The following is a 72,089-nucleotide window of genomic DNA, read 5'->3' on the forward strand; positions in this document are numbered from 1 at the left end:
GTGTATTCTACTGTCCCACACACATGATATACCATGGTGTATTCCACTGTCCCACATACAGGATACACCATGGTATATTCCACTGTCCCGCACACATGATATACCATGGTGTATTCTACAGCCCCACACAAAGTATATACCATTGTGTATTCTACTGTACCACACACATGATATACCATGGTGTATTCTACAGCCCCACACACAGTATATACCATTGTGTATTCTACTGTCCCGCACACATGATATAACATGGTGTATTCTACTGTCCCACACACATGATATACCATGGTGTATTCCACTGTCCCACATACAGGATACACCATGGTATATTCCACTGTCCCGCACACATGATATACCATGGTGTATGCCCCAGCCCCACACAAAGTATATACCATGGTGTATTCTACAGCCCCACACACAATATATACCATTGTGTATTCTACTGTCCCACACACATGATATACCATGGTGTATTCCACTGTCTCACACACAGTATATACCATTGTGTATTCCACTGTCCCACATACAGGATACACCATGGTATATTCCACTGTCCCGCACACATGATATACCATGGTGTATTCTACAGCCCCACACAAAGTATATACCATTGTGTATTCTACTGTCCCACACACATGATATAACATGGTGTATTCTACTGTCCCACACACATGATATACCATGGTGTATTCTACAGCCCCACACACAGTATATACCATTGTGTATTCTACTGTCCCACACACATGATATAACATGGTGTATTCTACTGTCCCACACACATGGTATACCATGGTGTATTCCACTGTCTCACACACAGTATATAACATTGTGTATTCCACTGTCTCACATACAGGATACACCATGGTATATTCCACTGTCCCACATACATGATATACCATGTTGTATTCTACAGCCCCACACACAGTATATACCATTGTGTATTCTACTGTCCCACACACATGATACACCATGGTATATTCCACTGTCCCACACACATGATATACCATGGTGTATTCCACTGTCCCACATACAGGATACACCATGGTATATTCCACTGTCCCGCACACATGATATACCATGATGTATTCTACAGCCCCACACCCAGTATATACCATTGTATTTTCCACTGTCTCATACACATTATATACCATTGTATATTCTAATGTCCCACATACATGATATACCATGGTGTATTCTACAGCCCCACACACAGTATATACCATTGTGTATTCTACTGACCCACACACATGATACTCCATGGTATATTCCACTGTCCCACACACATGATATACCATGGTGTATTCTACAGCCCCACACACAGTATATACCATTGTGTATTCTACTGTCCCACATACAGGATACACCATGGTATATTCCACTGTCCCGCGCACATGATATACCATGGTGTATTCTACAACCCCACACACAGTATATACCATTGTATTTTCCACTGTCTCACACACATGATATAAGATGGCGTATTCCACTGTCCCACATACAGGATATACCATTGTGTATTCTATAGTCCCACACACAGTATATACCATTGTATTTTCCACTGTCTCACACACAGTATATACCATTGTATATTCTACTGTCCCACATACATGATATACCATGGTGTATTCTACAGTCCCACACACAGTATATACCATTGTATTTTCCACTGTCTCACACACAGTATATACCATTGTATATTCTACTGTCCCACATACATGATATACCATTGTGTATTCTACAGTCCCACACACAGTATATACCATTGTATTTTCCACTGTCTCACACACCGTATATACAATTGTATATTCTACTGTCCCACATACATGATATACCATGGTGTATTCTACAGTCGCACACACAGTATATACCATTGTATTTCCCACTGTCTCATACACAGTATATACAATTGTATATTCTACTGTCCCACGTACATGATATACCATGGTGTATTCTACAGTCCCACACACAGTATATATCATTGTATTTTCCACTGTCTCATACACAGTACATACCATTGTATATTCTACTGTCCCACATACATGATATATCATGGTGTATTCTACAGTCGCACACACAGTATATACCATTGTATATTCTACTGTCCCACATACATGATATACCATGGTGTATTCTACAGTCCCACACACAGTATATACCATTGGATTTCCCACTGTCTCATACACAGTATATACCATTGTATTTCCCACTGTCGCACACACAGTATATACCATTGTGTATTCTACTGTCCCACACACAGTATATACCATTGTATTTTCCACTGTCCCACACACATGATATGCCATGGTGTATTCCACTGTCTCACACACAGTATATAACATTGTATTTTCCACTGTCTCACACACAGTATGTACCATTGTATTTTCCACTGTCTCACACACAGTATATACCATTGTATATTCTACTGACCCACACACAGTATATACCATTGTATTTCTCACTGTCTCACACACGGTATATTCCACTGTATTTTCTACTGTGCCACACACATGATATCCCGTGATATATTCCACCTCCCCCTCTACCACATTATTTTGTGAATTAGTTTTATACTTACTAATCACTTGGTAAGTTCCCCACTGCACAGTTTTTACGCTTGGCTCCTAAAACAGAGAAGAAAATAATGTTGTACTGTAAACATAATGATTGGGGTGACAAAAATCACCCTGTTTACAAATATGTCTTTCTACTCTTGCAAGAGAAATAATAATAAGTTAATTCTTTATAGGCAGCTGTCCTGGAATAAATGAAATTATATGATATATAATATGCTTTCTTCATGTGGTCTAAGTTCTTAAATCTTCCATACATGGAACACGTCTGGGAAGTATTTGCCTGATGTATGTCCTTCGCGTCCTAGTATCCAATATTTCACACAGATATTTATGAAGATCTCCACCTCACCCTGAGTTCACCTCATGACTTATTCTTTAACGTCATTCGTGTCGGGTTAATGACTTATTGTTGTTAAGGGGAAGGATTTTTTCTATAAGTGTCACACCTTCCTCCCATTTAAGTGATGTGAAAAACGAGCAAGGGTTTTCAGTTCGGTAGCTAGACAACCTGGACAAGCTGGCTCATAGGAAGTCCAAACAACTTCACATCACCATGCTCAATATTGGTACCTCGATTATACGAAGTCATGATTTCATCAAAATTCTGCATTACCAACATGTTGATGTTGCATGACTTGAGGAGACCAAACAGAAAGACCTCAAATCCAAGGAACCAGGAGATGGTTACACATTGATCTAACAGCTTCTACGCACCAGAGGCACAATGACACTCCTCGCTCTGATAACATGTGATCTGTGCCTCCACTTCTCAAACAGGACTGCATCGAGGATGGGTTCTAACATAATCTTTGCCTACCCCGAAGAAGACCTCTTATTTCTCTGCGGCCTTCTAATTGGTCATTTGGATAAACCAGTCATGTGGGAACCATCAAAGACAATGGACTCAGAATCTTATCTCCAACACTTTCTTCAAATAGCATCAAAGCCGGCTAATAACTACAGCAGCAATACGAGGATTAGTCAACTAGATTTCAGTTTTGAGCAAAGATGCAGTTTTCCCTTCTTACCAAACGCCAAGGTTACACCATCTAATCATCTCACTCCACAACACAAACTGTTTGCTACGGAACTCAGAAGCACAAGACACCAAAAGAATATCACATGGCAGAAGTTGTAGGACAAGAAGCAGCAACTATCATCCAATAAGCCGTCCTGAAGACACACCACCTGGTCAACACTCTGCGACAACCAGAGATATCCTTGGCCTGACAAAACCAGCCGGCTTGGTTGTCGAGTGAAAGTAAGGGAAGAAATGACACTCAGATAAGACCAACGATACTTGATTGATTTTTGCGGCAGCCAAAGGGAAGACAAGAATGGTGAGGCTCAGACAGGGGCTGAACACTATCAATACCTACATAATCATCTCAAAAGTGCTGGGGTCCCGGTTTCGATTCCTGGTCACGTGTTTGTGTTGACTTTTATCCTCACAGGCGGCGTCAAGACCTGTACCACGCCACTATCATTACCTCGAAACGAGTGAAGAGAAGACAAATCTGCCAAGGCTCAGTGATACGAACAGCAATGTCAAGATCATTTTAACGAGATCGTCACATAGTACTGGCCAATCCAGGACTCGGACCAGTCCCACCTATAATTACTCTGGAAGTCAGCAAGTCCCCTGGACTCGAGCGATCTGCAAGTTACGGTAATGGACAGCGAGCACATACGCATAACAATTCCAGTTAACAAGACCAGACAATATAACAGCATTCTCGATCAGTGAAATTCTCAGTCAGTGTAGTTTTGATAAGGGATCTGGAATGATTAATGTCATTTTCCAGGCTACTGCCTAGTGGAGAAACCTCAAGAAAATATCCAAACACAGCCCGTGGCATTCCTCAATCTGGAGAAGACATTTGACTACATGGTATGTTCTCTGTTAATATGCTGTGCCCAAGAGACTCGTTGAAAATGCCTCACAACAATGCCAGTAGCTGTGTGCAATGTTCGGCTGAGCTTTCTGACAGTTTCCGAGTGACAGTTGGAGTACATCATATTGAACTTAAGATAGGCGTTCCCTGGACATAGTTCTTCATTTATGATGTCATGCTTGCTGCACCTGCAAGAAATGAACTGCAGTGGCGAATTAAATCTGAGAACAACCACCTCAGTAATTTCAGACTTCACCTGAACAGCCAGGAAACTAAATTACTCATGGAACCCTTCAATTCATAGAATAATTCTTCTGACATATGAACATTTTCCAATATAATTGCTCCCATTCATAAATCCTGGTGGTAACATGCAAGCAAGAGTTAATGTGGCCTGGGTATGGTGACAGGAATTTCGTGATGTACTCTGCGAGAGACGAATGCCAAGCAATCTCAGATCAATGATCTACATGTCAGTCATTCGGCCTCTTACATTGTTGCCTCCAATAACGACAGATGTTGTGACGCAGGAGCTGACATAGACAGAAGTATACAACTGAGCTTTTTTCTTATGTTTTGTTAGAATTGTGACTTCCTCTACGGCAAATGCTACTGACTTCACGTTACGAGTGCGTGGTCCTCATTTTCTACTGACATCAGGTTGTTTCAAGTTAGGATTGTGACTGCTGTCTTTTTCTGGGGTGGTTGGTAGTGTCACACATGTGTGCCCACTTCCCTCAAACTGTGGCCACTCAGCGAGGCATAGATTCATTGAGGTAGCAGAAGGTATCCAGGGGTATGTGGTACACTGCTGGGTGGTGCTGATACAGCACAAACCCACAACTCCAAATCGCACCACTAATATTCAATAGCTTCATATCCAGGCCATTTTGGGGACAGGACTTTAAAGCAAATTCAGTGTCATGTACCTCGAACCAGTCCTTCACAATTCTGGCAGATTGGCATTGCGCATTTTCCTGTTGGAAGGGACTATCACCATCAGGGAAGACTGTTACACAATCGGATGGACTTGGAGCACACATACTGGATTGATGTCAGGGATCGGTGAGTCCAGTGTGCCGCAAGGAAACGTCGCCCAGATCATCACACTTCCACCAGCAGCCTGTACCGCCCGACAGGTATCTATGTATGGAAATCAACACACACGCCATCTATAGTCCCGCTCCAATTGCGGCAACTAAGTATGCATTTTCATTTATGTACATTTATACATACCTTGAATAGGTAATATGTCCTCCCTTGTAAAGCTTTTTAGGTGATTTGGATTTATTCCACAAGCTTGGAGTACATATTTTTCAGTTCATCGTCATGAAACCACACTTTAATTAGAGACTCTATCATGCATAATTTGGTGGAACAGTCAAGATTTGCAAGTCTCAATTTGCACAAAGCCCACCATTTTTCATGGGATTTATGTCAGGCCACACTAAAACATGAATATTGTTCTCACTGAAATTTTTTGTCTTTCTTTGAAGACTGGCAAGGAGCCTCTTCTGCAGCTCAGGAACTGTATTTGTATGTACAGGTCAGAACATCTTCTGCACGGGATGTTTTATGATGTGAAGTTGCTGTTGCCTGATTACTTATTCCATGCACATATTGAACCCTCCGGCCCTGCACTTGAAAATAACTCTCATCAGGAAAAGAACTATCTTCCCGTGTCCAATCTTGATGACTACGTGCCCACAACTTGTGCATTTCTCCTGTTAGTAGGTGTTTGCAGGCTTTCCTTCCACCTAACAGAAGTCTATGCCGAACATTAGAAACTTGCAGATTCACTCTCCTTTCGCCCAATACACGTGCCAAGGTGGTGGTGGTGATTATTGTTTTAAGAGGAAGTACAACTAGGCAACCATCCTCTATATAACACTAATCAGAGTGAAAATATGGAAGGGGTCCGACACTTCGAAAAATGAAGATATCGGCCAAAGGAAGACAAGGGCCACGAAGGGCGTGAAAATGAAAGACTCCCTAGCCCTCGCAAACCTAATAGCGTCAGGGTCGGAAAAGAACAAGAGTTGACCAAGGGAGTTCGGATAGGATAGATGAAAGTGAGGAGACTGGCACAAGTAAGTGGAAGTAATGCCAGGACTCAGCTAAGGGCCCCGTGGTCGCCAACCCACGCTCCAAAGTTCAGAGCCCCTGGGGCCCCTTTTAGTCGCCTCTTACGATAGGCAGGGGATACCGTGGGTGTTATTCTACCGCCCCCACCCACAGGGGGATACACGTGCCAAGTCCACAACAGTTAGCCTAGGGTTTAATTTACTTCTCCCGAGGAGAAAATGGACATCAGCTGGCGTTTTTTTTTCTACTACAGTACCTACCACGTCTTGTTCTGTTAAATTTATCCAGTTTGTGTGTACCGTTGAATAGCTCTATTTATAACGCCTACACCGACACCAAAATTAGTAGCTAACTCTCTTGGCATCATAGAAGTATTTTGAGATAATGCTATAATCGCAGTACGCTTCCTGGAAGTCGTATCCATTGCAGAAATAGGTACTATTACCACCATAAAAATCCTCCAAAGTGACAGCTCCTAATCACAACACAAATTAAACAACACTGAATAACTGTGCAAATAACGAGTAACACTGTCATTACCCTTTGGGAAAATAACCCATTTTATCAATGAATTTGCACGGGACTGTAAGTGATCAACCAGAAATGTGAATCCATTGGACCAGGCAAACTTTTACCATCATCCACCAAAGAAAGTCGTGTTGGCGATGATGGACTGCTTTCAGTGGAGTGCTATTAGCATTGTGGTACACGCGGGTCATTGAATTCAATTAATTATGAACTGGTCGTCTCCATTACACCTGCTGGTGATTGCCCCAAACTGATTCCGAATAATATATGATCGTCTCCACTGGCGTCTGACATCAATGTGCCGTTGTCGACACACAGCCACTGTTTACCCAACTTTGTAGCACTTTTGATACGTGCCCACAAGCCGTGCTGTTACCAAGGCACTGTGCCATCACGATTTGAACTCTGTCAATGCTGTGAAGATTGGCCCATTTCCCGATTCTGACGCCGGAGACACTAGTAACAACAAGCCAGCAGACCTTGCTACCGGCAGGTCTCTACTGCCTGTTCTCACGTCACATGGCTTATCAGCTCGTGGGCTAGAGAAATCCGGTCCAGGGACAAATACGCTGATTTTTCAGCCAAAAACTTCCCTCAAGCATGTTTCCCTTGCCTAGGGTTCTTCCATCTCTCACTAACAACCATTGCTGTCCTTCTTAAGGCTTTTATTATGAATAACAAATCATTGGAAAATGATACTCTCCTTAAATTGAAAACTCTGCAGGAACTTTCAATTCGATAACAACTCATGGGTTTACAAGCAAGGCATGTAAAGTCAAGAATTTTTACTCTTGACAAAGAGAAGTTCGAAAGGCTTCAGTACTTCATTGCCAATATTTTCTCAGAGAATAAGAACAACTACCCTTAAAATTATTCTATTGGTTCTTTAGAATATCTTCAATATTCTGCTGATGCTTAGTGAGAAAATTAAAGCTAAAGAATTCAATAACCTAAATGACCTTGAAGAAATCACCAGTAAATACAATAGAAATGAATTACATGCGGAGGAATAAAACTGTCAAAACTCAAAACTAACAAGTCAATTTTACTTATAAACACATAAAATGATGATTATACTTACACGTCTTGCTCGTGGGTGCCGCAAACTGGTGGAGAAAAAAGAAAGTTTAATTACACACAATCCTTTTGCTAATCAGTCAATTATTAACATAGATAGAAGCCTTCAAGGCCCGACATGACGATTCAGTTTTTAGGCTTTTTGTGTGTGTGAAGAAAACGACATGAAATTATTTACATTTTGCAGAGAATTTACTCTGCATCTTCAGAATATATTCTTGTCTGTTCATGAGAAAGACACATAAGGAATATCACCTTGTTTTCTTGACAAGGTAAAAGCCGAGAAACTATATTATCATGTCTATGGTTTGATGTCAATAGTTCATTTGAGAGTGACAATGCTACACTTGTATAGCCTACCGCCTCACATCTCATTTCATTAGATTTTAACTAAAGTAGTCTCCAAAGTAGGCTGTGGGGAATGTTCCTTACCGGAACATGTCAAAGATAAGAGGTTCATAAATGAAATTATATCCTAACGTCCTTCAAATTCAGGTTTAACAAATTATTAAAATTACCATTTTAAAAGTGTCCAAAGTTATTGCAGTTTAGACGAGTGAAATTTAACTTGCATGAAAGGAACTCTCAATCACATAACCACTAGGATCCCATCAGAAACGAAACTCTTTCCATGGTAGCTGTTTTATCTTCATCTTCTTTCGGCCTCTCAGGAACCTCGTCCTTTGTTTTATATCTGGACCAGACATTTTGGCACATTTTTTTATGTGAAATTCATCCAAACTTTTCCCTGATTGCTCCATTAACAATGATCAGGAACGCAGTCTGTTTCCCAGAATTGAAATGAATAATTTCAGTGTTGTGAGAACCACATAGGAGGTTTCGGGGAGGTGCCATTCAATGACTACCTTTTGCCATGCAAACACCTGGAAAGTATATCAGGTACAGTCAGATGTTCACTGCTTGTACGATATCAAAAGGGAGACCTGCACATAATTCGCCTTTAGCCTTTGCCTGCTGATAAGTGGCCCCCTTGAAAAATTAGGTCATTCACTGTCACCAAGAAACGGCAGGAAAGCATCTAAGTGAGACTCGAAATTCTTTTCAGTAGTCGGCGCACACAGAGTGTGAGTATTTGTCCTCTCGCCAAAACCAGTGAACAGCGGACGAAGTTATTACAGCTGAAGCTGTTTCTTTCCTCATCTCTGCTGTCTGCATTAACCTCCAGCTTTCAATAGTCACTGTCGTATTACTACCGAAATTATCGCTTCCCGATACATCACTTCCACTATTGACATCTAACAGAATGAGATGGTCCAGCCAATCTTCTGCGACTGATTAGCCTCTAGTCTGCGAAGGAAAAAATACCTGCGAAGTATTTGTTTTCGGTACTTCCCCATTATAAGTGACAAGATTTTTCATTTAAGATCTATAGGCTTTTTTAACCGTGAAATTAGCAGTGGGCTCATCAGTTGGACTGCGCTATGTAGGACAGTGCAGAGACGGTGCACTAGGGGATGCATGTGCCTGCCTTTAGCCTAAAGAACTTCAATGTTTTCAACATTTGCAGTCGTTGAAATTAAATTATGGTTTCCTTCTAGGAATCTTATTTCTGACAAGAATTTTCAAGGTAGATATAGTTCACAAAGCATTTTTGAGATGGCAGGAAAGGACGTGATACCTTCTAACTAGCTTGAAACTCAACAGAGCTCATTTCATGTTCTCTCCCTGATCAATAGGAGTAAAAAGCAACATATATCAATCAATTTCATTTTAGTTCTAATTATGAATCAGAGATGGCAGGGAAGTACACAACTTCTCAACTTATTAGATGGAAAAAGATCCCGGAAAACTGAAGTGTGTAATCCGTGTGCACAGGCCATTCATGGTACGTCGAACTGGCTGAACAAGTGTAGTCCGCTGGACATTCAATGAACGTCGAACCAACTTTAGTGGATAATTTTGTCAACACCTACAGTATTTTCTCTAAGAGCTATTTAAAATAATACTGAATTATTTATATTTTTATTGACTTTGCCTCTGCCAAAAAGTGTTTAGTGTAGCATGTTTCCTCAGGGCTGTATATAAGCAATTTTTATGGTGACTGATTTATTCCATTTTAATTATAGCTGTACCTCTATAAGGGTCAGAGTCAACAACAGACTTAGAGCTTTTACTGTCACCATCATGATAACACTTAGGAGAACTACTTTTGTACTGGACTCTCTCCAGCTGTCATCCACACTAACACCACATTCACCATTACCAGTCAGTTCATCTGCTGTGGTTTTTATTGATTCTTCAGCAATTTTAATATCTACTCTACATTCTGTGTGGTTATGAAAAGCATTGGCATATTCAGAGCTGACAGCCGCAATCTGACTTGTACCGTACACCATTCTTCCGTTTACTTCCAAAGGTAGATGTGTGAACGTAGCCTGTCACGTATCCTCAAAACCTACAACACAAAGCCAGCCTTTTGCCTGCTCTCAGACACGTTGCATTCAAAGTAAGCTATAACAGCCTGTAAGTTTCGAAATGACTGAACATAAAATAATATACTATGTAAATAATAACTACTATTGTTATGTTGGTCACTTTAATCTTCAATATTTACACTATTTACACCATTATCCTTGTGTACTATCAAAAACATATTGCCATGGATCGATCTTTTTCTTTTCTTACTGTTTCTAGAACTGGGACCTATTTTCTTTTTATTTCACTGGAAGAAAACAAATTTTTTCAGTAAGCCTAGCATGTGCTAAAAATGACACACAAAATTTTGCTTTTATGAAACGTAGTAAATGTGGTGCTATCTGGCGGAAACAAACATACTACATTCAAAGAAGTTAAGAACAAGCTTCGAGCTAAAACTGAGCAGACAATACATCACTTACGGGCGGAAAAAATGTTCATATTTATGTAAATACATGAGGTTTGGCAGCTGTCAGTTAGAACGTTCGCACCCCCAAGCAGTAAATAATGTAGTTACACATAAAATATCAATGCTACACACACAAATCAGATATATTTTAAATCTACAAAGAAATTCCTATCAGAAAAGTTTTAAACCTGTGAAGCATAGAAGAATTCGCTATATGCCCAGCTGAAGACAGGCAGAAGGAATGAAATGTTTCTGTTATACTCAGCATACGGTGATAGGTACTTACATTGACCTGAGTCGGCGTGGTGCTGCAACAAACATATAAAAATAATCAATAAATGATTTCATAATTCAACAAACATTTCATTATCTCATTACCTTACATGGCAGTACACCATTTAAATCTGACTTTAAATTTCAGTTATCTCAACAAAGACATAAGCAATATAATGAACAAGATCTTGCGAAGTTGCTTTATTTCCCTTCCAACCTGTGAATATCATTCTCTACGGCATGAATAACATGAAGGACAGATAAAGAAAATAAATAGACAATAATAATAATAATGTTCATTTTTACGTCCCACTAACTACTTTTTGAGGTTTTGGCGACACCGAGGTGTCGTAATTTTGTGTCTCACGAGACTGGCTTATTTGAGCACCTTCAAATACCACCGGACTGAGCGAGGATTGAACCTGCTTAGTTGGGGTCAGAAGGCCAGCACCTCAACCTTCTGAGCCACTCAGCCCAGAAAGATAAATGGAAGACTTGACTTTTCTTCAACATATTACGAAGAAGGACATGGCACATCACCCTTGCAGCTTAGCATGGTGTACTGAATATGTGATACGGACAGTGTCTAGGCCCTGTGTGTCCTGTAGCAGATCAGTCAGCCAATGAATGACCACCTGTTTTCGATGGGCTGGAAATCCAGCGAACTAACACGTAAAGCGAGCAGCCAGGAAGCATCAGACAATCTGCGCCACATTGCTCACATCCACAATATTGTGGTTGCTGGTCAGTGCAACAGTGACATAGACTAGGAGAGAGAAGGACTGGAATTCGATGGCACCCAATCCAGGAATGTGTCATGGTGCAGACAGACTCAGGTGTTCCCGCAAGCAGGGGAGATGAAGTCTCCGGGGTCTGATGTGCCTGTAGTGAGCAGACAGTTGCAGCTGTAGACAGAAAGTCCTGCAACTGTATGGTCTGTAGTTGCCAAAGTCAGTGTGGCGTGATTTATGCACTAATTACGGCATACTAATCACGTCACATTGTTTACTGATACCTTTGAAAGAACTCATTTGTCCTCGCACAGAACATGAAATTTATATTTTATCCCGATTTGTCTTAATGAACGGAGAATGTACTGATCTTGTCTGCCATCTTGTGGTACTGTATCTGTGTGTGTGTTCTCCTGGCTGAGGGCGAGCGTTCGTTCGTCATGTAACCAAGTAGACACAGCACCGCTATAGCTGCCTAACTGTATAATGGCCAGTTAATGGTCGCCTTCTTGTCCTGAAGTGTGTAGCTAAGGACTTCAGCGATTACGTACATAATTTGTTTTTAACGTGACTGTGCCAATGGATCTCCAGTACAACTGTAATCATCCACATCAATATCCCTCTCCGGCTGTGGTTAACAAGCCTCCTCCACTCTTTTCTGCCCTTCCCACTTTTCCTGCTCCATTACTTCCGCCACATACAATCCAGCTTCTCTAATGTCCTTCCATATCTGATCCATCCACCTCCTTCTCGGTCTCTTTCCCTAACTTCCCTTTCCAATTCCCTTCTTGCTACCCGTTCCTTTCACATTCCTTTTACATGTCTCAACAATCTCAGTCTTGATTTCTGTATCTTCTGTACTAACGGCTCAATATTTAGCTCTTCTCTGATTTTAATATTCTTGTCTTTTTAACCGATGTTCTTAAAAATTTCATTTCTACTGCTTGGATCTTATTATCTTGTCTCTTATTAGTTACCAGCGTTTCTAATCCATATGTTACAATTAGTATGAAATACTGTTTAATTATATTGTTAATTTTGTTCTCTTGGGTACTTTGTCGTCCCATAAAAGCTCTCTGACTTGATGATAAAATGTTGTACCTTTACTTAGTCTGTTATTCATTTCAAGGTTGGTTTCATTACTTCCATTTACAATGCTAACCAGATATGTAAACTGTTCCACATTCTCTAACCATTCCCCGTCTATGTTCACTTCGCTTCTCTTTTTCTTTCTCTTTTCCACAGTGCATGACTACAGTTTTCTTTTTACTAATTACCATTCCAAATTTCTTCCAATTTTCGTTCCAAATGTCCACTCTCCTTTATACTTCCTTTTCTCCCTTTCCCCAAATTACCACATCACCTGCAAATACCAAAGCATTCACTTCATCACTACTGATACTCTGTTTTACACGTTTTATGATTTCATCCATCAATATAATAAACAATAATGGTGACAGTGCACTTCCTTGCTTGAGCCTTTCTTGTATAAAATGTTTCAGAGTCACCACTCCCCACTTGCACACTGCTTTTACTCTCATGGTAGAACATTTTTATCTGGCACAAGTAAGTGGAAGGAATGCCAGGACTCAGCTAAGGGCCCCGTGGTCGTCAACCCACGCTCCATAGTTCAGAGCCCCTGGGGCCCCTATTAGTCGCCTCTTACGACAGGTAGGGGTACCGTGGGTGTTATTCTACCGCCCCCACCCACAGGGGGGCCAACACTCTACCACGGATCTTTCACAATCAGGTGAATCTGCTGGAATGGAACTTGCATTGCATTGGGCAATTGTCTCATATTTAAGAGAGCTGGTACTCTCATGAAATATAACTGTAGAGATAAGTTAGTCTCATTCAGATATCCACTAATAGATCTCACACTCTAATTGGGTAATTGTCTCATATTTAAGAGAGCTGGTACTCTCATGAAATATAACTGTAGAGATAAGTTAGTCTCATTCAGATATCCACTAATAGATCTCACACTCTAATTGGGTAATTGTCTCATATTTAAGAGAGCTGGTACTCTCATGAAATATAACTGTAGAGATAAGTTAGTCTCATTCAGATATCCACTAATAGATCTCACACTCTAATTGGGTAAATGTCTCATATTTAAGAGAGCTGGTACTCTCATGAAATATAACTGTAGAGATAAGTTAGTCTCATTCAGATATCCACTAATAGATCTCACACTCTAATTGGGTAATTGTCTCATATTTAAGAGAGCTGGTACTCTCATGAAATATAACTGTAGAGATAAGTTAGTCTCATTCAGATATCCACTAATAGATCTCACACTCTAATTGGGTAAATGTCTCATATTTAAGAGAGCTGGTACTCTCATGAAATATAACTGTAGAGATAAGTTAGTCTCATTCAGATATCCACTAATAGATCTCACACTCTAATTGGGTAATTGTCTCATATTTAAGAGAGCTGGTACTCTCATGAAATATAACTGTAGAGATAAGTTAGTCTCATTCAGATATCCACTAATAGATCTCACACTCTAATTGGGTAATTGTCTCATATTTAAGAGAGCTGGTACTCTCATGAAATATAACTGTAGAGATAAGTTAGTCTCATTCAGATATCCACTAATAGATCTCACACTCTAATTGGGTAAATGTCTCATATTTAAGAGAGCTGGTACTCTCATGAAATATAACTGTAGAGATAAGTTAGTCTCATTCAGATATCCACTAATAGATCTCACACTCTAATTGGGTAATTGTCTCATATTTAAGAGATCTGGTACTCTCATGAAATATAACTGTAGAGATAAGTTAGTCTCATTCAGATATCCACTAATAGATCTCACACTCTAATTGGGTAATTGTCTCATATTTAAGAGATCTGGTACTCTCATGAAATATAACTGTAGAGATAAGTTAGTCTCATTCAGATATCCACTAATAGATCTCACACTCTAATTGGGTAAATGTCTCATATTTAAGAGAGCTGGTACTCTCATGAAATATAACTGTAGAGATAAGTTAGTCTCATTCAGATATCCACTAATAGATCTCACACTCTAATTGGGTAATTGTCTCATATTTAAGAGAGCTGGTACTCTCATGAAATATAACTGTAGAGATAAGTTAGTCTCATTCAGATATCCACTAATAGATCTCACACTCTAATTGGGTAATTGTCTCATATTTAAGAGAGCTGGTACTCTCATGAAATATAACTGTAGAGATAAGTTAGTCTCATTCAGATATCCACTAATAGATCTCACACTCTAATTGGGTAATTGTCTCATATTTAAGAGAGCTGGTACTCTCATGAAATATAACTGTAGAGATAAGTTAGTCTCATTCAGATATCCACTAATAGATCTCACACTCTAATTGGGTAATTGTCTCATATTTAAGAGATCTGGTACTCTCATGAAATATAACTGTAGAGATAAGTTAGTCTCATTCAGATATCCACTAATAGATCTCACACTCTAATTGGGTAATTGTCTCATATTTAAGAGATCTGGTACTCTCATGAAATATAACTGTAGAGATAAGTTAGTCTCATTCAGATATCCACTAATAGATCTCACACTCTAATTGGGTAAATGTCTCATATTTAAGAGATCTGGTACTCTCATGAAATATAACTGTAGAGATAAGTTAGTCTCATTCAGATATCCACTAATAGATCTCACACTCTAATTGGGTAATTGTCTCATATTTAAGAGATCTGGTACTCTCATGAAATATAACTGTAGAGATAAGTTAGTCTCATTCAGATATCCACTAATAGATCTCACACTCTAATTGGGTAAATGTCTCATATTTAAGAGATCTGGTACTCTCATGAAATATAACTGTAGAGATAAGTTAGTCTCATTCAGATATCCACTAATAGATCTCACACTCTAATTGGGTAATTGTCTCATATTTAAGAGATCTGGTACTCTCATGAAATATAACTGTAGAGATAAGTTAGTCTCATTCAGATATCCACTAATAGATCTCACACTCTAATTGGGTAAATGTCTCATATTTAAGAGAGCTGGTACTCTCATGAAATATAACTGTAGAGATAAGTTAGTCTCATTCAGATATCCACTAATAGATCTCACACTCTAATTGGGTAATTGTCTCATATTTAAGAGATCTGGTACTCTCATGAAATATAACTGTAGAGATAAGTTAGTCTCATCAGATATCCACTAATAGATCTCACACTCTAATTGGGTAATTGTCTCATATTTAAGAGATCTGGTACTCTCACACACTAATAGTGTCTTATACACCCTCTCCTTTACATAGTTACTTCACTCTCTCAACAACGGATCTAGAGAAAAGTGTAACCATTAGAAAGAAGACGAAGCAAAATTAAATGTTCATGTTTGATGGTTTTATTTCCAGAAAGACTGCCAATATCTTGCTTTATACGAGGAATGCCTTAAATCTTCAGATATCAACTTCACTTCGTCTTCCTGGTCGTTACATAAAATCAGCTTCATCGTCCGTATCGCACTTACACAGATTCACAACTAAGTATTTTTTTTATTTTCCACTTTGTCGATACACCAAATTGCTTAAGGCAACTTATTGGTTAAAAGTCGTATATATTATAAACATGTTCAGCCACATAACACTGTTTAGATTAAAAATTCAGATAATGCCAAAGTATCAGTGCTTTAGAGGAAGTGCCCTTAAAATTAACATTAAAATTAAAATTAAGGATTCTTTCTCTAAAGCACTGATAATTTGTCATTATATGAATTTTTCATCTAAACAGTGTTGTGTGGCTGTAGATGTTTATAATATACGAAATATGTACCACTTTTAACCAATAAGTTGCCTTAAGCAATTTAGTGTACCGACAAGGTGGAAAATAAAAAAATACTTAGTTGTGAATTCCTGGTCGTCCTTACTTGTCTGGTATTCAACTGATCCCTCTCAACAATGCCGTGCAACCTGTCATCGAGGCAAAGAGAGAGACATGATGACATCCCTCCGGTCCTAGAACCAACTGACAACTGCAAGTTCAGTTGTGGATTCTGGACATGGACCTGTTGACACATTAGCAGAGGAAGATGACGTAGACTGAGAAATCGAGTAAAGTGACATGCTCTGTTATAAAGCCAATTTCAATTTCAGCATGACAAGAATTACATTGTAAGAAATTTTCACATTTAGATAAACAATTAGTTCATAATCCATTGTGGACATACTGCTCAGCTATTAGACCGCATGGGGTACATAGCAACAATGCAATTACTTTAACTCAATATGTGAGAGAAAAATGTAATAGGATCCGTAAGTGCAATATCACATTTACTGTAACATAATATGTTTCATTAAAATTTATTTTACACATAGATTGTAATATTGGAGCATATTCCTCCCTTGTACTCTATTTCACCAAAACATTTAAAGATGAGTGGTAGAACTCTTGATTTATGCCGCTATGAGTAAATTGCTGAGAAGAAAATTTGTTTCAGAGACTATAGAAAGCAATACAAGAGAACGACTGAAGTCAAAAGGTAATTTTACTACCGTATTTCATTTGTTCTATACGAGTCGACTCAAGTGAACTCTAGAACATTAGGTTTTACTATTTCTAATTCGATACAGGCCTTAGGTAAAAAGTGTTGGAAAAAATTCCAAATCTACAACAGAGATTAGATAACAAAATCTCACAACAGATTTCTAATGTAGGGGCCTATAACAAATGCTGAATAGGAAAATAGAAAAATCTTGTAACAGATACAAAATGTATAACAGAGCCTAGATTGTGGATTACCACATGTAATGTCAAAATCTTCCCAGATATTAGATGTAAAGCAGAGCCTAAATTCCCTGATTTCAAAGGAAGAACAGTGCCTGAAAGGTAAAAATCACTCTCAACTACTCCCAGATTTCTAAGGTCAAAACACAGTTCACAAAACATACAACTGACATTAGAACAAAATTAGGAGAGGCTGAACAGATGAAAGGCCAAGTACAAGAGAAATGGAAAAAATTGATTACAGTTTTGAGGTGCATAAGAAAATTCAATTTAGTAATACGAAAGAGGCCCCCGTAAGTGCCATGGAAGACAGGCTATCTCAACTTCCTCTTCAAGCCTAGCAGGGAATTTCAGGATACTTACATCCCGATGTTGTAAAAGAGTTGAACAGGAGACTAGGAAAGAACCCAGCCACATTCTTTAATTCGTTTATTCAAAATCTGTCAACAAATGTCAAATCCAGAGCAAAAACTAGATAGACGAATATTAAGGTTGAAGACAAGGTTGGAGAACGTATTTAATTTTCGCATAGAATGTAAAAATTTACCATGATAATTCGGCCAAGACCTCCCTAAATAGGGTGGATGATGTGTTAGCCCAGATTCCCCTTACAGATTCATCATCAAGCCTACCATTAAATATGGGACAAATACTCCCTGAGGCTATAAAGCAGAGTCTCCCTGACGTCACACATAAGATATAACAATGTGAACACGACTGTCACCACATACAGGATATACCAAAGTGTATTCTACTGTTCTCACACACAGGTGCATTCTACTGTTCTCACACAATGTATTTACCATGCTGTATTCTACTCTTCTCACATACACACAATACACCATGGTGTATTCTACTGTCCTCATACACAGGATATACCATGGTATTCTCTACTGTCCTCACACACAGGATATATCATGGTGTATTCACCTGTCCTCACACACAGATATACCATGGTATATTCTACTGTCCTCACACACAGGATATATCATGGTGTATTCTACTGTCTCACACACAGGATATATCATGGTGTTTTGTACTGACCTCACACACTGTATACACCATGGTATATTCTACTGTTCTCACGTAAATGATATACCATGGTATATTCTACTATCCTCACACACTGTGTATACCATGGTATATTCTACTATCCTCACACACAGGATATACCATGGTATTCTCTACTGTCCTCACACACAGGATATATTATGGTGTATTCTACTGTCTCACTCACAGGATATATCATGGTATATTCTACTGTCCTCACACAGGTGGTGGTGGTGATTATTGTTTTAAGAGGAAGTACAACTAGGCAACCATCCTCTATGTAACACTAATCAGGCGGAAAAAATGGAAGGGATCCGACACTTCGAAAAATGAAGATATCGGCCAAAAGAAGATAAGGGCCACGAAGGGCGTGAAAATGAAAGACTCCCTAGCCCTCGCAAACCTAATAGCGTCGGGGTCGAAAAAGAACAAGAGTTGACCAAGGGAGGTCGGATAGGATAGATGAAAGTGAGGAGCCTGGCACAAGTAAGTGGAAGTAATGCCAGGACTCGGCTAAAGGCCCCGTGGTCGCCAATCCACGCTCCAAAGTTCAGAGCCCCTGGGGCCCCTTTTAGTCGCCTCTTACGACAGGCAGGGGTTACCGTGGGTGTTATTCTAGCGCCCCCACCCACAGGGGGAAGTCCTCACACACAGGATATATCATGGTGTATTCTACTGTCTCACACACAGGATATATCATGGTGTATTCTACTGACCTCACACACTGTATACACCATGGTATATTCTACTGTTCTCACACACTGTACACACCATGGTATATTCTACTGTCCTCACACACTGTACACACCATGGTATATTCTACTGTCCTCACACACTGTTCACACCATGGTATATTCTACTGTCCTCACACACTGTATACACCATGGTATATTCTACTGTTCTCACGTAAATGATATACCATGGTGTATTCTACTGTCCTCACACACTGTACACACCATGGTATATTCTACTGTTCTCACACACTGTGTATACCATGGTGTATTCTACTATCCTCTCACACTGTGTATACCATGGTGTATTCTACTGTCCTCACACACTGTACACACCATGGTATATTCTACTATCCTCACACACTGTGTATACCATGGTGTATTCTACTGTCCTCACACACTGTACACACCATGGTATATTCTACTGTCCTCACACACAGAATATACCATGGTGTATTCTACTATCCTCACACACTGTGTATACCATGGTATATTCTACTGTCCTCATACACTGTATACACCATGGTATATTCTACTGTTCTCACACACTGTATACACCATGGTATATTCTACTGTTCTCACGCAAATGATATACCATGGTATATTCTACTGTTCTCACGTAAATGATATACCATGGTATATTCTACTACCCTCACACACTGTACTCACCATGGTATATTCTACTGTTCTCATGTAAATGATATACTGTACCGGTAAAAGAGCCCGACTCTCAGATTATATTTTAAAGTAAGCAAGAATATAGTTCTCAGGGCTACAACTGGGTGACTAGTAGCTAGGGCTCGGTACAGGAGGTAGGGTCCTATCTACAAGAAAACTTTGACTCTGACTGAACATGAGTTTATTCATATAAGACATGAAATTGCACATCACCTCCAGGTAGATATAAGTTGTCTTCCACATAGTCCTATAATATGGCTCGTATTCTCCAGTTCACCAAGCCGAGCAGGTTGGAACACGTTCCAGAAGATTCCAGGGACTCCGTACAGAAGCGGCTGGACTGTCTGGGTTGGTAGAAGGTAGAGATGCCTCGAACTTTCGAGGCCCAGGTTGAACCCCGATGATCCTGGTGATGTTGCAGATAATCATTTACTACCTCAGTCCAATGTGACTGAGAGGGTTGATGTCTCCAAGGTCACTCGCAGTACTGATAAATCTGAGTTCATAAAAACCTTGGGTGATTAACCTATTAGCGAAGTCACTGGTTATTATTTGGCAAGACTTTAAAAATTTAACACTCGTAAAATGATATGTCTCTGTATACGAGGATCATAAATAATTTCAGAGTTCACCACTAGCAAAAGTCTTCGTCTCTGAATAAATACTGGCAAAAAAACACAAGTCCCTTCTCATGAAATAATGACCAAATTTAAAGTTCACCCCTGGCGGAGGTACAAGTCTTTGAATGAACACGGACGAAAAACATAAGTCCATCCACATGAAAATCTGAATAGATTTAAAGTTCATCACTGGCGAAATTTATAAAGTTTTGAATCAACACTGGCGAATGTACAAGTCTTTGAGTAAACATGTACGAAAAACACAAGTCCATCCACATGAATAAATTTACAGTCTATCACTGGCGAAATTTATAAGTCTTTGAATCAACACTGGCGAATGTACAAGTCTTTGAGTGAACATGTACGAAAAACACAAGTCCATCCACATGAATAAATTTATAGTCTATCACTGGCAAGGTATCCAAGTCTTTGAATAAACACAGGTGAAATCCTAAATTTATATTTTAAAGACGTTGATTGAAGTTAGAGTTCATCACCGGCAAAGTTTATAAGTCTTTGAACCAGTACCGGCAAAATCACAAATTTATGCTTACGGGAACTTTGAGCACATTCAGAGATCATCACTAGCAAAGTTTATAAATCACTGTTTATTAGAGGAATGAGTCTCTTAACACTCGCAAATATTGCAGGTTCAATTTATGAAGAATTCGTTCTTTAACACACGTAAATAATACAAGTCCAATTAAGAATTTAACACACGTAAATAATACAAGTCCATTTCATGAATAATTGGAAAAATTTCAGTCTCGAACACCCGCAAATATTGTAAGTTCAATTATGAAGACTTAGAAAATGTTCTTTAACACTCGAAATATTGCAAGTCCACTTGAGAATACTTGGAAGAATTCGTTCTCCCACACTCGGAGAAAATACAAGTTCACTTTATGAGTACTTAGAAAATTACAGAGTTCCTCGTCGGGACTGTCACTACACGACTATAGTAGCAGCGAGAGTGTCCACGCTGACTACTCAGCTGTAACTGAGTGAACAGGCTACAGTGGGCCCTCCTTTTATTCGATCCGGGACGTCTACGTCACAATACGGCTTGACTGAATATCTCCTGAATCCCTCGATGGATTTACTTGAAACTCGAGCATTGCGACGTTCAGGTGATCCCAAACAAGATGAAATATCGCTCAAGCCGCTAGCATAATTATTACGGGAGTTACAAAATTTTCCCCGTCGAACATTCAGGAAGATGTGACGTGGAATCTAGAATATACGAGTCCAGGCTGGGAAGATGTGGTGTGACGGGCGGGTGGTCTAGCTAGCCCCTGTGGCTACGTCACAGCTCACAGCTGTCCTTCACTCGCTTGCTTGCCCCGCTGACGGTAAACAAACCAGGCGTGCTCAGAACATTACGCGTGATAATTAAATGTCATTTATACTCAAAAATACTCATGTACAGGTCGTAACCGGTACAATACCATGGCGTATTCTACTATGCTTACACACTGTGTATACCATGGTGTATTCTACTATCCCCACACACTGTGTATACCATGGTATATTCTACTGTCCTCACACACTGTACACACCATGGTATATTCTACTGTTCTCACACACTGTACACACCATGGTATATTCTACTGCCCTCACACACAGGATATATCATGGTGTATTCTACTGTCCTCTGTCGTATTCTATGAACAGGACAGGCTGAGGACTTGGGTTCGAATATCAGATTGACCTTGATATAAAACACTTTGATACAATTAATTCCTTACTCTAATTTATTTAAACAGATTATCAAATATACCCTTCCAATAATATTACATCACACCTGTAATTATTCTCTTCTCAATATTACTTTTAAATAACCAGTTGTCAGTCTCTGACATTTTTGGAAAATGCACATACTTCTATGATTCACTATACAACATTTATAAAATTCCCTTCAGTCTTTAAAGTCTCTTAACTAGTTGATACTTATCTCGGGTTTTGAAGCTTCTTTCTTCTTGCTTCTCTCTTGAATCCTCGTTGTGGTGTTCCTCTGAACCTTCCCTGACGGTTTCCAGACTCGAATACAGAACTCTAAGGTGAATGCTAACTGAAGCTAGTCTCCTTCGAACACTCAGTGAGCTCTCTAAGTACTGTCTCTGTACTTTACCCTGTGGGACACTGCTCACTAGTTCTACTGCTTGACAGTTTTAATTGCTGCCTAATTTGAATAACTTCTTATAGTGCTGTCTTCACTAACTGATGGCAGGCTCAACTACTGCCTAATCTGACTAACTCCATATACTGCTATCTTCACTGACTTTATTCTACAGAGTCTCTTCTCTGCCAAGTGATCTAGTGTCCATTCTTTCCCAAGAGAACGTTCCTTTCCAATGTTAATAGAATAACTGCCTGAATGACACCAGAATTACTACCGACAGAATGACAGAATGATGCTGAATGACCGAATCACTAAATTACCAAGAGGCTCCCTTGTCACTCCCCTTTATCATTTCTCTGAGCTTCTGGAACAAGTCCCCTACTACTATGTTCCCTCACATTACTGATCTGTTAGTTTCCTTTTGGTTACTTCAAGTGTGGTCCCACCCGTCTCATGGATGTATATGTGACTGGTGACCTTCCAGAGATTCTTTCTAGAAAGAATTATTGCACCACAGTGTGCATTCTTATTTTTACAGGCCACCTTGCTACGTGACCAAAAACAGGTTTGCTTTTCCTGGTCCACCCACTAAAAGCTTCTAACTATGACCTTGTAGTCTGTTTACTTGTTTCTCTGACAAGTATTCTGATTGCACAAGTTTGCCTCAATCTCAGCTCACTGAAATGTTCCAAGCTGAGACTAGCTTTAAAAAATGCTTTTAATTATAATTGTAATTCTGCACTTATTCACTGCACTGATATTCTATTACACTTAATCATTCACTTCCACTGTTTCTTGCTGTATCTTCCCTTTATATATTACACTTAAACTATTCGTAATTATTAGAGATCTCTGACTGGGAGGTCACGGATAGAAACTCGTTCGATGCGCTCGCCCCATAATTTCCCACGGAAGGATGTGTTGCGAATCGGTGCTCGCGACACCTCATACACAGGATATATCATGGTGTATTCTCCTGTCCTCAAACACAGGATATACCATGGTATATTCTCCTGTCCTCACACACAGGATATATCATGGGGTATTCTACTGTTCCCACACACTGTATACACGATGGTATATTCTACTGTTATCACGTAAATGATATACCTTGGTGTATTCTACTATCCTCACACATTGTACACACCATGGTATATTCTACTGTTCTCACACACTGTATACACGATGGTATATTCTACTGTCCTCACACACAGGATACACCATGGTATATTCTACTGTTCTCACGTAAATGATATACCGTGGTGTATTCTACTATCCTCACACACTGTACACACCATGGTACATTCTACTGTTCTCACACACAGAATACACCATGGTATATTCTACTGTTCTCACACACAGAATATACCATGGGGTATTCTACTGTTCTCACACACAGAATATACCATGGGGTATTCTACTGTTCTCACACACAGAATATACCATGGGGTATTCTACTGTTCTCACACACAGAATATACCATGGGGTATTCTACTGTTCTCACACACTGTATATACCATGGTATATTCTACTGTTCTCACATACTGTATACACGATGGTATATTCTACTGTTCTCACATAAATGATATACCATGGGGTATTCAACTATCCTCACACACTGTATATACCATGGTATATTCTACTGTTCTCACATACAGGATACACCATGGTGTATTCTACTGTCCTCACACACAGGATAAACCATGGTGTATTCTACTGTTCTCACACACTGTATACACCATGGTATATTCTACTGTTCTCACGTAAATGATATACCATGGTGTATTCTACTATCCTCACACACTGTGTATACCATGGTGTATTCTACTATCCTCACACACTGTCTATACCATGGTGAATTCTACTGTCCTCACACACTGTATACACCACGGCATATTCTACTGTTCTCACGTAAATGACATACCATGGTGTATTCTACTATCCTCACACACTGTGTATACCATGGTGTATTCTATTATCCTCACACACTGTGTATACCATGGTGTATTCTATTATCCTCACACACTGTGTATACTATGGTGTATTCTACTATCCTCACACACTGTGTATACCATGGTGTATTCTATTATCCTCACACACTGTGTATACCACGGTGTATTCTACTATCCTCACACACCGTGTATACCATGGTGTATTCTACTATCCTCACACACTGTGTATACCATGGTGTATTCTACTGTCCTCACACACTGTATACACCATGGTATATTCTACTGTTCTCACGTAAATGATATACCATGATGTATTCTACTATCCTCACACACTGTGTATACCATGATGTATTCTACTATCCTCACACACTGTGTATACCATGGTGTATTCTACTAGCCTCACACACTGTGTATACCATGGTGTATTCTACTATCCTCACACACTGTGTATACCATGGTGTATTCTACTATCCCCACACACTGTGTATACCATGGTGTATTCTATTATCCTCACACACTGTGTATACCATGGTGTATTCTACTATCCTCACACACTGTGTATACCATGGTGTATTCTACTATCCTCACACACTGTGTATACCATGGTGTATTCTACTGTTCTCAAGCACAGAATATACCATGGTGTATTCTACTATCCTCACACACTGTCTATACCATGGTGTATTCTACTGTCCTCACACACTGTATACACCACGGCATATTCTACTGTTCTCACGTAAATGACATACCATGGTGTATTCTACTATCCTCACACACTGTGTATACCATGGTGTATTCTACTATCCTCACACACTGTGTATACCATGGTGTATTCTACTATCCTCACACACTGTGTATACCATGGTGTATTCTACTATCCTCACACACTGTGTATACCATGGTATATTCTACTGTTCTCACACACAGAATATACCATGGTGTATTCTACTATCCTCACACACTGTGTATACCATGGTGTATTCTACTGTCCTCACACACTGTGTATACCATGGTATATTCTACTGTTCTCACACACAGAATATACCATGGTGTATTCTACTATCCTCACACACTGTGTATACCATGGTGTATTCTACTGTCCTCACACACTGTATACACCATGGTATATTATACTGTTCTCAAGCACAGAATATACAATGGGGTATTCTACTGTTCTCACACACAGGATATACCATGGGGTATTCTTCTGTTCTATTGTTCCTCACACATAGGATATAGTATGGTGGTGATTATTGTTTTAAGAGGAAGTACAACTAGGCAACCATCCTCTATATAACACTAATCAGAGGGAAAAGTGGAAGGGATCCGACACTTCAAAAAATGAAGCTATTGGCCAAAGGAAGACAAGGGCCACGAAGGGCGTGAAAATGAAATACTCCCTAGGCCTCCATACGTAACACCGTCAGGGTCGGAAAAGAACAAGCGTTGACCAAGAGAGGTCGGATAGGATAGATGAAAGTGAGGAGCCTGGCACAAGTAAGTGGAAGCAATGCTAGGACTCTGCTGAGGTCCCCGTGGTCGCCAAGCCATGTTCCAAAGTTCAGAGACCCTGGGGCCCCTTTTAGTCGCCTCTTACAACAGGCAGGGGATACCGTGGGTGTTATTCTACCGCCCCCACCCACAGAGGGAATATAGTATGGTACTCCTCACTCAGAGGATATACCCTGTCCTCAGACATAGGATATAGTATGGTGTTCCTCACACATAGAGGATATACCATGGTATATTCCAGCTCTAACCCTCTCCTGCCATAGGAGGAGTTCAATGATCAGTACCTTAGTTTGTGAATTAGTTTTATACATACGTGCTTCCATTATAATTTCGATGTCAGGCCCTTGGTCTGGCTGGTTCTAAAATAGAGGAGAAAATATTGTTACATTGGAAAATGATTACAAAGCTTAAAGATTGACAACAATCTCCTTCTTTACAAATGTCATTTACTGCTTTAACCATCTACCAGCCATCTGTTCAGGAATGAAACAAATTTGTTAAAATATGTATGTTATATGTTTTCTCGCTGTATTCTGCGTTTATTGTTAAATTAAAATTCTTTCGAATTTAAAACATGGTAAGGAATATTAAGGATCTGGAAATGGATAGATCTATATTCTGTGAGGTTGTGAGACCTTCTCACTATATCACACTGATATTGCACCTGATCGCAGGCTGAGTTAGCTTTCAGTTTTTTCAAATTAGGATTTTGACTTACTCTTTCACGTATGTCTTGTTAGGATTGTGATTTACTCCTTATCTGATATCTTGTTGGGATTGTGACTTGCTCTTTAACTTATATCTTGGTGGGATTGTGACTTGCTCTTTAACTTACACCTGGTTAGGATTGTGACTTACTCCTTTACTTATATGTTGATAGGTTACTGACTTATTGTTGTTTAGTGGAAGGGTAATTACCACAAGTGACACACGTTGATCCCTTTTGTTCGATGTGAGAGAGAGGCTAGGTTATCAGTTCAAGAGCAGGAGCAGTTAGAGAACCTACCTCAAAGGAAGTCCAAACAATTACAAATACCACGCTCAGTATTGGAGCCTTTACTGGACGCAGTCATAATTTGGCCAATTTTCTCCACTGCCAGCATGGTGGTGTTTCAGCCTACACGGGTCCAAATCATCATCATCCTTCCAAGTATTGGGCCATGTGGCCCGTTACGGTCTTGCATTTTCTTTCCATCGCTTCATTGGACGTCCTACAGATCTGTCTCCTCTTGGTTGGTAGCGTAGGATCTCTTTTGGTAGTCTTCCAGATTCCATTCTTTGAACGTGACGTTTCCAGTTTCCTTGGTAATCATAGATGTAATTGATTACTGGTTTCACATTCAGTCCCTTAAGCACATCTTCATTTCTTATACGATCTCATTTTGTACAGCCTGCTGTTCTGCTCATGAACGTCATTTCACTAGCTATAATTCTGGAAATGTCTTGAGTTCTTATTGTCCATGCCTCACTGCCGTAACAAAGGGTTGGTCTGGCTAAAGTGTTATAAAGACGTAAGCGAGTGTGTTTTTGGACAAGAGATGGGATCATGAAGTGATTTATAATTCCTGTTGTTCTGTTAAATTTGGTTATTTTTGCAGAGATCTCATTTTCCCCTTGGTAAGATAAATTGTATCTCAGGTAATTGAATTCGTTGACTCGTTCCAAAATTTTATTATGAAAACAGATTTTACTGGGGATAGGGTCCTTCCCCTTAAATGCCATTATTTTGCTTTTATGGTGAAATGATCATGTCGAATTCCGAAGAGACTTTGTGGAGATTAAATACTGACCACTGAAGATCATCTTCTGATGCTGCTACCAATGCAACATCATCTGCAAAGAGTATGGCATCTAGATGTGCGAGATATCTGCTGACTGGGATTGATCCATGCCTTTCATGCCTCCATTCCTGCATTATGTTGTTCATATAGATTATGAAAAACAAAGGAGAAAGTCCACAACCTTGTCTCACACCTCTGCTGATCGGTTCCCACTCAGTTCGATGACTGCAATAAGGTTGTCACTGTACATGTTGTATTATGTTATCTAATAACTGTTGTGGGACATTATCTTCTGCTAAGATATTAACAGTAGTAGTAGTAGTAGTAGTAGTAGTAGTAGTAGTAGTATTTATTCATTTATCATGTCGTTAAAATATTTACAGGACTCTGTTTTATATATACATAACTCTTCTAATAACATTATTACTTGAGAAATATTAATCTTGTAACTAAACTACATATATTACAGAAGTAGTATTATTATTATTAACATATTAATACTTAAAATAAATTGAACTTACAACTATCTCTTGCACACATTAAATAAATTATTATTATTATTATTATTATTATTATTATTATTATTATTATTATTATTATTATTATTATTATTATTATTATTATTATTATTATACAAAATCACACCAACCTCAACAGAGTCGAGTAGATATCAGTAAAATACCACGTAAGGTGAAACCTTGTGTGTGGTAATTTAGAATATTAATTACATAGTGAGAAATATATTTTAAAATGATGCCTGAAGTACGAGTATGGGTATAAGTGGATTACGGATATGATCAACAGCACATGGTGGAGCATTGAATAGAAATTGGATATGGTGACGTGATATTCTCATTTAGTTATTTCTTCCATAACAGTTTTATTATCCCTGACAAAGGATTTAAGACACTCCAGACTCATTTTCTGACCTAATGTAGTAGTTTGTAAAGAACCGGGAAGGACATTAAAGAATTTTGGAATGAAGTACAAGAAATTGCGCTTTGTTATGCTAAGTTTGGGTTTGTATAACATACAACGGTGGTACATCTTACTGCGTGTTGAATATTCATGTTTAATGTTCTCAATTATATTCTTGTTTTTGTTAATATATTTGTATATTTCAAGGGCATAGAGCTGTTTTACATTAAATATATTTGCTTCAGCATATAATTGACTACTTGGGTATAATCTTCCTTTCTGGTACATTATTCGTAATATAAGGTTTTGAACAACCTGTATTTTATTGATTACATTTTTGTAGGCTCCTCCCCATGCCAAAATTCCGTAGCTAAGAATAGACTGAACTAAGGCGTAATAAACCTCTCTTAATAATTTCATACTGGATATGTATTTTAAATTATGAAATATATAAGCAGTTCTTCTGATTTTCTTTCTTAAATCGGTAATGTGACTTTTCCATTTCATGTTCGAATCAATTAATAATCCCAAATACTTAACATTACTTACTTTATAAATTTTGTAGCAGTTACAATTAAATTTACAGTTGATGTTGTGTACAATTAATTCATTAAAATCGTTTCGTGTATCTGTTACAGTAAAATTCATAAATTTTGTCTTTTTAATGTTTAGAAATAATTCTTTATAATCTAACCATGCTTTAACTTTAAGCAGTACTCGAGTTGCTCTCTGTCTGACGAGATTCCAGCTATCACCCTCAACATAAATGACTGTATCATCTGCATATGTTACGATGTGCGTATGTTCGGCATTTGCTATTGTTTTCTCTACATCATTAATAAATAGAATAAACAATAAAGGACCTAATACTGTGCCTTGTGGGACACCCTTTATTATCCTCATCGGTGTGCTTAGATGTTGATTAATTTTGACATACTGTACTCGATCTGTCAAGTAACTGTCAAGCAAATCCAGCACATTGCCCCTAAAGCCGTATTTTTCCCATTTCTGGAGGAGCAAGCGGTGTGACACACTAGCCTTTTCAAAGTCGAGAAATATCCCTGTGGAGAGCAGAGAAGAATTAAGATTTTCGTATATTCTCTTTGTTAAGGCGGATATAGCATCAGTCGTTCCGAGATTTTTAATGAATCCAAACTGTCTGGGCGAAAGTATTTGGTGTTTTTCTAAAAATTGGTAAATATTGTTCTTTAAGCATTTCTCGAATATTTTTGATATTGTTGTAGTTATCGAAATGGGTCTGTAATTTCTAACGTCATAAATATTTCCAGATTTGTGAAGAGGTTTTACTATTGTTGTTTTAAGCTGTTTTGGAAAGTAACCTAAGGTGAAGGAATCGTCGATAATATTCAGCAACGGTTCCTTTAATGACTCTATATTTTCTTTAATAATTCGAGCCGAAATATTGCCTATTCCTACCGCTTTGTTTTCGTGTACTTTACTCAAACATCTCTTCAGATCGTATTCTGTTACCGGTGCAAGGAAGCAAGTATGAGGGCTGCGAGCGATATTTAATGTGGAGTCGGAAATCTGTCTGTGATGCTTTGCTTTCTCAGTTGTTTCGTTAATGAAATAATTGTTAAATTTATTAGAAATATTAATGTCATCTTTCCAGATTTCACCTTTAGATCTGATTTCCTTGATCTCTTCTTTTCTAGCTGACCTTAGCGTTATTTCATTGACTATGCCCCAGACCTTACCCCGGTTATTTGAATTGCGATTGATCAGATTCCTATAGTACTCAGTTTTCGTTTTCATAATTAGATCGTTAATAATAATAATAATAATAATAATAATAATAATAATAATAATAATAATAATAATAATAATAATAATAATAATGTTATTTGTTTTACGTCCCACTAACTACTTTTTAAGGTCTTCGGAGACGCCGAGATGCCGGAAATTAGTCACGCAGGAGTTCTTTTACGTGCCAGTAAATCTACCAACACGGCGCTGTCGTATTTGAGCACCTTCAAATACCACCGGACTGAGCCAGGATCGAACCTGCCAAGTTGGGGTTAGAAGGCCAGCGCCTTAACCGCCTGAGCCACTCAGCCCGGCAACAAGTCTGTTCCTGTTAGCTAGGTTAAAGGTTTTCTTAAACACAAATACAAATGCTACGTGATTTTCTAAGTTAAATTCCCTGCATTTTTCTACTACGTAAGATTTTCAAGATAAAGTAAGCATCAGCACATGAGCGTCCCTTTCAAAATCAATGTTGTTCATTTCCAATCACATTTTCATAATACCTGAATAATTTTTCTTTGAACATATTAGTGTAAATTTTGTAACCTGAGTTGAGTATACTTATCCCTCTGCAATTGCCACAGTCTTTCACACTGCCCTTATTATGAAGAGGAATAACTGTAGCATTTTGCCAATTCTGTGGTGGTCTGTTGCCATTCCAAATTAAATTGTAGAATTTGAGAAATCTTTGCTTGAAGATGTCACTGGAGTATTTGAATAGTTTTGCATTTATTAAGTCTCCTCCAGATGCTTTTCCATTCCTAAGTTTTCTGAGTACTAGCTCCAGTTCTTCGAGTGTAATGGTTTCCGTGGACTTGTTAGGAGATGTTGGCAGAAGAAATGGCTCAATATTCGAACCCGTCCAAAGGTTCCGAAAATAAATGCACCACTCCGTTAGAAGTATTTCATTTGTGTATGTCTTCTTTTACATCATTATTAAGTTTCTTGAATATTTTATAGGTCTGTGGTTGTGGTCTTGTTATATCAGTCTCCAGGTGTGAAACAAAATTTTCCCAACTCTTTTTATGCTTTTTCCGCACTTCCCTTTTTGCTATTGCTCTCTTGTAGTGATATTCTGTTTTATCTTCTAATTTAGTAGTTGACAAAAATGTGTATACGCAATTCTTTTGTCTGAAATAACTTTTTCAATTTCTTAAACCCTTTTTTTCTGCCATTTTTTCTTAACTCCCAAACTCTCAAAAGCAGACTGCTTTCAAATTGAACACAAATTAGACCACTCTATTTCCACGTTGTCACTAACTGGTGTCATTTGTGTAAGATTATTAAGTCTGTTCTGGTCCAGCCATTTTATACTGGCGTCTCTTAATAAGTTAACCGTGTGAGAAGTTTTAATTTCTTGTATTGTTTGTTTCCTTCTTTTATACCATCTAGGCCTCAGACGAATAGGTGCTACTAATAGATAGTGATCAGTTTCCAGTTCAGGGCTTCGATAGATTTTTGTATCCAAGAATAATTGAATCGTGCAGTGGAGTAAGGAACTAAGTCAAAATCGGCCATTTTCATTTTATTGCCTCATTTACCTGACATAACCAAGCCCTATCGTTTGGTAAATGAAAGAAATAAGTCAGCCTTCTCCTTGTGGGAGAAACAGTGGATGAACATCAGGCATATTCTGAAGAAACGCACTAAGTCGATGACTTAGTGCGTTTCTTGACCACTTGCAATTCATGACTTAGTTCCATTCTTGGCCGCACGTTGCATGCGATGTAAGTATTACAGGGGATATTTCAATTTACGGCGTTGGTACAACACTAAACTGATATCCGATCATATTCAATCATTCCCTCTGAAATGGACTCATTACGGAGGGAAAGAACTGCATTACTTAGATGCCCGCTTAACTATTAAAGAAATGCAAAACATGTTTGTCACAAAATACCCGGAGTGTGGAGTCAAGTACAGCTTCTACAGAACTTATTTTGTTGACAATTATAACTACCGGTTCGGACGACCACAGATCGATGTCTGCAGCAAGTGTGAGGAGTTCACAGCTAAACTTAGGAGTCCACATATTTGTGAATCAGCAAAGCGTGTAGCTCAGGCTGAATATGATGTTCGTAAAAGAAGGAGCAGGAAATTCTACAGGTCATTGAAAGAAGTTGCAACACTGTGCAGAACAAATGACAAAAGTGACAGGCCTTGCCTTTGACTTTATGCAAAATCTGCCCCTCCCACACATACCGCTGCAAGAAGTGTTTTACATGAGACAGTTGTGGGTGAATGAATTTTGTATTCATGATCTTGCAACGGACAAGTGTGTCATTTATCATGAATGCCAAGGAAAGAAGGGTGCGAATGAAGTTGCTTCTTTCCTGAAAGATTATATAGACGAATTTGTGTCAGAAAATGTTGATCAGTTACAAGTTTTCTCTGATGGTTCTCCAGGCCAAAATAAGAACCATACGGTCATAAGACTAAAGCTAGGCCTGGCAGCTTCAAATCGTTGTAAGGAGATTAGACAGTACTTTCCCGAGAGGAGTCATTCCTTCCTACCATGCGACAGGGACTTTGCGGTATTTAAGAAAAACATTTAAAAAGTGGACAGAGTTTATACTATCAAAGAGTATATGACAATTATTGTAAACAGAAAAACAAATGTTACAGTTAGTAGACTCAAGTGCAGTATTTAATTTTGACAAGTGGTGGCCTGAGTTTTTTTAAAAAGTGACTGTATCAGCTGAAATATTGACAAAGAATACTCCTCGTGCTGGAAAGATTGCATTTTCTCCTTCTTCGTTTAAAGAATACAGATATAGGTCAGAGAAACCAGGAGTTCTTGTAGCACTTCCCTTCATAAACAGCATTGTGAAACATACGTTTCATCTTGGGAAAGGTAACTTTTGCACATTTTCCTTGCAACCAATGGCGGGCAGCATATCCAGAGGGTGGGGTTCCAATAAAAGCTAAGAAGATTAAGGATTTGCGTAAACTGTTAAAATATGTTGCAAATGAGTATGCTTTGGCATTTTATTTGGACATTATTTCGCAGCCAATGAATTCCCCTTAGGTTAGTAGTCTCGGTTGTAATACTGCAGTTATTTGGCGCTTCAAGGTCATTTGTATTTGTTTCCCTATTTTTTTCTGTTGGATAAACTGTAAACAGTGCTTATGTATTGCATTATGCTATGTTTAATATATAACAAAGGTTGGTATAGTTCGTATGAGACATTTTTTTCGGTGTTTTTGGAGAAAGGAACTAAGTCAAAAAAGTTCAAACGGTCATAAAATTTATAAATTTTTCTTGAATATTTTCCTGTTACCTCCGTTACATATCTATCACTGATCTAAATATTATATAAAATAATGGGAACTATTCATTGAAGCGTGTTGAAAAGAATCAGTTTTTTTGCTCTCCTGAAAAGTAGCAAAATCTGACTTAGTTCCTTACTCGACTGCACGATTCAATTATGCCAATTTACCATTACGAATTATATAATCAATAATCAATTTCTGATTTTGTGCAGACCACGTGTACTTGTGGCTGTCCTTGTGTGCGAACATTGTGTTCATGATATTTAACTGATTGAAGACAATGAAATCTATTGATTTTGTTCCATTGTTATTACGTGTTGTTTCTCCATGCATTCCAATTTGATTCTGAATTTTCTCATTACTAACTCTAGCAGTGAAGTCACCCAGTAATAGTAGAATAACTTGTTTGTTAATTTTATTGACTATTTTTTGCAGATCATCGTAGATCCCATCACTTTGTTGAATTGCCCTCCACTGGAGCGTGTACCCCAATAATTGTAAGAAAATCCCTGGATAGTTTTAGTCTTAATTGGATAATCCTTTTATTCCAAAAAGTGTAGCTATCAATTGTTGATCTTAATCGCTTGTGTACCATGAGCAGTACACCTACCTGTGCTCTAGTAACTCTGTCCAAATGTAAGGCCAGAAATTCCAGGAACCAGCAGAGTGTCACACGTTGATGTTTACCACTCTACACACCAGAGGCACAATGATCTCCTGATGACTATCATAATGGACACTCCCCGCCACTCTCCGCCTACACTCCTCATGAGGGCGCTAATAGTTTACCTCTCTACACACCAGAGGCACAATGATCTCCTGTGACACTCCTCAAAAATCTCCGCCTACACTCCTCATGAGGGCCCTAATGGTTTACCATTCTACACACCAGAGGCACAATGATCTCTTGTGACACTCCTCACCACTCTCTGCCTACACTCCTCATGAGGGCGCTAATAGTTTACCTCTCTACACACCAGAGGCACAATGATCTCTTGTGACACTCCTCACCACTCTCTGCCTACACTCCTCATGAGGGCGCTAATAGTTTACCTCTCTACGCTCCAGAGGCACAATGATCTCCTGATGACACTCCTCACCACTCTCCGCCTACACTCCTCACGAGTGCACTAATAGTTTACCACTCTACGCTCCATAGGCACAATGATCTCCTGATGACACTCCTCACCACTCTCCGCCTACACTCCTCACGAGTGCACTAATAGTTTACCACTCTACGCTCCATAGGCACAATGATCTCCTGATGACACTCCTCGCCACTCTGCGCCTACACTCCTCATGAGGGCACTAATAGTTTACCTCTCTACACACCAAAGGCACAATGATCTCCTGATGACACTCCTCAGCCACTCTCCGCCTACACTCCTCATGAGGGCACTAATAGTTTACCACTCTACGCTCCAGAGGCACAATGATCTCCTGATGACACTCCTCGCCACTCTGCGCCTACACTCCTCATGAGGGCACTAATACTGTACCTCTCTACGCACCAGAGGCACAATGATCTCCTGATGACACTCCTCAGCCACTCTCCGCCTACACTCCTCATGAGGGCACTAATAGTGTACCTCTCTACACACCAGAGGCACAATGATCTCCTGATGACACTCCTCACCACTCTCCGCCTACACTCCTCATGAGGGCACTAATAGTGTACCTCTCTACACACCAGAGGCACAATGATCTCCTGATGACACTCCTCACCACTCTCTGCCTACACTCCTCATGAGGGCACTAATAGTTTACCACTCTACGCTCCAGAGGCACAATGATCTCCTGATGACACTCCTCACCACTTTCCGCCTATATTCCTCATATAAGGACTTGATGACAACATGGACTTCTCTGCCAACCCTGAAGCACTCTTATTTCTCCGCAGAGTTCTAAATGGTCATTAAGATAAAACCCAGGATGAGTACCAACACAATGGGTACCATACTGATGGGTTTCAATTAGAGTACTAGACTTTACAGGAAAAATGATCATGTTATCTCCAACACTTTCTTCAAGTGTTAGAAATGAGGTCTGTTTAAAAGAAATGGCAAATGGAAAGATTGAAGGAAGAAGAAACAAAGAAGGTTTTAGAATAAAAATACATAAAATAACTGATAGAAGCGATGAGCCCAATAACTGAATCAACAAGTCAAGTTTTAGAGAAAAGGAAATTGGGAACTCAGTAATTCTAGGTGTAAGGCTCATTTCTAAAGATAATAGGCAACTTGATATATTTGGAGTGTACAGATCGGGAAAGGGTAGCACTGACGCGGATTCGGAAATATTTGATAGGATAGTCAGCTATGTGGGAAACGACATGGAAAGAAATGTGATTGTAGCGGGAGATCTGAATTTGCCAGATGTCAATTGGGAAGGAAATGCGAACGACCGGAAGCATGACCAACAAATGGCAAATAAGTTAATATGGGAAGGACAGCTGATTCAGAAAGTGATGGAACCAACCAGAGGGAAAAATATCCTGGATGTCGTGCTGATAAAACCAGATGAGCTCTATAGGAAAACTGAAGTAATAGATGGTATTAGTGATCATGAAGCTGTTTTTGTGGTAGTCAAAAATAAATGTGATAGAAAGGAAGGTCTTAAAAGTAGGACTGTTAGGCAGTACCATATGGCTGATAAAGCAGGCATGAGGCAGTTTCTAAAAAGTAGCTATGATCGGTGGAAAACGGTAAATAAAAATGTAAACAGACTCTGGGATGGGTTTAAAGAATTTGTTGAGGAATGTGAAAACAGGTTTGTACCATTAAGGGTGGTAAGGAATGGTAAAGACCCACCTTATTATAATAGAGAAATAAAGAGACTAAGAAGGAGGTGCAGACTGGAAAGAAAAAGAGTTAGAAATGGCTGTGGAAGTAAGGAGAAATTGAAGGAACTTACTAGAAAATTGAATCTAGCAAAGAAGGCAGCTAAGGATAACATGATGGCAAGCATAATTGGCAGTCATACGAATTTTAGTGAAAAATGGAAGGGTATGTATAGGTATTTTAAGGCAGAAACAGGTTCCAAGAAGGACATTCCAGGAATAATTAATGAACAAGGGGAGTGTGTATGTGATGATCTTCAAAAGGCAGAAGTATTCAGTCAGCAGTATGTAAAGATTGTTGGTTACAAGGATGATGTCGAGATAGAGGAGGAGACTAAGGCCAAAGAAGTAATAAAATTTACGTATGATAACAATGACATTTACAATAAGATACAAAAGTTGAAAACGAGAAAAGAGGCTGGAATTGATCAGATATCTGGGGATATACTAAAGACAATGGGTTAGGATATAGTACCATATCTGAAGTACTTATTTGATTATTGTTTGGTCGGAGGAGCTATACCAGATGAATGGAGAGTTGCTATAGTAGCCCCTGTGTATAAAGAAAAGGGTGATAGACATAAAGCTGAAAATTACAGGCCAGTAAGTTTGACATGCATTGTATGTAAGCTTTGGGAAGGCATTCTTTCTAATTATATTAGACATGTTTGTGAAATTAATAACTGGTTCGATAGAAGGCAATTCGGTTTTAGGAAGGGTTATTCCACTGAAGCTCAACTTGTAGGATTCCAGCAAGATATAGCAGATATCTTGGATTCTGGAGGTCAAATGGACTGTATCGCGATTGACCTGTCTAAAGCATTTGATAGGGTGGATCATGGGAGACTACTGGCAAAAATGAGTGCAATTGGACTAGACAAAAGAGTGACTGAATGGGTTGCTATATTTCTAGAAAATAGATCTCAGAGAATTAGAGTAGGCAAAGCGTTATCTGACCCTGTAATAATTAAGAGGGGAATTCCTCAAGGCAGTATTATTGGACCTTTATGTTTTCTTATATATATATAAATGATATGAGTAAAGGAGTGGAATTGGAGGTAAGGCATTTGCGGATGATGTTATTCTCTATAGAGTGATAAATAAGTTACAAGATTGTGAGCAACTGCAACGTGACCTCGAAAATGTTGTGAGATGGACAGCAGGCAATGGTATGTTGATAAACGGGGTTAAAAGTCAGGTTGTGAGTTTCACAAATAGGAAAAGTCCTCTCAGTTTTAATTACTGCGTTGATGGGGTGAAAGTTCCTTTTGGGGATCATTGTAAGTACCTAGGTGTTAATATAAGGAAAGATCTTCATTGGGGTAATCACATAAATGACATTGTAGAAAAGGGTACAGATCTCTGCACATGGTTATGAGGGTGTTTAGGGGTTGTAGTAAGGATGTAAAGGAGAGTGCATATAGTCTCTGGTAAGACCCCAACTAGTGTATGGTTCCAGTGTATGGGACCCTCACCAAGATTACCTGATTCAAGAACTGGAAAAAATCCAAAGAAAAGCAGCTCGATTTGTTCTGGTTGATTTCCGACAAAAGAGTAGCGTTACAAAAATGTTGCAATGTTTGGGTTGGGAAGAATTGAGAGAAAGAAGAAGAGCTGCTCGACTAAGTGATATGTTCCGAGCTGTCAGCGGAGAGATGGCGTGGAATGACATTAGTAGACGAGTAAGTTTGAATGGCGTTTATAAAAGTAGGAAAGATCACAATATGAAGATAAAGTTGGAATTCAAGAGGACAAACTGGGGTAAATATTCATTTATAGGAAGGGGAGTTAGGGATTGGAATAACTTACCAAGGGAGATGTTCAATAAATTTCCAATTTCTTTGAAATCATTTAGGAAAAGGCTAGGAAAGCAACAGATAGGGAATCTGCCACCTGGGCGACTGCCCTAAATGCAGATCAGTATTGATTGATTGATTGATTGATAATTCTCGGATGACCTAATACAGGAAAGAAATAAGTTCAAGGAGGAAAACAATATGGAGAAATATAAAAGAATTAATCACATTATAACCAAGGGATAAATGGACAATAATGATTGGAGGAAGGGAAATTGATGATGATAAGATACTGTATAAGGAGAAAGTACCGATGAGATCGAAAGAGTATATGGAAGACTTACACAGCAAAAGGGAGAAACCAGATCTAAGAATTGAAAGGGTAGATGAGATATGTGACGTGTGCTGCGAGTGTTTATAAATTCGGCCTGCTACAAGTAAATTTTGGATCATTTAAAATTGTATTACATTTTATCGTCTAAATTGTTGGGGCACTGTACCACACGTGTATATTTTTCTGGGTCTTGTACAAGATACAAGCTGCGAGATGTTTCCTAACAAGCGTCTATTAAACATTTAAATTTGATTAATTTAAATAAATCGAAAGGTAACTCTTGTGCATGCATTGGTCAATAATTTTGTGGGGCCGCTTCCGGTTGCACCATCCGGTGCGGGCTACTTTCGAGAAGCGCGTCGGAGGGTGTCTGAAGTTTGTCCTTGGCATTGTGTAAGCGAACCTGTTGTCCGGGAGCTCGGTGCTCCATGGGAGATCTGCCTTCTCTTGAGGTAAGCAAATCTTAAAAATCCTAATGTAACCTTATTATATTTCACGTTTTAATTTGTCACAGTTTACCCGTCGATGTTTCTATAAAAATAAATTGTATTTTACGATGGTGTAAAGCGGTCTTACGTTGCCATGAGGCAGGCATTTTTAACAATTGTGTACCTTAATTTTTTATAAGCTTGACCTCAGTAATTCTGATTCATTTTAACATGTTTTCCTATGACCTGTATTTTATTTCTTTGGTGAATGTGGTCGCTTCACATTAGAAGTATTTTGCATGAAGATTGCTACCCTCAAGGTTGTAAGACTGCAACTTAATTACATCAGGGTTTGATTTCCTATTTTGTATTTATGTTACCGTACCGGTAGTGTTCCTTATTTCTTTAACTTTAATGTTTTTATAATAATTAAGTTAAGTATTTACTACAAGTAGGTATTAACTAAGCCGGTCCCATGGTTTTAGGGGTAGCATGTCTGCCTCTTACCCGGAGGCCCCGGGTTCGATTCCGGGCAAGGTCATGGATTTTTACCTGAATCTGAAGGCTTGTTTGAGGTCCACTCAGACTACGTGATTTCAATTGAGGAGCTATCTAACGGTGAGATGGCGGCCCCGGTTTAGAAAAACAAGAATAACGGCTGAGAGGATTCGTCGGGCTGACCACATGACGTCTGATAATCTGCAGGCCTTCGGGCTGAGCAGCGGTCGTTTGGTAGTCCATGGTCCTTCGGGGCTGTTGCTGTTCGATTTTTAGGTATTAACTAAAGTGTTCTTTGGTCCAAGTTTCGGCCACAAAAGTTCTTCGATCCACAACCTCTCAGGGTTCCTTCCTGCTGTTAGTTGCCGTGTATTCGACGTTGTTTAATTTTATGATAAGGGTTTAACGATTCTAAATGACATTTAACGTCCGAATGTTTTCCTTTTATTATCATTTTATTAATGCCCCAAGCGCCGCTACATTGGTAGCGAGAGCGTGCTTTTTGTGAAATAAAAATTGTCTAAAAGGGTAATGTCCTCTTAAAAATGTAATTAACGTGTGTGCATTCCTAATCCTAGTTTGTGTGTGTGTGATTCTTCATGATGGTTGCTCACGCTCAATGTTCACATCCCGAGTCGCCTAGTATCTCCGGATAAGGCATCTGAATGTGTTAGGCATTCTGTCCGTGATGTGTTTACAACCTGTAGTTATCCATGACATTTTATTTCAGCGTGTTGTCAATTTATTTTTAAAAGTTTTGCCTGTCGTGATCTTTCTGCTAACCGAGTGAATATTTTAAAGTTATATCATCACATTGCGTTCTGAAAGTCTTCTGTGACAAATTTCAATTTATTTAAAGTTGTCTCGATCCGTGAGTTTCGATTGTAACATCTGCGTATCATCTGTTACTTTAGGCTATGTACTTCCCCGTGTGACCTTTCTAACAGCTGATGTACGTATCTGTTGAAGACAGCTACTAAGAGTTTGGTGCGCGATTCCAACTTAAAATTATCTTGTATCGTATTCTTCTCGTTCTACTTTCATATTACGTAATTTTAAATTTGATTGTCGTACCTGTTATCAGCATGGTGTTTCACTGGATTTTCTTCACTTATTCCTTTAAATTTTGAGTAGCAAATTGTGGTTAATCTTCGTAATTCTTTCGACGATTTTCTATTCTGTTTTGCGAATCTGGTGTTTCAGCAAATTATTTTGCGAACTTCTAATTTCTTTTCTAGGCACCTGCTCTGCAAGTGCTTTTCATTTGGGATTATTGTTCGTACCGGTATGTGTACATTTAACATTTTCTGTAATGTCTCATTTTGGTTCAGAGTTATGTCTAAGTTTCTGGTCGTCAACCTTGTAACATTACATGTGTTGTATCGTATTTCGGTCTTCTACTGTACCTTGGTTCGATTCTGAATAAATATGGGATTACTTATGGTGTTTAAACCAGATAGGAGATTATGGGGCCATTAATATGGGCGAAAATTTTCCTATATCATCTGTTGATCTTTTCAATCATGCAATTTTCGATTTCTTTGTTGTTTATCCTGTGTATTCCTATATTTGATAGGAAGGGTGTCTATGTGGACTTGGACAGTCTCATGCTCACCATATCATTAGACCAGGTAATACCGAGGCCATAGTGGCAATTTTGATGGGTTATGGTTGTGCACCTGTGCTCAGGACATGTGCTGTATTTGAAGTGATATGGCGTTCTTTTGCAATCCTTTTCCTGGTATCAGAAGGCTGGACATTTATCAATAATTAGAATTACGTGCTAGGATGGTTTTCTTCAAAAGTTTGGTTTCTTTATAATTAACCTGTGCATTTCATTAATATGTGTTCTTCATAGTTATTCTAAATGCACTGTAAAACTTTGTGGTAAATTTTAGGTGTTATGGTTCAGTAAAAGATCTTTAATTAATAATCCTTAACTACTCTGTCTTTATTTTAATTTTCACGGTTCTTATTTTCATTTCATCAGTTTCGGAATTGCTGTGTCATCTAAATTTATTTACTCGGTTTGCTAGATTATGGGGTCTTGTAGGCTGAGTAGGGAATTTTTAATTCAGTACCGAGCCTTGTCATATCTGTCCATCAATATTTTTGTAAATATGGTGATATCATTTGTATTTATCCTGGGTGTCTTGGGAAGGCAAATGAATTGAGACTTAAGACTTACGGTGCTAAGGGTTTATCGCCCTCCTGGGAGTACTATACTGGTCCTAGGGTAGTCTCATATAGTGTGACGAAGTCAGGTAGTAGTGAAGGTTATGTTTGCCTTTTTCTTCTGTTGGTACTCCTTGAGTTGGGGTCATCTCACTGGAGAGTGCGTGTTTCTTGGAGGATAGGTAGGTATGTTGATCATGGTGTGTCATGTTGAAAATCCACAGACTGTTTCCAGTCATTCGACCGGTGAGGAATGGAATGAATGAAGCCCCCATCTAGTGGCGAGGATAGGAAATGGACCGGCTGCTGAAGCCTGTCGCACTCCTCTGGGGCAATGGTAAATGACTGACAGATGAAATGTTATTGGAGAGTGCTGCTGGAATGAAAGATGACAGGGAAAACACAAGTACCTGTAGAAAAATCTGTCCTGTCTTCATTTTGTCCAGCACAAACCTCACATGGAGTGACCAGGACTTGAACCATGGTCCCAGGTGGTGGTGGTGGTGATTATTGTTTTAAGAGGAAGTACAACTAGGCAACCATCCTCTATATAACACTAATCAGAAGGAAAAATGGAAGGGATCCGACACTTAGAAGAATGAAGATATCGGCCAAAGGAAGACAAGGGCCACGAAGGGCGTGAAAATGAAAGACTCCCTAGCCCTCGCAAACCTAATAGCGTCGGGGTCGGAAAAGAACAAGAGTTGACCAAGCTAGGTCGGATAGGATAGATGAAAGTGAGGAGCCTGGCACAAGTAAGTGGAAGCAATGCCAGGACTCAGCTGAGGGCCCCGTGGTCGCCAACCCACGCTCCAAAGTTCAGAGCCCCTGGGGTTGACATGGTCCCAAGGGCGAGAGGCAAGCGTGCTGCTGCCAGAGCCAAAGAGGCGCCTGTGTCATATTTTGATCTGATATTTCCTGGTATGAAGGCGTTATTTGTGCATTTTATTTTCTGAATCAGTTGGATTTGGTATGTGCACTCATACACTATTTTTATTTTTAATGGATACGCCTCTTGATTGTTAATTTAATGTGATCTTCTATTCAGTATTCTGGCTTAAGTTGCATTTTCTTGTTTGGTGTGAAAACACGTGCTACGTAATGTAAGTACCTGCTAAATTGTTTGTGTAACGTGCATGATGACATGACTCACTAATCTCCATTCTGTGAATTGTCCTTTGAAGAGTCATACAAGCGAATGTTATAAAGTGTAATTATCACCCTAGTTTGGATTCGCTTGCAACATTAAAATTTAACCTCCCACTCTTTCTTAAAAAAATTAAGAATGCACCTACGGTTGGCAACTTCCAGTTAATTTTGAATGTTTAATGAGGATATGGCCTAAAAATTGTAACTTTTCATGTGTGTAATACTTCATTGGTAATGAAGCTCTAGTTTCTAAATTGATTTATATGGAGGTTATTTTCTCTTTCCTGCTGACCTGTCACACCTACCGTGCTCAAATTGTTTGGAAGTAAACTGTGTGTACAGGTACTTTTGTGAATCGTAATCTGTTTGTACGATATCCCCGTGAGCATACGGTCCTTTCCTTAAATGGTAGGTTATGTAACGTTTGATACTGTGTTCTTTAAAACACAGGTTCACTTAAATTGTAATATCAGTCAACACGTGAACTCTTGAACTTTATTTCTAAAATTTTGGTCCATTTTCTTTTCTAAATTTTGCTCAACTCCGAAGTCAGAGATGGGCGTGGTAGCTCTGTGGAGCTAGACAGGTGGTGGTGGTGATTATTGTTTTAAGAGGAAGTACAACTAGGCAACCATCCTCTATATAACACTAATCAGAGGGAAAAAAGGAAGGGACTCGACACTTCGAAAAGTGAAGTTATCGGCCAAAGGAAGACAAGGGCCACGAAGGGCGTGAAAATGAAAGACTCCCTAGCCCTCGCAAACCTAATAGCGTCGGGGTCGGAAAAGAACAAGAGTTGATCAAGGAAGATCTGATAGGATAGATGAAAGTGAGGAGCCGGGCACAAGTAAGTGGAAGCAATGCCAGGACTCAGCTAGGGCCCCGTGGTCGCCAACCCACGCTCTAAAGTTTAGAGCCCCTGGGGGAAGTGGAGCTAGACATCAGTAAACTTTGTCTTCTTGGACGTGTTAGTTACTTCAAGTTCTATAAATCTTTAGTTTTTCAGAACAATACTGCAGTTGTATTTTAGTGGAAAGAATTTTCAAGTCTCATTCATAACTTTGTTTCTCCGTCTTCCAAACCTTTTTGGGTGCTGTTCTTGTGTGGAGACTTTCTTCTCCTGGTTGTGTGTTATGTTCCAGCTTGCTGCAGTTACGCCATCGTAGGCGGTCTCAGTTTCCAGTCAGTTTACAAGATGGGAGAGCTGAGCTGAGAGTTACCGGGTTGGCATGTGGTCAGTGTCAACAGACCTACACCGGTGTCAGTGAAACTCAAGGTCAAAATGGAATACTTCGATGGATAAGGTGGTGGTGGTGGTGATTATTGTTTTAAGAGGAAGTACAACTGGGCAACCATCCTCTATATAACACTAATCAGAGAGAAAAATGGAAGGGGTCCGACACTTCGAAAAATGAAGATGTCGGCCAAAGGAAGAGGTGGTGGTGATTATTGTTTTAAGAGGAAGTACAACTAGGCAACCATCCTCTATATAACACTAATCAGAGAGAAAAATGGAAGGGGTCCGACACTTCGAAAAATGAAGGTATCGGCCAAAGGAAGACAAGGGCCACGAAGGGCGTGAAAATGGGCCAAAGGAAGACAAGGGCCACGAAGGGCGTGAAAATGAAAGACTCCCTAGCCCTCGCAAACCTAATAGCGTCGGGGTCGGAAAAGAACAAGCGTTGACCAAGGGAGGTCGGATAGGATAGATGAAAGTGAGGAGCCTGGCACAAGTAAGTGGAAGTAATGCCAGGACTCGGCCAAAGGCCCCGTGGTCGCCAACCCACGCTCCAAAGTTCAGAGCCCCTGAGGCCCCTTTTAGTCGCCTCTTACGACAGGCAGGGGATACCGTGGGTGTTATTCTACTGCCCCCACCCACAGGGGTGTTCGATGGATAATGGACGTTCCAGTTGAGAAAGGCATCAAGATGTCAGTGTTGTGTCGTGTGCTCCCTCCTCCCAATATTTACAGTTTTTTATTGAGCTCTGGCTCAATGTAACGTGTGCTGCGTTTATATATTTGGCCTATTTCAAGTAAATTTTGGATCATTTAGAACTGTATAACATTTTATCGTCTAAATTTGTGGGACACTCTGTGCCACACGTGCCGATTTTTTCTATGACTTGCACAAGATAAAGCTTCGAGATGTTTCTTAAAAGACGTAAGCATTTAAATTTGACTAACGTAAATAAATCAAAAGGCAACTCCTGTGCAGTCATTGGTCATTAATTTTGTGGGGCCACTTCCGGTTCCACCATCCAGTGCGGGCTGCATTCGGAAAGCGCGTCACAGGCACTGGTGGTTCGTGACATATTACTCTGGCAGGGCTGTGCCATCTCTTACCCCTCCCCAATCGGTCCAGTTTTCATTCACCAGGACCACGATACTTTTAAATAAAAAAGAATCATAATAATACAATGGAACTGGCTGAATAGAAATTTGCTTGGACTACAACATTAATTAAGTACATTACAATGGCACACACATTAAACAATCCCGACCACTATGACACTGCACTCTTACACTGATCACGATTACAACTGATAACAACAATTCACGAAAACAAATAAATAGAGCATTCCCGAATTTTCTCTCTCCCTGCTCAAATTACAAATTAAGACTACGTAGGCTATTTAACAATTTGACCACCCTAGAAATAGTGCCGTCACGTTATGGTTACATTCTGAATCTTTATTTTAGTTTCTTTATAGAACTGAATTGTTTAAATAGTCAGTATAATGGAAATCATTCTTTTGTAAAATGTTTTGGAATTAATCTTTAACAACAATTACAGTGAGATACATTGCACAGTGGTTGGCGATGATGCTGAGGTATCACCGCTCAGCACTTACACCCGCCTGCTATCTTCCTTCTACTGACAAGCCAATATTATCCTTCACGGCTCCGCCCGCACCCCGTACACATGCAAAGTCTCTGGCTCACGACTAAAGAGAAAACATAGTGCTTGCTGGACAGCAGCCACGGTCTGAAAGCCTTTGCTGTATTCTTGAAAACAGAAGAGCAAAATGTTTGCAGCCGAAATAATAAAGATAAAATTGTAGAACTGACTATCACACCACGTTAGTTCAACTTCGCTACATTTGTCCATGTCTTTATGTAATCAATTACAGAATGAAATGACGTCAAATGTTTTTGAAAAGGTGGCAAGGCGGCGCCCAAAACCTCTTCATGCACGAACCACCCCTGGTCGCAGGGTGTCTGAATTCTGTCTTCGGCATCATGTAGAGCAGACGTGTTGTCCGGGAGCTCGGTGCTCCATGGGAGATCTGCCTTCTCTTGGGGTAAACAAGTCTTAAATTTCCCAAGGTAACTTAATTATATTTTATTTCATGTTTAAATTCTGTTTTAGAAACTATTTTTTGTGTGTTATATCAAAATTATCATTAATCTGTAAGTTTTAATTTTTGTCAAAATTTGTGTACCTACACGTAAAGTTCTGGAAACACGTTCCCTGTTACGTAATATTTATATTTATCAGCAAGAAGAAAAGAATTTTGATTGGAGAAAATAAGATCAAATGTAATTAGCGAATATCAAAGTCGAGGATAAAGCCTGTTTTCTGATTGGTTCCCTTTGGTGGTTGTACCATTTCCTGTTTCTTGATCTTACCCTGCTCCTTCTGTGGGAGCGAGGTATGATCTCTTTCTTTGATAATGTGACCATCTTAGAGAGTGGACGCGCTCCTCCATCGGTCCCGTCATGGGATACCTGGTTCTATGTTCATTTCCGTTATTACCACCTTCTTGTTCTTCTTCTTGTTTGGGCCTACTGAGAACCACGGGGCTCGTTTCGACTCCTTGTATGGAAATTCTGTTTTTTCTTCGCCCAGAAAGCTTTCATCTTCTGGCTGTGTGCTTGTTTCCTTTCCTCGGTCCACTTCGGTCGGGTGGTGCCTGTACTCTGTCTGCTGGTGAGAGACTCTGGAAAGACACCTTGAAAGGTAAACTGACGGAATAATACATGATCCTGTATGGTTTGTTCTGATATCCCCAGTCGGACTTCACTGTGGTGATCCATTTATTTTTGGATGCTTTCCCTCTGCCTGTAGTGGTAAAGATCTTGCTGGTAAGTCTGTAAGTACTCATACGAGTCAAATGCCCATAAAAAGTCAATCGCCTCTTCCTCATGGATGTAACTATGTCTTCTTGATGGTCATAGATATCATTGTTGTGCCTTGTCCTGTAAGTACCATCCCCTTCTCTTATTGGTCTTAAATTCCTCCTTAGTATTTTTCGTTCCTTGAGCTCTAGCTTCCTCAGTGGACCTTTTCTGTTCATCAGAAGACACTCAGAGGCATACAGTACAGACGGTCTTACTACTGAATTGTAATGTTGGAGTTTAAGATTCTTAGAGAGGCACTTGGATGTATAGATGCTCTCACAGGTATGGTAGATCCTTTCCAACTCGGTGCATCTGGTGTCTATTGCTAATGTCTCATTCTCGGTTGCTGAAATCCACTCCCCTAGGTACTTCACTGCAGGAACCTTATGAATGGTGGTGTTTTCCAATGGCATAGTTATTAACTTCATTTACATGTAATAATTTCTTTTCCTTGTGCAGGAGTTTATCCTCGATATTCACATTCACCGCTTAATTTGTCGAAATGACCTACTACAAGTATGTATTAACTAAATTATTCTTTGGTCGAAGTTTTGGCCCCAAGAGTTCTCCGATACACAACCTTGCAGGGTTCCTTCCGCTGCCCACATCCTGCCGTTACTTTCCGTGTATTTGACTTTGTAACGATTCTAAATTGCGTTTAATGTCCAAACCTTTTTTTTTCTTGTATAATGTTTTATTTAAGCCCCAGTCACCGCTACAAGGTACACAGAAGAAAGAAATCCCCGATTCTACTCTCTGAAGTATGATCTTCCTCTAGAATTATTTCTGTTATGTTTCATGTTCCCAAAATCCCGTTGAGGGTAGGCTGGTACATATATTGAAAGAGAATGCAGGAGAAGAGCAATTTGGTTTTAGGAAAGGAAGATGTACATTGGACTAGGTGCAAGGTAGATGGAAAGAGAAATAGGAATGAGTATGTGCTTCATAGATATAGAACACGCCTTTAACCAAGTGAAATGGGACAACATGGTGGACATCCTAAAATCAAAGATGCTGAACTGGAATGGCAGAGCATGCAGAAAGCAACCATGCAGTTAGGAAACAATATGAGAGAATCGCTTGAAATCAGAAGACGAGTAAGACAAGGCTACTGAAGACCTGATGAGGAAGACTTTAGAAGTGGAGGAGAAGGAAAGATTAAGCATAGGAAGCCACAAGAACACCTGACGATATGGTACCGCTTGGAGAAGAAGCCACATTACTTCAACGAACACTATCCAGACTAGAAAGAGTGATGGTGGTGGTGATTATTGTTTTAAGAGGCAACCATCCTCTATTAGCACTAATCGGAGGGACAAAAAGGAAGGGATCCGACACTTCAAAAATTGAAGATATTGGTGGAAAAAAGACAAGGGCCATGAAGGGTATGAAAATGAAAGGCTCCCAAAGCCTCAAACGCTGTACTATTGTCGGGGTCAGAAAGGAACAAGCGTTGGTCAAGGACGGTCGGACAGGATAGCTGAAAGTGAGGAGCCTAGTACAATGACAGGACTCAGCTATCGGCGCCTTGATCACCAACTCACGCTCCCAAGTTAGAGCCCCTGCGGCTCTATCATTCATCTTATATGAAAGGAAGTGGAAAATTACATTTTTAATTACATTCTTTTATGAATCCCTTTGCATCATACTGACACAGATAGGTCTTACGGTCTTATGGGAAGGAAGCGGCCTTGGGCTATAACGTGTTTTGGAGAGTATTTGATTGACAAGCATAGTTAGAAATTTGCATCAAACACATTAAGATTCGTGTTTATATTTTGTTGGCTTTAATTTTACTTATTTCATGTTATCCCTAATGCGATCCTCTGAACTCTTGGTGGTACGTATGGTGAAAAAAAGAGCTGAGGGCTCGCCAACCTCTGCATCTGGAAAAAGAGTGGTTTCAAATCCCACTGTTGGCTCTCCTCAGAATGGTGGTTTCAGTTCGTACTCATAGTCCACATTCAGCCCCAGTCACCTCGTCTTCGTAAGCTCCTCAATGAGCTTGGAAGGGGAACATTTCACCTCATCCCCGACCAGGACTTTGGCTATAAACATCTAACTTTGTAAAAGTGATAAACTGATTTCAATGCATTCTATCTTCATTCATGCATAACTTTATAAATTAAACTAGTAAATTAATTAAATTCACGTAGACTGGTTTGATGCAGCTGCATGCCTCTGTATCGTGTAAATAATGCAGCTCTAATCTTCTTACTTGGTTCTTACAGCCTGCACTTCCCTCGAAAGCAGAACAAGTCCTTGGTGCGTTAAGATGTGTCCTGTCATTCTATGTCTTACTGCCGTCAAATTAAGCCAAAACTTTCTTATCTCACCAACTCAGTCTTATATCTCTTCATTCATTATTCAATCTACCCATCTTCTGTAACACAACAATTCAACAGCCTCTGTTCTCTTTCTTTGTGAGCTAGTTATAGTCCAGTACCACGCTCCAGACGGTTGTCTTCAAAAACAACTTCCTAATTCCTCTTTCAATGGACAAGCCTAATGTGTAAACAGGGAAAAAGATATCACTCGTGGGTGGTTTTCCTTTAATTTAAATTATCAGTGTTTTAAGATGATCTCGCGTTATTGCCGCGCTGGAGGATTTTTCAAAAATGTATCATACTTGTCAATATTTTTAATAATTATAGTGAAGACATATTTCAGTTATCTCTATTTTTAAACACTGTGTCAGGATGCATGTACGCTGGCCGCTATGAAGTGACATTTCCACATAACCGATCGTGTTGTTAAGTCGGTCGAAACATGTATGCTGACCGCTATGAAGTGACCGATCGTGTTGTTAAGTCGGTCGAAACATGTATGCTGACCGCTATGAAGTGACCGATCGTGTTGTTAAGTTGGTCGAAACATGTATGCTGACCGCTATGAAGTGACATTTTCACATAACCGATCGTGTTGTTAAGTTGGTCGAAACATGTACGCTGACCGGTATGAAGTGACAGTTCCACATAACCGATCGTGTTGTTAAGTCGGTCGAAACATGTATGCTGACCGCTATGAAGTGACCGATCGTGTTGTTAAGTCGGTCAAGACATGCTTGAAATGTTCGTTTTATTGTAGAACTTTATTATTTGATCTTGTAATTTTAGTTTTCATAATCCACCAAAAACAAACCCTTTGTAAGTCTTTGAATAAGCCTATTACGAGAGTTCCAGGGTGGAAACTAACCAAAAATTACTAATGAGAGGTAGGGGTTTGAGGGGGAAAATTTGCTACTTAATGGGAATACAGGAGAAAATAGCATTCCAATACCGTACCAAGACTGAGAAGACACAGGAAAATAAGTCATTAGAGGAATGAGAGAAAGAGAGGCTGAAGTCTAGCAAATACAATGTGAAGAAATCTATGGTACAAGATATTTCGAGAATGGCAGGTACCAACTAACCCTTGCCGAGCAGGTTACTTTATATTCCTTGTGAGCGTAATTAATTTTTGTTATTTGCTTTTTCTTGTTAACACACGTGAACACTCCAAGAACATAAGTAGTCAAGCATAAATAAGTCATTCGTATCTAATTTCATCAGAACAGATTGCAGGTTTCTATTTATTCTTGAACAGTACTTGTATCAACAAAATCTTTCTTGCCTATCACTAATACTACAGTATTCATTACTCAATATGCACAGTAATGGGAAGCGAATTGAAAGTTTTATTCATGATGTACACTCAACTCTCGATTTACCGTAATCGGATCAACCACGTTGCGGCTTAACTGCCACATCGAAAACACTCCATGATGCTCTCATCACCGTAAAACTTGAGAAGCAAAAGCAGAAACAGTAAAGTTACGTACTACGTACACCTGTCCTATTTGTGGATTAACTTAACCCTACATTATCGACAGTTGAGTATTGCTTCCTGACCTCGTACCATTCCTGACTTTCTGTCAATACGCGATAATACGCCAGTACTTCATTGGCTGTTCTCACACTCATTTTCACCAATTGAATTTTTAACGCATTATCGCTAATTTTCGTTGCCTACGCTATAATACAAGGCCTTGAAATGCTCTCATGAAAACGGGTGACATCCTAGTTCACCATTCAGCCGCTAGGATCGCGTCATTGCACCCTTGTATTCGCATGCTCGTATATGTCAATAAGTAAATTATATCCTAAATAAAAAGAACTGAATGTTTTTGCAGGTATTAAAAGTACTTTATTTATAGAGCGGTGCTGCGTTGGCTTGGATATGTCACTGAAGTTTAAAAACTTTCCTTTTGAGGGGCTTCTTATCAAGTTTCAAAACTTTCTCTCTTCTACTTGAGTGGCTCGAAGCAATGTTGTCACATGGAGGTCTCAGAAATTTTCGGAGTAGAAAAAGAGGTGGTTTATCGCCTTCACACTTTCTACACTTAATTTCACTGTTGAACATATCTTTCGAAAAGAAAAACCGTACACCTTTTAGTAACTCTCTTCGGGGCAAGTACTGCGTAGCGGACGTGACAAATTCCGTCGTTCACTGCAAAAGTGTCACAGACGATGATTTTTGGTATCTGACGGCTCCTCTATCTTGAAAATGAATAAGACACAACGTTGGACTTTGAGTAGCTGGAGAAGAGATATATTCTAAACAGCCTTTATAGTCTGTTCTTTTGCCTGCCGGGCTGAGTGGCTCAGACGGTTGAGGCGCTGGCCTTCTGACCCCAACTTGGCAGGTTCGATCCTGGCTCAGTCCGGTGGTATTTGAAGGTGCTCAAATACGTCAGCCTCGTGTCGGTTTACTGGCACGTAAAAGAACTCCTGCGGGACAAAATTCCGGCACCTCGGCGTCTCCGAAAACCGTAAAAGAGTAGTTAGTAGTGGTGGTGGTGGTGGTGATTATTGTTTTAAGAGGAAGTACAACTAGGCAACCATCCTCTATTTAACACTAATCAGAGGGAAAAACGGAAGGGGTCCAACACTTCGAAAAATGAAGTTATCGGCCAAAGAAAGGCAAGGGCCACGAAGGGCGTGAAAATGAAAGACTCCCTAGCCCTCGCAAACCTAATAGCGTCGGGGTCGAAAAAGAACAAGAGTTGACCAAGGGAGGTTGGATAGGATAGATGAAAGTGAGGAGCCTGGCACAAGTAAGTGGAAGCAATGTCAGGACTCAGCTGAGGGCCCCGTGGTCGCCAACCCATGCTCTAAAGTTCAGAGCCCCTGGGGCCCCTTTTAGTCGCCTCTTACGACAGGCAGGGGATACCGTGGGTGTTATTCTACCGCCCCCACCCACAGGGGGGAGTAGTTAGTAGGACGTAAAACAAATAACATTATTATTGTTCTTTTGCCACACGAACCATAATGTCATTGTATTCCGCTTGGTATCTTAGGTAGCTGAAGAAGAGCTCGATGTCATCGCTTGTCAGGTACCTCGTCAATGCATAATGCAAATGTATACTTATGAGGTATTTTACGCAGGCCACTGTGGATTGGGCAGTCAAGATCTATGCCTGATACATTTCCCTCATGAATCTTCTTTTTTTTTACTTTCTCTGAATGCATTTGAATTTTCTTTATATATGACAGGAATTCATTAATTAACAAACTGAGGCGTTCATCTTCAGTACTAAAAGATGCTCGTTTGTTCTCATTCCTGGAATATGTCCCATGTGAGGTGTTGCAGACGTCATGCGCATCGAACAATTTCATAAAATGCTTCATAAAACAAATGGTTTATTTTAAACTGTATTTAATGTTCTCGGGACAAACCACCTCCACACTTTTCAAACCAGAGATTGTTTCAGGAGAAAATACAATATTTTTAGCTCTTGCTACATTCATTTACTCCAAATTTGTTGGGCAAATTATTTTTCTGGTTGGTATCCTAATTTAAGATTTCTGAGTTTTTTTGCTAGTGACTTTACATCGCACCGATACAGATAGGTATTATGGCGACGATGGGATAGGAAAGGTCTAGGAATTGGAAGGAAGCGGCCGTGGCCTTAATTAAGGTACAGCCCCAGCATTTGCCTGGTGTCAAAATGGGAAACCACAGAAAACCATCTTCAGGGCTGCCGACAGTGGGATTCGAACCCACTATCTCCCGGATGCAAGCTCACAGCCGCGCGCCCCTAACCGTACGACCAACTCGCCCGGTTAAAAGATGCTCGTTTGTTCTCGTTCCTGAATATGTCCCATCTGAGGTGTTGCAGGCGTTATGCGCATTAAACAATTTAATAAAATGCTCTATAAAACAAATGGCTTATTTTAAACTGTATTTTATGCTCTCGGGACAAAACCACCTCCATACTTTACAAACCAGAGATTGTTTCAGGGGAAAATACAATATTTTTAGCTCTTGCTACATTCATTTTCGTGAAATTTGTTGGGCAAATTATTTTCCTCGTTGGTTTCCTAATTTAAGATTTCTGAGTTTGAAGATGCCTCTCAAATGATTGCCGGTCACGGTAGCATAGTTTAAAAAAAGTCCAGTGACAAATTTTGGGATCGCCCGATTCTTATGACGTAACTCGGATTAAAACTTAGGAACATTCACTGGAAACTTGTGAATCGAAATTCCACTACCTTTAATTTCTCGTGAATAAACCATGACTGGAACTGCGAATGCTTAACATCAGACAAATACATAATACATTCACAACCAACTCAGTTAAAGAACACGTTTAAAGGCGCGAGCCTGGTCGACAGGGGGCAAGATAGCGATCCTAGCGGCCCGGCATTGAACTTCAGTGTAACCACTTCCATAGCGTTTTACGGGCTCTATTTCCAGGCCTTGTATTATAACGTAGGCAACGCTAATTTTTTATTCTTCGTCAACACTGTATAGTAATTATGACTCTATTTTATAACCTTCATGAATATATTTTTCTGGACATAATTTCTACACGAGCTAAAACACGAATATCCACAATTCAACAAACTTCCGGAAAGAACATCACCACGGAAATCGCGCTTAGCAGCAGAAGTTTTCTTCTTTTTCACTCCAAATCCCTGTGTAAAACCTAAGTACAGGCCGTGACATCTATCAGCTTATATTACAAACATAATCTAAAAGCGGGCAATTTAAAATTCTGGATAAATACACGTTTTGCTCTTGCGGGGAAGGACGAGTTCAGGATGAACACATGCAATGCGTGTGCAAGAGTGCTATTTACTAAACACAGTAACTTTCTTACCGTCCTCCTCCTCTTGCTAGAGGCGCGACTTCTCGACCTACTCCTCCTCCTCTTCCTTTCTGGAGGCCTGGAACATAAAAGACGGTATTTATTATCAATTTCGTTCCAGATATATTTCACAATTACCAATAAGTGCACTAGAATCTCAAAGCCTGGCGTGAGAAAGGGAGTTCAAAAACAAAATAGTCGGAAATCTTGTCTTTGAACTGATGAAGTGGAAATTCAGAATAACTTTTAACATCAGATCTACGCTGTCGAGAGCTTCGATTTATAAAAGTATTCTATAAACTTATAACTTGAAGCAAGATCCATCTAAGAACCCTAGAAAATCAAATACAGTGAAACCTCGTCAAGATATTTCTGTAGGGGACAACAAAAGAGAAACATACTGTTGAATACATGAGTAGAAACCGTCCAACAGGGATGTGGAAACGTTTGATTTTTTCCTTCGTTTTTCGACATGAGTACATATTACGTTGTGTATGTGTGGGTACAGTGGAAGCTATACTACCATTTCTAAGGATGAGAGGAAGTTGCATGAGAGAACAAATACAAAAACCTTTTCCACTGGTGCTTATACAATGACAGGGACGGGAAACACCAGATGGTGGTGGTGGTGGTGATTATTGTTTTAAGAGGAAGTACAACTTGGCAACCATCCTCTATATAACACTAATCAGATGGAAAATTGGAAGGGATCCGACACTTCGAAAAATGAAGATATCGGCCAAAGAAAGACAAGGGCCACGAAGGGCGTGAAAATGAAAGACTCCCTAGCCCTCGCAAACCTAATAGCGTCGGGGTCGGAAAAGAACAAGAGTTGACCAAGAGAGGTCGGATAGGATAGATAAAAGTGAGGAGCCTGGCACAAGTAAGTGGAAGCAATGCCAGGACTCAGCTAGGGGCCCCGTGGTCGCCAACCCACGCTCCAAAGTTCAGAGCCCCTGGGGCCCCTTTTAGTCGCCTCTTACGACAGGCAGGGGATACCGTGGGTGTTATTCTACCGCCCCCACCCACAGAGGGGGGAAACACCAGACTGCAAATATGAAAACATTTGCAGAATAGATGTATCAACATATTCTGTCCAAAACAAACGTTAAGTGAAGTCTTGTATTCTGGACCGGCGGGTTATTAAACATAGTTATCTGGTCATAACCTTCGACTATAAATTATTCATGGGCTACACTTGGCCATGTTGGAGAGAATGATGTTGGCTGCCATTTTGAATGCGGCAAAACTTCAACCTACTCGAGTTGAAACTCGAAGGTGTGAGTTTCAACATTTATGCTGGTTCTACACACTAAAGGATGCAGATGCCAATCCACTTTCTTAACGATTTTAATTTTGTCCTTATTAAGAAACAATTTCACAAATTTCCCATATCCATGACAAATATCTACCACGCTAGTCAACTGTTCCTAGGTTATCACTTGACCACTCAACACGGAATATATTTCTACCTTCGGAATGGAAAGCATTATGAGGATTTATTATACACTTTTATTGCAGTGGCAATCAGGACTTCGAATTTAACATGTATTAACAAGAAAATGTGTTAATGAGGAGCGCACTAATGAGGTTTCACTGTAATTCCAGTGCTCCCTTAGCCTCAGGACACGGAGATGAGACCGACAATTCAAAACTGGGGATCGGTAGCAGAATGGCATAAGTACACAGCTGGAAAATTCCTTCCCAAAAACTACCTAATGTGACGTAGGTGTTCCTGTGTATTGCAAGGCAATGTTGAATTAACCTCTATGGGAAATAAATAAATTTAATGTAGGCCTATATACATATCATACATTTTGCTTGTTATCACTGAACTGTGGAAAGGACCTTGCTAACCTGGTTATCAATCAGAGAATTGTAGAGAGGTGGGGCAGGGCAAGAGGAAAGAGAAACATAGAGTTGAGGACAGGGAGTGGGAGACAGAACAAGGTAGTGGGAGGAACAGAATGGAGAAGAGTGGAGGAAGTAGGTTCTGCAGGCATCAGAGAAGTTGAGGAATACCAGGAGTGGAGGAGATATAATGAGGAGGGTGGGGTTGAGGCTCTGGTCATGGGTGACTCAATTGTCAGGCATGTGGGGAGGTGACCAGGGTAGAGTGTTATACAGGAATTAGGTTAAGGCACATGTTGTGGAAAACAGAATGGAAGGGGTGGGGTACGGAGAATACAGTAATTTTCTACATTGGTACCAACAACGTAAGGCAAGCAGGAGTAGGCACTAACATAGTAGGGGATGTGTGGTTTCTGGTTACGTCAGTTTAAGGAGACATAGATTGTTATCAGTGAAGTACAGCATAGCAGAGATACTGACTGGAGGGCGGTTGGGGATTTCAATCAGATTGGGTATGTGGGAAATTGGGAGTGAGATTTTTGGATCCTCATGGATGGGTAGGAGTCAGGGATCTAAGCTCAGATGGCCTTCACTTGAACTGCGATAGTACATGTTAGTTAGAGGGTTTGTTTGTAAGAGTTATACGGAAGTAGGCCTACGTACAGCACAAAATGGGGCGGACTAAGGAGACAGTAGAGGAAGTATGAAGTCACGTAAGGATGACAAAGAAAGGAATAGAATTAATGAATTTGATGCCTATATCTACCAGTTATTGTAATAGGAATTGAATCATGGCTAAGGAAGGATATTATAAATGCAGACATGTTTTCATGTAATTGGAGTGTTTAGCATAGAGACAGATTAGGAATGATAGGAGAAGTGTAAAAAGAATGTATAAGCTATGAAAAAGTAAAGGATGTGAAAGACGAAATTCTAGTTGTAAGACTTACATCTAAACATAATAGGCAACTCGATGTTTTAGCGGTGTGTAGGCTTGGTAAGGCTGGCGCTGATGTATGAGGAGGTGGTGGTGGTGGTGATTATTGTTTTAAGAGGAAGTACAACTAGGCAACCATCCTCTATATAACACTAATCAGAGGGAAAATATGGAAGGGGTCCGACTCTTCGGAAAATGAAGATATCAGCCAAAGGAAGACAAGGGCCACGAAGGGCGTGAACATGAAAGACTCTCTAGCCCTCGCAAACCTAATAGCGTCGGGGTCGGAAAATAGCAAGCGTTGACCAAAAGAGGTCGGATAGGATAGATGAAAGTGAGGAGCCTGGCACAAGTAAGTGGAAGCAATGCCAGGACTCAGCTAAGTACTCCGTGGTCGCCAACCCACGCTCCAAAGTTCAGAGTCCCTGGGGCCCCTTTTAGTCACCTCTTACGACAGGTAGGGGTACCGTGAGTGTTATTCTACCGCCCCCATCCACAGGGAGAACCACGTGTATCTACCTTTGGTTTTAGTTTTGTGTTTTACAGGAACTGAGTAGAAGTAATTACTTATTTTACTCAATTTTAACAATGATTGAACTTACAGAAGATTTATTTAACACTCACATGTTGTACAGCGGATATAGTGAGCACAACTTCCTGTTACAAACCTATTGAAACTATCAATCATTTAAGCATGGTACCAACTTATGAAAAACAAATCGTGAACGAAGTGACATCTGTTTGAATATTGTCAATAAATCACAGGTCTTTTAAAAAAATCAGGAAAAGAAGGCGCCAGTACTGCATACCTTTCCGTACTAGCAGAAAAAATACACTGGGTGGAATGCATTGCCCTTTGCACCCTTTTGCTAATCTCTATGTCCAGCCTTGTGTCCTCCATTAATTCACTCCCCAGGTATTTAAAGCTGTCAAGGCTTTGACCGCCAATGTTCACAATTCCTTTCCCTTCTTTCTCCTGTTACATCACCGTGGTCTTGCTTTCTTCTGCGCTGTATTCCGTACCACACTTTTCAATTACCTTGTTCAGTGCATTAGGTTATTCTTGTACTCGTTTGCTGTTGGTTCCCCAAACCACACTACTGTCTACATACTCTAAAATGTTGCCTTCTTCTGATGCCCTGGATCCTTACTTCATGCTTGTTCTGGATATGTTTTCTGACCAGTTAGCGGAATCTGCTAAATAGAAGATGTCCTGTCTCAACGCCGTTCCCGTCATAACTCCAGGTGGGATAATGTCAATTTTACAGCTACCGGACTTCTCAGTGGCCAGCCCCGTGTTTGCGTCTTACCCGGAGGCCCCAGTTTCGACTCCTGGTCAGGCGAGGTCCACTCAGCCTACGTGATTACAATTGAGGAGCTATCTGATGGTGACACGACAGCTCCGGTCTAGGAATCCAAGAGGATTTGTCGTGTCGACCACACGACATGTCATAATCTGCAGGCAGTCGCTTGCTAGGGGCAATTGTGCCATGTTTTAGATATGTGAGTGAATAAACAATTCAAGGATCATAACCACTGTTTTGGGGCAATGGGTGGAGACTGTTTTCTTCGAACTGACAACAAGGGGCATTTGTTAAGAGACCCAGCACCGAGCAATTGTGCTCTTGGATTCCTTGAGCTTGGATTGTATGTATGAAGAACATTGTCGCGAAGAGCAGCAAGCAGACCAGGATATAAAGCACTATGGGTGTCTTGGAGGAAGAAGCAATGGGTACCAACATCTCCGCTGATGAAGACTATCTGTCAACCAGTACGTCTTCTGAAGGAAGCTGTGGAGAGTAAAGGAGAGGTACGTTGGTTTATTTCTGCAGTTTAAAAGCGAATTTTGCATAATGAACATTCTATGCCTGATATCTATTATGTCATGTTTATGTTGATAGGGTTGAATCCAAGATCAAGTTCACCTGCATTGAAGACACTATTGAACGTCAAAGCCATAAGGTATACCAACTGTTCAAATTTTGTGTTGTTCTAATTTAAAAAAAAATATGATCCCATAAACAAAGTTTTACTTTTAATTATTACTCTTTTAAAAGATTAATTTGTACTGCAATTGACTTCGTGAAATACATTTGCAATCATTAAGTTTTACTAATTCCAACGTCCTATTAATTGATGTAAAGTAAATGGTGATAACTTTTCAGTTCTCGTGCAGATCAGATCTTACCTCTCAGGCACTTCCCTTTCCCTGCCACTCTATGTCACATTTTCAATGCAAACGTGTACTTTCTCACAAAGCATTCGAATCTAGTGACGATAATTTCAAGAATCAGCTATCTTCTTTGAAATGTAAATCGAAAATTATTTGAAATGGTAAAAGATATTAACTAAAATAAAAACTCTGGGAATGGATCATTTCAAGTCTCGCCTAGTGATGACAGCCACAAAACTAAGTAATATCATTTCGTTGCAAATGTTCCTGTATTCCAGCCCAATGTGACGCAAATTTCAGTGAGTTCTTCAAGATTTAAGTAATTACTGTATAATTGAAATTCTTCTGACTACTTGTTGAAAAATAATTTGTTGTTTTACATAACTGATATATTTATCAGGTAATTGAAATTGAGCCTAAATACATATTTTTTTACCCTTTCGGGAATCATGGCTGCCAACCCATGCCCTTAATTTCCTGTATGCGGGCCCCATTTTAAGTAGCCTCATACGGCACTCATACGGCCTCACTTCATCCTACCTTTTAATATGTTTTCACACTTAAAGTCTCTTTCAGAAAAAATCTGTTCTCTGCCCAAATTACCATTAATTAAAATCCTGTAATCAGTGTTCCCTCTACTTCCGACAGCATGTAAAAGGCGGTCCAAGTAGGAAAGTATATAATTGCTCAAGACTTCGCTTTGAATGGTTTATGTAACTTGTAGGCAACAATATAGTTAAAATATAAACATGGTAGTACTTACATAATCAGATATTCTGCCTGAATACCTGAAACAAAAAATAAGAAGACATACGTAAGTACATAAACTTAAAGAACAAACGACATGGTACAAGAACTCGTGACAGAGCTACGTAACATGAGGGTGGTGATTTCTGTTTTGAGGGGCAGTACATCTTAGCTTAACACCAATCAGATGTCTCCCCCGTCAGATATGAAAGTACCAAAGCCATACTATGCACTGTTGTACAGGGGTCGCTCCAGGCACCGCCCTCTACATTTTGTTTGTAAAGTCACCAGACTCTGAAGTCTTATTACACACAACATTTCCACATACTTTCAAGGCAAGTCAAGAATTCTGGAAGTGCTGAGAGTACTAAATGTTCCGGCATAACACTAAATCGTTTCCTGAACATTGCATTCCCACAAGTCCAGTTCACAAGAGATGTTGAATGGGACCACTATTTCCTTCCAGGCACTTTTCTCAAATTCATTCTCCAATACATTTAGAAATTGCTTCTTTGAGTTCAAGTTATGAATGCTAGTCTGAAACAACATCGGTGTTAGCTTCTTCATGGAGAATGTGTAACGATCCTTCCGCACCATACGCCCATTTCATGTGTTCTGGCAGTTAATGCAGCCCCATAAAGTATTGTTTACAATGGCTACCTTTCATTTGAAGGTCCGGAACCATTGGCAGTAATGGTGATGTTTCTCCGGCCTTGACACGATACAAGTGTACTTTTGCCACCTTCAGCGCTTTATTGATACTCCAAGTTCTTCTGACAAACATCTTACAGATTTTCGCAGAGATCTCTCAATGTGCTGCCGAACATCGTGAATTAATCAATCACTACTCATCTGCATTTAGGGCAGTCGCCCAGGTGGCAGATTCCCTATCTGTTGTTTTCCTAGCCTTTTTTCAAATGACTGCAAAGAAATTGGAAATTTATTGAACATCTCCCTTGGTAAGTTATTCCAATCCCTAACTCTCCTTCCTATAAACGAATATTTGCCCCAATTTGTCCTCTTGAATTCCAACTTTATCTTTATATTGTGATCATTCCTACTTTTAAAGACACCATCAAAACTTATTCCAATACAGATGTCCTCCCAAGCCATCTCTCCACTGACAGCTCGGAACATACCACTTATGATACAATTCCTTTAGTTTTGTCAATTGCTACCTTTTCAAAACAATAAAAATATAGTACAAAGTTACATATTTATTATAGTGTTTATATGATACATGTTTCGCTCCTTTTCGTGAGCATCATCAGCCAAACTATCATTAATCTAAGATTGTATAAGCTAACACTTTTTAAGACATAGTTTTATTGTTGTGTGACCTTTAAAATGTTATAAGATTATCAATTAGTTTTATAGGAGCAATCTTGAACCAAAAGAATTGTTTTATGATCTTATACAATCTTAGATTAATGATAGTTTGACTGATGATGCTCACGAAAAGGAGCGAAACATGTACCATATAAACATCATAATAAATATGTAAATTTGCACTATATTTTTATTGTATTGAAAAGATGGCAATTGACAAAACTAAAGGAATTGTATCACAAGTAGATCTTCAATACGGACAAGAAAAATGAAGTTTATAACCTACATACCACTTAGTCGAGCAGCTCGTCTCCTTTCTCCCAAGTCTTCCCAGCCCAAACTTTGCAAAAAAAAAATTAACGCTACTCTTTTGTCGGAAATCGCCCAGAACAAATCGAGTTGCTATTCTTTGGATTTTTTCCAGTTCCTGAATCAAGTAATCCTGGTAAGGGTCTCATACAATGGAACCATACTCTAGTTGGGGTCTCACCAGAGACAAATATGCTCTCTCCTTTACATCCTTACTACAATCCCTAAATACTCTCATAACCATGTGCAGAGATCTGTACCCTTTATTTACAATCATATTTATGTGATTACCCCAATGAAGGTCTTTACTTATATTAATACCTAGGTATTTACAATGATCCCTAAAGGGAACTTTCAACCCATCAACGCAGTAATTAAAACTGAGAGGACTTTTCCTATTTGTGAAACTCACAACGTGACTTTTATCCCCGTTTATCATCATACCATTGCCTACTGTCCATCTCACAACATTATCGAGGTCATTTTGCAGTTGCTCACAACCTTGTAACTTATTTATTACTCTGTACAGAATAACATCATCCGCAAAAGGCCTTATCTCCGATTCCACTCCTTTACTCATATCATTTATATATATAAGAAAACATAAAGGTCCAATATTACTGCCTTGAGGAATTCCCCTCTTAATTTTTACAGGGAGAGATAAAGCTTCACCTAGTCTAATTCTCTGAGTTCTATTTTCTAGAAACAGAGCCACCCATTAGTCACTCTTTTGTCAAGTCCAATTGCACTCATTTTTGCCAGTAAGGAAAGAGTCAGTCTCCCACATCATTCTCAATCATCCACGGAGCTCAAGTCATAAAACCTGCGTACCGTACACGATCATAGTCAGGAATGTCTTAACACATCTGTTATAAGCCACCAGAAAAGACCTTGACCTTGTACGTCGCACTCTGTGCGAGGCAACATCTGTAGTGTTCTGACAACACTACAACCGGTTCTGCCATGTGTGATAACATCTCATAACCAAGGTTGCCAACTTATTCCATCAGTTACGTGACCTAGAATTTTTCAGACTTTACGAACGCCCTGTGCTCCTCCATTCGACACACATGACCCCAACATTGAAGACAGTTGATGCGTATAGCTTCATCAAATGAGTTCATTCCTCATATGTCCGGCTCCATGGCTAAATGGTTAGCGTGCTGGCCTTTGGTCACAGGGGTCCCGGGTTCGATTCCCGGCAGGGTCGGGAATTTTAACCTTAATTGGTTAATTTCGCTGGCACGGGGGCTGGGTGTATGTGTCGTCTTCATCATCATTTCATCCTCATCACGACGCGCAGGTCACCTACGGGTGTCAAATCAAAAAGACCTGCATCTGGCGAGCCGAACATGTCCTCGGACACTCCCGGCACTAAAAGCCATACGCCATTTCATTTCATTCCTCATATAGTCCTTACAGCCTGATCCTGTATACCCTCCTGCAATTGTTCCCATCTATTTGTGCCAACAATCATTCTCGCTACCAGCATGTCTCCTACCTCTATGTTATGAATAAAATATCCTGAGTCCACCCAGCTTTCACTCCTGTAAAGTAAATTTTGTCTGAAAACAGACCGACGTAAAGATAGTTTCTGCTGACTTCTTTCTTACAGAATGCGGTACTGCGAGCTCACTGTACTACTATCCTGACGTTCAATTCTGTTAGGGTGTTTTTACCTACTACCATCAGTTCCCATCGCACCTATTTTCAAGTTGTGCAGCCATTCAGGACAGTCAGTCAGTCTCACGCTGTTTGTCACGTGCTCCCTTCTCCTACAATTATGTGCCTGTGTCTTGTCTCCTGAGATGGGAGCACAGAAATCTGAAGAAAGCAGGAAGGATGATGATGAGGCTGTATAGTGAAGGCACAATGCAGTGAAACAAGCTGTCAAGTTCTGACTGTTCAGTAGCTGTGCAAGGTTGAAGTATCGGTCATGCATAGCCCAGACTGCTTATTACACTTACAGCTGGCTGAATTCCTTCCTTTCAGTAGATGATCCATGTAAAAATGTGAAAGATAAGAGCCTTATCTAACACCTGAATCAAGAAATCATTCTACCAACAATATTCATTGCAACGCAATTAATATGATAAATGTCCCTGATTAATTGCAACAATCTACCCTTAATCCCACAGTCCCCCAGAACAGCGAGCATCTCGTCGTCTTCACCACAAACAATTTCTCCAATACCATTACTGATCATAAAAGGGCATTCGTTGAGCAAACTTTTACCATCGACAGTGGAAGGAACCAGGAATCAAGGAAAACTTTCGTCGCATATATAATTTACTGGAACTGGAGTATACCGCTTACATTTCTTAGCAATCTTGGATGCCGTGTTTTGAAGGTGGTGGTGATTATTGTTTTAAGAGGAAGTACAACTAGGCAACCGTCCTCTATCTAACACTAATCAGAGAGAAAAAATGGAAGGGGTCCGACACTTCGAAAAATGAAGGTATCGGCCAAAGGAAGACAAGGGCCGCGAAGGGCATGAAAATGAAAGACTCCCTCGCCCTCGCAAACCCAATAGCGTCGGGGTCGGAAAAGAACAAGAGTTGACCAAGGGAGGTCGGATAGGATAGATGAAAGTGAGGAGCCTGGCACAAGTAAGTGGAAACAATGACAGGACTCAGCTAAGGGCTCCGTGGTCGCCAACCCACGCTCCAAAGTTCAGAGCCCCTGGGGTCCCTTTTAGTCGCCTTTTATGACAGGCAGGGAATACCGTGTGTGTTATTCTACCGCCCCCAACCACAGGGGTACGTGTTTTGAGAACATCAATTCTCTCTTCTTCAGCGCTTATGGAAACTGACCAAAAATCTCAGGGCTATTATATATAACAAGTATTCACATGCAACCAAATTTGCCGTTGGAGGAATGAGATGTTTGTAGGATGCTCAACTGGCTTACATGTTGCCCTACGACCAGTGGCGGTTTCTGGTATAGCGCAGTGGAGCAATGAACCTCCAGTTTATATCAAACTGTACTCAACTACGTAATTTTCATAACTCCCTTGTCAATCTCGAAGCTCTTGCTAAGTCCCTCTAACCGTAATATACTCGTACTGGCTTTTAATTCATGTGAGCTGCGCAAGGTATGTGGCTGGATACTCGTCTGGGATGAACCCCCTTGAAAGGCGATCTCTTCGTCCGTACTTAGGCGAAGGGAGGAGCGAGGTGTGGGGGGACATCGGTCAGCACTAAGGCAAGACCAGGATATCGCAGAAACGGATATCTGTACTTCACGCATGCGCAATATGCCACTCTCTCGAGTGTCTCGCAAGTCGTGTTGTTGGGGTGTGTGCCTGCCATCAGTTGCCCTCACAAGAATTTAATTAGGCAAAGTGCACGTAACTAGCGCTAGTGTTGAAAAGTATCATTACTACCAAAAGTGACATTAAACTGCCTAATTCCAATTGATAACTTGTCCCAAATATCAATACTTACTAAACATCTATTAATTTGCCTTCTTTGGAATAATTAATTTATGGAGAGAAAACTTAAAAAGCATTGAGACAAAGAATAGCGGCAAGGTAAAACCAATGAAAACTTTTAAATATAGTTATTACTATTCCCATTGCGACATCGGAAGCAGAAAGGTGCTTCTCTACCGTGAAGAGAATAAAGACTTTCTAGCGCAGCACAATGACCGAGGATAGACTTAATGCTCTTGCTATGTTGTCAATTGAAAAGGACTTTGTTCGAGACTCTGCGGACTTCAATGAAGCAGTTATAGATAAATTTGCGTCCTTCGAGGAGCGCAGGATGGATTTTTTGTATAAGCTGTCTGCATAGGGTAAGCTGATTGTGAAACATTTCTTATTTTGCATGTGGTAAATTTCGGCATGTAGGTCTACCGTATTGTCTGCTTTGCTCGTATTTGATCACATTTCCAAAATTTCTGTCATCTTATTTTAGGAAGTTACGGCCCGCGATGGATGAGGTGCTGGTGGAGAGGGGGAGAAGAGAGGTTGTGGGGGGGGGGCAATTTTTCTTCTTTTGAACCCCCCCCCCAGCAGTGAAAGTCACGCGCCGCCACTGCCTACGACGACAACAGAATGCAAGGACGATTGTGTTTACAAGTGTACAGTGTACAACTGACTCACAGGTCGCTCGCATAAGTATTCGTCCATCTGTCCTTTTCATATATTGAACACCAAAAATTCATTACAAGGCCTCGTGAACGTTCAGAACAAATACGCAGTGAATATGCAATATACACGTACAGAATACACATCTTGCACGTCAATCATCATCATCATCAGTCGGTTTACTCACTGCTGAGCGTCGTGACCGCATTTCTTCACTTCATTAGAAACTGCATTCTTAACGAGATGAAGAGCAATTCATCAAGTTCTTGTCCACTTCCTGCAATGAGTGTAGTATCATCAGCGAAGCGTAAATTGTTGATTTTTCTACCACCGATTGAAATTCCATTATCCCAGCCATCCAGTGCTCTTCTCATTACATACTCTGCGTAGATATTGTAGAGTTGGGGTGACAATATGCAACCTTGTCTGACTCCATTTGTCACATTGAAAAATTCTGAGCATTCACCATTCACCCTTATGGTTGCATTATGGCTATTATAAAGACCTTTCAACAATGACGTTAAGTGTTTTGGGACTCCACATTCATTGAGCACTTCCCACAACTTGCCCCACTTGACACAGTCGAAGGCCTTTTTATAATCGAGGAAACAAATATAAGCAAGCACACAGAACTCGCGGCATTTTTCAATTATCTGCCTCATGTTTGTTATTGACTCTCGTGTACCTTTACCTGCCACAAAACCTGTTTGTTCAGCAGAAATCTGAGATTGCAAGAAAGTTTTTAGTCGTTGATTCATTATGTACAGCAGGACTTTGCTACCATGTGATATTAATGCTATGGTGCGGTAATTAGAACAGTCCCTAACTGAGGGGGATGAGAACAGATGTAGTCCAGTCTGAAGGTCATTCCCCAGTTTTCCACAGTTTTATGTAAAGCATGGAGGCCTTCTTCTCCCATTACTTTCAGCATTTCTCCAGTAATACCGCCTATGCCTGGGGCTTTGTTGTTTTTCAAATGTTTGATGGCGTTCTCAATTTCACTACATAGGATAGCAGGCTCTATGTCACATTCCATGCAATTGTTCTCTTCTCTTATGCTATTACCTTTGCAGTGTTGTTTCCACCTGGATATTGCTTCTTTCTTGTCATCAATTACATTTCCCTGTGCGTCTTCAATCACCCATGTACGTAGTTTGAACTCTCGGGAGATGCTATTTATCTTCTTGTAAAGGTCACGTGTTTCATTTAGCTTGTGATGGTGGTCTATTTCATTACAGATATTCGTAAGGTGCTGTGTTTTGTCAATTCTACAATTAAGCTGTATTTCTAGGCAAAGTTCTTTATCATCTTCTGCAGTTTGTATACCACGTTTCTTCAATCAATAGTAGTGTAGATGTTGAAATCCAGGGATGTTTTGCCTGAGTTCGGGAAGGGATGAATTGATGATTTCCTTCATCTTGTCCCATGTTTGAGAAGAAGCTCTTTCCTCCTCTATTCGTATTCTTTCACCAAACTAATGGAGAATATGTTTGTCAGTAATGCATAATGTTTTACTCTCACCTTCTTCAATGATTTCAATTTTATCCGCAATTTCATAGATAGCAGTATATGATCTGCTGCAGGATAGGTCTTACAATCCAGGATTGAAGTCTGCCAATGTTGCCTCAATAAAATTAAATCAATTTGATTCCTAAACTTATCCCCAGGAGAAATCCACATGGATGATGTTGGAAGCGGGTGTTACAGATAGATAAGTTGTTATTCACACAAAATTCTAATAAACGCTCTCCGCGTTCATTTCTCACCCCCAGACCGAACAGTCCAACCATAGGTCTCATTAGTCCTACCTATCTTCGCGTTAAAATCCCCTCGGATGACTAATATTTGCTTTTTAGGTATCATACTGATGGTATATTCCAGATGGTCATAAAATTCTTCTAGTCAAGGAGAAGCTTTCATCTTAATAAAGATGATGTGCTCATAACCCATAACAGCATTGTTAAGATTCTTTGGAATTATTACAGCGACACTATTACGACACATATCCTCACTTTCAGAAAAATATACTGTATTATTTGTTTGAGTCATAAAATGGACACAGCCTCTCCAATGTGTCTCACTAAGTCCAAGTATGTCCAGATCATGAAGTTTCATTTCTCTTTCAATGATGTGAAGTTTACTCGCCTGCAAGAGACCTCGTACATTCCAGGCTGCTATTCTTCTGACGACTCGTAAGGATGGTTTGGATAAATCTTATCTGAACCTGTCTCCCCACCCCCCGGAAATCAGACTGGGGGACTTACTCCGGAATCTACAGTAATTCGAGATTGAGTAAAGCCATGAGGTTGTCTTGGGAAAATAACAGTGGTGGTTTCACGTTGACTTCAACTTGCACGTCAATAGTCTTTAATAAGAAATAATGAGTGTGGTTGGGATAGGAAAAGGCAACATAAAAGTGTTCGTCCGCCTTGTGCACTGGCTTGTGTACCGAACTCAGCATTGAGGTGGTGGTGGTGATTATTGCTTTAAGAGGAAGTACAACTAGGCAACCATCCTCTATATAACACTAACCAGAGGGAAAAAATGGAAGGGAAACGACACTTCGAAAAATGAAGATATGGGCCACAGGAGGGCAAGGGCCACGAAGGGCGTGAAATCTAATAGCGTCGAAGTCGTAAAAGAACAAGAGTTGACCATGAGAGGTCGGATAGGATAGATGAAAGTGAGGAGCTTCGCACAAGTAAGTGGTGGTGGTGGTGATTATTGTTTTAAGAGGAAGTACAACTAGGCAACCATCCTCTATATAACACTAATCAGAGAGAAAAAATGGAAGGGATCCGACACTTCGAAAAATGAAGGTATCGGCCAAAGGAAGATAAGGGCCACGAAGGGCATGAAAGTGAAAGACTCCCTAGCCCTCGCAAACCTAATAGCGTCGGGGTCGGAAAAGAACAAGAGTTGACCAAGGAAGGTCGGATAGAATAGATTAAAGTGAGGAGCCTGGCACAAGTAAGTGGAAGCAATGCCAGGACTCAGCTAAGGGCCCCGTGGTCGCCAATCCAAACTCCAAAGGTCAGAGCCCTGGGGCCTCTTTTACTCGCCTCTTACGACAGGCAGGGGATACCGTGGGTGTTATTCTACCGCCCCCACCCACAGGGGGACAAGTAAGTGGAAGCAATGCCATGATTCAGCTAAGGCCCCGTGGTCGCCAACCACGCTCGCAAGTTCAGAGTGGTGGTGGTGGTGATTATTGTTTTAAGAGGAAGTACAACTAGGCAACCATCCTCTATATAACACTAATCAGAGGGAAAATATGGAAGGGGTCCGACACTTCGAAAAATGAAGATATCGGCCAAAGAAAGACAAGGGCCACGAAGGGCGTGAAAATGAAAGACTCCCTAGCCCTCGCAAACCTAATAGCATCGGGGTCGGAAAAGAACAAGAGTTGACCAAGAGAGGTCGGATAGGATAGATGAAAGTGAGGAGCCTGGCACAAGTAAGTGGAAGCAAAGCCATGACTCAGCTAAGGGCCCCGTGGTCGCCAACCCACGCTCCAAAGTTCAGAGCCGCTGGGGCCCCTTTTAGTCGCCTCTTACGACAGGCAGGGGATACCGTGGGTGTTATTCTACCGCCCCCACCCACAGGGGGGGCACAAGTTCAGAGCACTTGGGGCCCCTTTCAGTCGCCTCTTACGACAGGCAGGGGATACCGTGGGTGTTATTATACCACCCTCACCCACAGGGGATTTTTTTTTCTAGTTGCTTTACGTCGCACCGACACAGATAGGTCTTATGGCGACGATGGGATGGGAAAGGGCTAGGAGTTGGAACGAAGCGGCCGTGGCCTTAATTAAGGTACAGCCCCAGCATTTGCCCTGTGTGAAAATGGGAAAGCACGGAAAACCATTTTCAGGGCTGCCGACAGTGGGGTTCGAACCTCCTATCACCCGAACACTGGATACTGGCCACACTTAAGCGACTGCAGCTATCGAGCTCGGTCGCAGGGGATTTAGCTTGTTGGGAGTTCGTATAGCTAGCCACTCCGATTCCCAGGACGCCAAGATGGTTCGACGTAAATGAGAACAACTATCTTCAGCAGGTATATTGTTAGGTCTTGGAGGTAAAAGTACAGCTCCCTTTGCAGCTTCATCCGCAAGTTCATTTCCCGCAATACCAACGTGGCTCATACCATCGGTGACGAAAGAACAACCAACATTTTCTCCGATTTTAGAACCGTCCGTGGAGATACGTCTCGCGGCCGGAAATCCTGGAATACCTCCGATAAACGGAGGAATCCGTGTTCACCATTGACCACGGAGTAGATCTAGTCGTATTTCCGGTCGCAAAACTGGAGGTACCTCACTAAAAAAGTTTGTTCAAGATAACCACCGATATCTATATTCAAATCACGACACAAGCTATGAATTCGAAACCCAACCGGTTGTGTAGCATTCGGCCGGTTTCAGTACCTCTGGGTACCAAAGATGCATTGATAGCTTGGATGTAGCGGCATTTCACGAATTTTGGCAGCGTACGTGAGCAGTAACTACTGCCTCCTTATCCGCTACAACGAGCAGGCTGGGAATGGAGCTGGAACGGAAAACTCCTGTTGCGTGCCTAACTCCACTATGGTGAATACTGTCTAAAAGACTCAGCAAAGGTTTTGAAGCTGAGCCATAAGCCGCACTCCCATAGTCAATTCGGGAGAGGACCGTAGCCGTGTAAAATCGTAGCAGCACCGCACGGTCAGTCCCCACGAGGTGCCGCTGAGAAACTTAAGCTTGTTGAGTCTCTTCATGCAGGTAAACTTCAACTGACGGATGTGGGGCTGCCACGTCAGTCTCTTATCAAAATGAAGAACCATGAATCTGCAGGTGTCTACCACTGGTAAGACACTATAGTGGTGATTATTGTTTTAAGAGGAAGTACAACTGGGCAACCATCCTCTATATAACACAAATCAGGCAGAAAAAATGAAAGGGCCCCGACACTTCGAAAAATAAAGATATGGACAATGGAAGACAAGTGCCACGAAGGGCGTGAAAAGAAAGACAAGCTAGCCCAGCAAACCTAAAAGCATCGGGGTCGGAAAAGAACAGGTGATGGTGGTAGTGATTATTGTTTTAAGAGGAAGTACAACTGGGCAACCATCCTCTATATAACACTAACCAGAGAGAAAAACTGTAAGGGGTCCGACACTTCGAAAAATGAATGTATCGGCCAAAGAAAGACAAGGGCCACGAAGGGCGTGAAAATGAAAGACTCCCTAGCCCTCGCAAACCTAATAGCTTCGTGGTCGTTAAAGAACAAGAGTTGACCAAGAGAGGTCAGACAGGATAGATGAAAGTGAGGAGCCTGGCACAAGTAAGTGGAAGAAATGCCAGGACTCAGCTGAGTGCCCCGTGGTCGCCAACCCACGCTCCAAAGTTCAGAGCATCTGGGGCCCCTTTTAGTCGCCTCTTACGACAGGCAGGGGATACCGTGGGTGTTATTCTACCGCCCCCCCCACAGGGGGATCGGAAAAAGAACAAGAGTTGACCAAGGGAGGTCGGATAGTATAGATCAAAGTGAGGAGCATGGCACAAGTAAGTAGAACCAATGTCAGGACTCAGCTAAGGGTACCATGGACGCTCCAATGTTCAGAGCCCCTGAGGCGAATCAGATCTTGACTCTATACTCAGTCAGATCTGACGTCGTTCAATCGAGCTCTCGCTTCCAACAATGGTGATTGTTCAGCATTGTGTAAAATTTGTCTCCATCCACACTTCTTGAATGACATGACCTAAAATACGATTCTAGCAGGCAATGGCATAGTTGATTAAGACATTGTTTCGAAGAATTTGTATAACTTCTTGATCACTATTTATCTAAGATTTAATAAACATGGTGGCACTTACAGTACTCTTTATTGCAAAATCTCTCTTCTTCCAAATCTGAAACAAGAAAGCATATGACATACGTAAGTAAATAGACTTAATGAAATATATTAGGTTGTATACTAAACATGGAACAAGTAATCCTGGCTGAGCTCTGGCTTATGACATGACGGTGATTATAACTGTTTTAA

This window comes from Anabrus simplex, chromosome 12, assembly GCF_040414725.1.
Source record: "Anabrus simplex isolate iqAnaSimp1 chromosome 12, ASM4041472v1, whole genome shotgun sequence".
NCBI lineage: Eukaryota > Metazoa > Arthropoda > Insecta > Orthoptera > Tettigoniidae > Anabrus > Anabrus simplex.